Here is a 60,948-nt window from a genome sequence, read left to right on the forward strand (position 1 = left end):
AGCGCAGCTCGGCGACTAGGGTCAGAACCTAAGGACTGGGATATTGGGTTTATTTCGGGCACGTAGCCGGATGGGGAATTTGCAATTTGAGTGCAGTGGCTGGTTCAACTGCAGGTAAATGGAATGTAAATGTGCTTCGCACTGGGCTCTGATGGGTTCGAGGTAATTTAAGGCTTTCAATATGGACTTTCGCTAGTCAATTTCCAATTTGAACACTTGGCAGGCTAATGGATAAGGTAGTTTTATCTTAACAGCCTTTATATTCATCACGTCATTTGTTGCAAATTTAAAAACCAGTTTATGCGATGTACCTTTCATTAAATTAATGAATTGCATTTGCGGAGCATGGCCATTTGCTCAAAGGGCCACTGTTTTTTCATGTAATAAAATGAGGGATTGGAAGCAGAGAAATTAAAAGTAAAATCGTGTCGTCCCTTGGGTATTTCATGTGTGATGTTGGGTTAATTAAATTGAGTTCGGTTCTGATTAAATTTTTAAATTGTGTATAAATAAGAGCATGATTTCAGAAGGCCACTAAAAATATTTCTTTCCTTTATAAATATTATTGTTAAATAATTAATTTACGCCACTCTGTGCTGGCTGAGCATTTCAAGAGGCAGAGAATTCATTTGAGTCCTAATAACTGTGCGCCATGTGTCTGAAATTGAGTGGCATTTCCAAAATTATGACCCTCTCCTTTGAGAACTTTAATTAGCAGACCATTATATTTTAATGGCTGGCATGTGCGGTGCTCAACAAAAAATGAGAAGAAGTTAACTTGAGGTCGAGAGGTCCTATGACACTAGCCCAATTTTAAAGGAGCTGACTGGATTTATTTTCAATGGCTTAATATTTAAATTCATAAATTAAGTCTTTCTTTCTGCCTATATAGCAAGTTGCCACATTTCAAGCACTGCAAAACCTAAATACTGTGTCAGAATTTCGTTTTCCGTTTCAAGGAACCTGATAAAATGCCAGGCAGGTCAAGTGGAAAAGCGAGTGCAGAGGGAGCCCGGCCAAACCAAACCGAACCAAGCCAATCCGAACCCAAATTCATAAAGCAAGCTCAGAACCGTCTGACCAACCCAATCCCAAGCTGACCGTAAAAACTTTCTGCTGTCGGCAAAGCAAAACAAAACTGTGGCAAAAGCATAAAACACAGCAAGAGGCATAAACAAACAGAGCGCAAGAGCATAAAGCATAAAGCATACAAGAGGCAGCAACGAAATTTCCAACTTTTGTAATCGAGACCCCTTGATGGTGACAGGAGGAAGGGCTGCTGGGGAAAAATAAACAAAAATATAAATATTTTACTTGTAGTTGCTGCGAGCAAACACCAACAAACTACGGCAAACTACACCAAACTAGCCGGAACAACAAGCAACAGCTGCCAAATGGGAAACAATCAAGCCGGGGCCCCCGAAATATCCTGTGAAATTGCTTCCCAGACACTGGCCCCAATCCTGGCTGGCTGCACTAGTTTCGGATGGAGACTTTTGACTCATCGTAAACGCCCCAGCCCCAGCATCATTATTCATTTTCGGTTGAGTCAAATTAATGAGCTGGCCAGGCTGGAGTAGCTGCTCCTCATGGCGAAGTGCTCAGACGGAATGAACTCGTTAGTTGACCTTAAATTGAGCTCAGCTAACGGGGGAGCTGGCATATTTGTTGGCCAGGAACTGAGGGGATAATTGAATGAAATGCAAACAAAGTTATGGCCATAACAGGATTTTAGGGGTATGGAATCGAAAGGGTCAAGCCCCGTCATTGATTGGGTGCAAATCGATACCACGTCAGGGGGAAAGTGGGTCACGATGAGCAAACGAACGGAAAGCCCAGACAGCAAAGGAAAAGTTGATGCCACTCTTAGCCATTCATTTGCGACTGTGGCGAGTCCAGGCCATTCAACCCACCCAGAAGCCATTTATGTGTACATCGGGTATACTATATAGACTTTGTCTGGTCTTACGCCCTTTGTTGTAGCGGCCACGCCCGATTTTAAGGACAATAAAACCATTATACTGAAAAATAGGTTCAGAAATGGGCAACGGAATATTTAAAAGAAATGGAGAAAGGATGTTGTATTAGTTCGATTACAATATTGGATTTTTTCTATTGTTTGATATCCTATCGCCTTTTAAAAACGCGTCACATGGCATTGATGGAATGCTTTCTGAGTGCTTTGCCAGCAAATCGTCAATAGATCCCCTAAACACACAGCCATATGTCTTGACTTGACCGAAGTGGAGACCCTCCAGAGGAGCACGTCAATTGCATCATTAATAATGACAATGCGGCAGATGGCCACTGCCCATTCCGCATCTCGAATCCCGATGTCCGCTCATATATTACGGTACGTGTCCAAGTATCCTGGGTCCGGGGATCCGGAGTGTGTACATCTTTGAGTAATGGTCGGGGCATGCAGCTTGAAAGTCATCCATGGAATGGAAGCTCCCTAAAATTCGTGTGGCAAAGTGGAAACTGGTGTTTTGCCAAAGTAATTGCACTTTTACTGGCTGGTTGACATTGACCATTGGGGAAAGAATTTAAAAATATCTAACTATGAGTAGTACTTTTTTTTGTACTTTTTAAAAGGTACTTAGCAGTTCACAACACGTAGTTCTAATAAAAATGGAAAATGTGCACAATATGGTAACTATTATTACTCAGCAGCTGGAAAGGCTTACAGAAAATAAAAAACAGTTGTGTGACAATCTAATAAAGGAAACTTACATCTTCAGTATCGAATATCAAATTTCAAATTAATTTATCTTATAAAATAATATATATTTTCTACTTTATAAAGTCCTTTAAGATTTCTTTAAAATATACCTAAAAGATAACTTAAGCGTCTTACAAAGTGAGTATATTTGTGTGGATTCCTGCAAAATGCCGCCAAGAATGTAAATTGAAGTGCAGCTGGGAAAATTCATACGGTGAATGCTAATTTGCTTTCACCCGTCAGAGAAAGGAGGCGAAATGTATGCAAACGTTTTCATCAAACGGAAAACTCGCGTTTGTTGCGCATACGCCACGTGGTCCCAAGGACATCACAAGCCACCAACGCCGCCAACCCATGAATGCCTTGTGTGCGGCCGAAGCCATAAATTCGCCCAGTCAGCATGTCGAAATTCTAATTTACTTCCTCCAGAGAAAGGGACTGCAGTGTGTGAGCAAGAAAAAGGGAATTTAGTGGAGAAAAAAGGATTGAAGTCTCTATAAAATGACAAAAGATTCTTACTGGAACCCTTATAGTTTTGAGTCTGGCTTAACTTATTTGTTTTCTCTTACAAAAAGATCCCATTCAACCGTTTGGTTTTGGGTAAATAAATAAAATAAGTTATAAAAAGTATGAAACTCGGAGGGAATGACAAGCTGATATACAGACAGAAACACTTCATAACTTCAAGCGCTTTTCATACTGATTGCCAAAAAACATACCCATTTAATTGGTTCACACCACCAAAAAATATGTAACATGCCACCAACGAAATGCAACGTCATCTTTACAAGCTCAGGCGATTTTCCCTGCTCCTTTCAGACACAAGTGGAGCTTGAAAAGTGGCAAAGATGTTGCAAGTGGTGAGTGGAAATCAGCTGGGTTATTTTCCACACCTTTTCTGGGTCGCACTGGCAAATGATGATGTCAGGGTATATGTGTTCCCGTCTGGGTTGTGTGTTAACTTACACTTGACATTTTCCGCGTCCCCGACTATCAGATGCCATTCCACCGCCGACAGATGTCTGCGAAAATAAAATAACTGGAGGCGCGGAAAAGTGTGAAACTGTGCACATGGTCATTTGGCATGGGGAAGTCGACAATATGGGGAAAATGCGAGGCAACTGGAGCATGAACATTGCACGGTTGCAATTGGCATAACTACTTTCACAGTCTTTATTTGAATGTCACTAATAGTCCTGGAAAGTAAGAGCTTATTGAAAAGTCCTATCGCCGAACTGGGAAGACAAATTGAATAATGCTAAAGTATAATAAACCAGGTAAACATTTCCTTCATTTTTGTAAAAGTAATGCGCATATTTTTTCAAGGGCATGCCATATAGACTAACACTTTCGCTATTTTCTATAGGGTGGCAAATTGCTTCACCAATTTTAAGCTGTGCCACTTGGAGGGTAGCCAAATAATAATCTCCTTCAATGGATCCGGGAAATTTCAACTGCGATGTGCGGTATCCCTTCGCCAGATGTTGACACAATCATAACGAGTAATGAAAGTCTAGGTCTGAATGCACTGGCGTCACAGCTTGGAGTAAGGAGACATCACAATGGGTATTTTATGGAAGGCCATGATAAATCGAGTGCTAATGAAGGACTTTCTGAACGCTTAAACTCAACACTTTATTTCTTATACCACAAAATTGTCTAAAAATCCTCCAACACAAGTTTTTTTTTAATAAATTCAGACTTTACTGAAACAGAAACACTGCTAAAATATCACAAGAATTAAGGAGCTATTGTTGGCTGAAGTGTGGGCTTCATTAAAACTTTCTGGTCATTTCTCAAATCGTATTTAGTTTGTTCACTTGAAACTTGAATCTTGTATTCCTAACTAATTGCTAGCCTTTGGATTGCTTGGAAGTTGACCATAACAAGGCTGCATCCTCCTCACTAAAAGATTTTCACAAATTAAGAGTTGCAGTTTGCAAGTTTGGATTGGCCCACTTGAGGTCTTAAAAGTTTTCTTCTTAGGATGGCTGAAAATCACTTTGTTGCGCATCAGGAAGACCAATAAACTTTGCGGAGTATTTAGGAAAAAAAATGTTCTTGTCTGCTTTTAACTTTTATTAAAACCATATTCCCACCAGAAAATAGTTGGCAATGCCGCAGCAGCTGCATTTATTTTAGTTCTACCGTGTGAAAAAGCTGCAGAGCCTCGGGGGTTTTCAACTTGGAACATGAGTAATTACTGATATGGCTTGAAAAAATAGAAAAACGATAAAAATACAATTTTATTAGTCACAAATTAAGTAAAAATGGGTTGTATCCCAAAGGCATGAAACGGATTTGGGTGTAATATGAGTAATTAATAAATATCGATTTTGGTTTTTATGGTAGTTGGTAAGGTGACAATAATTCGTATCAGCACTTTGAGCTGTGGTTTGGCTAGTTTATTTTAACAACGTTTAAACAAAATAATAAACTAACTAACATTAAACATAATGCTGAAGCACACAACTTATCGCAGTAAACGTGAGACAATTAACATAATTGGATAAGCTCGTGCAGACCCACAACCATTTTAAGCTGAAAGCTTGACAACACTTTTAGATAAGAGGGCTAAAAAGGATACACAATGTCAGGGTAAGTATGCAAAATGATAGGAACAGGACCACAGGAAGCTTGAAAAAATATTCAGGTGATAGAAAAACGATAAAAATACAATTTTATTAGACACAAATTAAGTAGATATGGGTTGTATCCCAAAGGCATGAAACGGATTTGGGTGTAATATGAGTAATTAATAAATATCGATTTTGGTTTTTACGGTAGTTGGTAAGGTGACAATAATTCGTATCAGCACTTTGAGCTGTGGTTTGGCTAGTTTATTTTAACAACGTTTAAACAAAATAATAAACTAACTAACATTAAACATAATGCTGAAGCACACAAGTTATCGCAGTAAACGTGAGACAATTAACATAATTGGATAAGCTCGTGCAGACCCACAACCATTTTAAGCTGAAAGCTTGACAACACTTTTAGATAAGCGGGCTAAAAAGGATACACAATGTCAGGGTAAGTATGCAAAATGATAGGAACAGGACCACAGGAAGCGGCGTATCTCAACCACAGGCTCCGAGGGAACATGAGCCAAACTTTATCCTAACACGCTCGCATAATGCTCAACAGTCTCGGGGAGACATCCGCATTAACTTCCCTGGAGTCCCCATCCGTTTTGGGGCTCTAAACACCTACTTAAGTGCTTAGACATAATTTTCGAACATTCTCTGTGAAATTTTAATTTCCCCACGCACACACGTGGCTGAGAATATTTGAGCGAGAGCATTAATTAGCTTAAGTTTACACAATGCCGTTTGGGAATCCCCGAAACCCAAGAAATCCACATGTGGTGAGTACATAAAATTAATTGGATTGCTCGGTTAGCACAAGGTGTGCGTTGCTCTCACCTTTAATTTTAGAAACTTGTTTTGCATTTTATCTGTTTGGGAAATTTAAACTTTCTCATGGAAAGTTTCAGAGAATAAAATAACCTTTTATTTTAATGTTCTCCGGAGGCTGTTGAGTAATGCCAAGATTTCAGATAATCCCTGAGAATTCTGTTTGGTCAGAGACTCCTGGCAGCAATGTCACAAGCATTTAATTGTGCCTTTCATACCATTTAAGAAATAAAACAAAGCTGCTGTGGGAAAGTATTTTATTATCACATTTTTGCTTTGTCAGGACTGTTGCCTTGACAATAGAGGGGAAGCCATCCCACTCGACTTCCCTTATCTGATAATAAAAAGAAGCCAGCAAATTAAATTAGTAGGACAGAAGTTACACTTCGACTAAGAATGTAATATTTTCAGGGGACTGGGAACAATGTAAACCATTTTTGCTTACCTGTCAAAAAAGCTTCTTCAGTTTTATGTATTTGTGCGGGGGATGAAATATGCAGAGACATGAAAATATGTCAAGAACACGAGAAGAAAAAGTTAATTAATGTCTGGCAAAGTTTGGGTGAAAGATGGAGCTGGAGCTGAAGCTGGGGCATTCTGTTGCAGATGTGCCACCCTATAAGCAACTTTAATATTTAATTTGCAACTTAAAATGTTAAAATGAGCTGAAAGATCACTATATTATTTTAATTTTGGTTTCCCGCCGCCCAAATTAAACAAAGTGAGCAAACATCCCGCAGCATTTAATGGCAAACATTTGAGCAACTGACACTTCCCCCGGTTTTCCTTTTTCCATTTTCCAACTTGCTGCTGCGGGCAATGTCAAATTGTCAGACAAACACGACGAGCAGTGGGAGACTGAGTGCACAATGTCACAGGGCCGACAGGGCGTATAATCAATTTGCTGATGAGATAACAAAACAAACTTGAGACCGTACAACAACCAACTCAAATATGTATTTGGCCCTAACAAGTTAACGTTGGCCAAATAATCCGATTGAAATCAACAGATATCGGATTGATTGCAATATCATTAGCTGATAAAGTGTCAAATAAATCATTTTATAAACGCCTGGACTTTTGAAGAGAAAATCTGTTATTAAAATTGACAAGGAAAATCACCAACTAAGAATGGAACAAAAACGGTGGGCGACAACCGAAAGATTATGTCAAATAGAAACGAAAAATACTGATAAAATTATTTTGTCCTTTTAACAAAAAGTAACCCGAAACTGAGATGTAATATATATTGTATCTCATGCTTTTGCTGGCTGAGCAAGAAAGGTTGGCTTGTTTTAAAAAGATTTCTTCGCTGTAACAGCAAACTTTTATTGTCCTTTTCCTTTGGCTTTTCCTCTGGCAACAATTCAATTTGTTGGTTCCTACCTTGCTTTTGTACGCAATGTGGCAAATTGACATTATTGATCAGTGTCAGATTCAATACGAAAACCTTTTATGACAGACACACCTAAGATTAAATTGAATTCATGTCCAACGTCAAAGCTTTTATATTCATTTTATAAACAAAATGTAGCCAATGATTCATTGCTTATGTTTGTATACATGGGTTAGGCAAACAATTAACTCTGAGAAAGGTTAGGGCCACCTGGTCCCTAATGAAACCTGAAAGTTCTTTTCCACAGCACACCCGAACCCAAATTTAATTTAAAATACGGCAGGTATATGTATATTTACTTTTGCCCTCAAAGGCACCAAATGAAAGATGAAAAAGATTTAGATTGCTTGCTTTTAAAACCCAAGGAATGGGCTTATTAAAAAAGAAGGCTTAGCTTTAATTAATTACCCACGTTCCTTCAAAATTTCCCAAAATAATTAGATAAATTACGTTAAATCAAGTAGACATCCAAAAGGAACACATTCGTATTTTATGTGTCGATTCCCAAGTGAGGATAATTTGGCATTTATTATTCATTGACTCCCTACATAAATGATTTAAATGGAATTCCCTGCTCACAATGTTTAAGTGGGTTAATAAATGACAGATCCGTTAAATTCTCTGAATACCCTGTTTTTTCTCGGAAAAGTTAAAGGTTCTCCAGGGATTCGTCGGCTCAGCCAAACGTCAAACGACTAGCAACTTATACGCCTCTTGATTAGGTTGCTAAGATTGATTGCCATTTATGCATGATAGAAGCGTTCATTTTTTGATTATTTAATTGATTGAGAAGAATGTTAAATTGATTTTTACTTGTTGAAAGTCTAAGCTGCGGGAAACTTTGCGTTTCACCTAATATATCATTTGAGCTTCAAGAACATTCAACTTTTAATTTTTTATGAGAATGTTGGAGAGGCTTTTTGGATAAACTTTTTAAACTTCTTTCTTTGGGCTACTTTAAAAAACCTAACAAGAAAACTTTCCATATTGCAACAAGCTATTTTTATAGTTTCTGAGGATTTTTTTTTTGTGACCAGAAACTTAAAATGAGTTTTCTTAAAATCACGTAACAATTTTTTACCCATTTCAACCAAATTGTTATCCAATGTCGTAATTACTTTTTGCTTTTACAAATTTTCGCACGCCGCATTGCATTCTCAAACTCGATTACCAAACTTTCGCCCAGCTCTTGCTTTTTATGGCAATTTAATTATCACACCACGAACATTGTGAGCCCTCCTGTTGCAAGTGCAATTTCCGTTCTAAATTTTTGCCAACAAAAGCGAGGAACTTTCGCTCGTGTCCTTTTTATTGCTTTCTCTTACGAAGTTTACCCTGCCAAAAAAGTATAATGCATCAAGTGAGCCTTGAGGTTGTGTCTTGTCTGGTTTACCATGGTGCTTAAGATATTTTTTGTCACCTATAGTTTAATCTAAGAAGATTTTTATTTAAAGACCCTGTGATTATTGTTCTTCAACAAAATTTGCACGTTTCATTAATTTTTAGTTTTAATAATATTACTTAAGACTATCCTTTTGAATTATTAAACGGTCACTATGTAATTTCTTTTGGGGGTTAGTGAATCAACACATACTCATTTTTCAGCTCTTAATGATAATTTAATTGCTTTCATTGCCTTCACGCTTCAGTCCACAAAAGAAACTGTGAGCAGGTGAACTTGAAGGTGAACCCACTCACCTTTCACCTCGTTGAGTCCACGGCTTAGAAAGCACATTTAATTGTTATGTTTTCCTGGGTGGTTTACTCTGCTCTTCTGCCTGTTGGTCAAGTAAATTAATGGATTGGCCCGGCTCATTCCCTGCACTTTCCCCATCGCGATGGGAGAATGCCTGTTGATGTTTGTTTCGCCCACTTTGTTGCCTTGGCTTGCACAGCTGCGGTTTTCAGCTAATTGACAAAAAGTATACAACCATCGGATGATGTGCGGAGGGGAGGTGGCCTGGGAACTTTCCTTTTAATTAATTAAATTATGTTGGAAAATATTTGTGCCTTCCGCTAAAGAGACTTTGTCAATTAAGTTAAAGGAGCTGGAAAAAGCATCTTATCTTTCACAATGTGAGATACAGATATGGGGAAGAACAAAAATTAATTATCTACTTATAATAATATTTTTAATCTTAAGAAAAACTATTTATTTTAAACAATTTTCAAAAAAGCCAAGCATTGAATTTCTTAACAGCTTCCAGCCCAATTCATCTGAGCCAATAAGTGCAGCTGTCAGCTCGCATGTTGCCAACAAACATTTTTCATGCTAAGCAAATAGAATTGGTTTAAGCCCAGCTTTGTAGCAATTTCATGGCATTTTGACAGCCGCCTGGCAGAATGCAAATCCAATAGTTTGCCATGCAGTCAGGCGAGCAAAAGCCAAGAGATGCACCGGGAGAAGGGCTGTTAAATTGCCAGAAATTAAATGCTCTTCAGCTGGATATCTGGAATGGGCGGGAAATTTATGCACGGCAATTTCTCCTTAGGAAGGACAATTTACGACACAGGCATTCTTTGGCCCCGGCTACTGTGTACTATATATTATATTTAGCAGCCACAATATTGCCCTGGCTACACGGTCTGCAGCTTAGCCAATGAAGTGGAAAGTGGATAGTGGAAAGCAGCTGCACTTCCGACCGAGATTTTGTGGCCAGGATGGTAGGGACTTTTCCCTGCAACCTCTCTCTAAGCCATTTGAAATTTAAATAATTGCCCAGTCATATTTTGCATCAGAAGGATCCCGAATTTATGCCCAGTCCACTGTAAATGGACAATTTTCTGCCTGTTGACTTAATCATTTTCAGAAGATTGACTCGCAACTCGGAATAAGATGGTAATTAGGGAATCCTTTACCTAAAAATAATACTTTGACAGATTTTGTTTAATGATTGTTTAAATAATAAGTGTTTACTTCCCACAAATCAAAATCCAAATTATTTTTACAAAAGCTTTCAAACTTTTTTTAAGTACCTCAACAAGGTAAATAAACAAAGTAAGGATACACAAAAATTTATGTTAATGTAAATATTTTTCATACATTCAAATTAAAAGTTCTGTCGTATTTATGAACAATTTAAATAAGGTGGCACAGCGAAAAGATGTTTGATATTTCTTTGATTCCGTTTAATTTCCGAAAAATCTTGAGACCTTTAATCTTCGCTGTGGAAACCCACAAGAGTGGCATGAAAAACGACGGCTTTCCGTGTATATTACTGATGATGAACAAAACACATCCCTCGACGGAAGCAATCTGCACAATGCAAATTTGTAAGTCAGCTCCAAACTTCCTTTTTCCGCCGCCATTTCCCCTATTTCCCAAGGCCAACAAATTATGCGAGGGTTGCCAACCCTTTTTTGTGCCATTTTCTTGCTTCTTTGTTGTAGTCTTGCAATAAATTTCGTTACCTTTAAGGGAAAATATTTATGGAGACCACAGGTCAGTTGAAGATACCACTTCTTGTACTTTATTTGTCAACAATTTATCATATCTAATGAGTTTCTCAAGCTCTAGGCAAACAAATGAGATTAGGCTAGAGCAGTAAATTTTGAAATTCCTGGCCAGGTTTTCAGCATTGTTCATGGCTGCATTAATGGTGATAATTTAGCCCTTGTTTTACCTTGCGCGTTCAGAAAATACCCGGATAAAACGCAGAGTAGGAAATTAAGTTGGCACCAAGTCAAATCGCTTCATATCCGCTTTCGCTTCGAAACCCTTACTTTCTCGACCTGGCTCCACTTCCGTTTCCCCACGCCTTCAATTTCAATTATAAACACTCTGCAATTGGCTTTCTGACTTAAGCTTTATGGCCAGAACGTGACGGGAATTGGCGACAAGCGGAAGAGGCTGCTTGACTAACCTGGCAAAAAGTGTCCGCAATTCAGGCAATTAGAGTCCGGTTAAGTGACGGTCTTTTCTTGAAGACTCATTATATTTATTTCATTTTTGCCAGTTTTAGTTACAAAAAACTTTTTTTTAAACCTAAAGATTTACATAATTTAAAACCCATTATTAAGTAAATGTATTTGTAACAAAATAAAAAGCATTTTAGTATTGCTTGCCTCTTGAAAAAACTTTCTAACAGCTTAAATTCGAAAAAATCACATGCTTTTGATCTTTTCAAACACCAACATATTGATTTTGCTACAAAGAATACAATGTCAGCCGGCACACCTTGCTCTACACCGTTGGAAAAGCCAGAATCTTCTTATCACAGATAAATATCTTGGCTTTTCCTCTTTTCCTGCTTGTTTACTCTGCCACGGCTGCTGTTGCTGAGTTTTCCTGGCCAAAAAGGACGAGAGGATGATGGGGAAAGTCTCCTGCCAACTGAGCAACAACTTTGGCCCACTTGCTGGCATGTTTATGTTTGCCTTTCGCCGAGCAAAGTTAAGGTTTTTTCAGCAGGACCAACATTGCAGCAGCATCGACACCGTTGTAATCCTGTTACATTTTATGCGAGCAGGGGCGAGGCTAACCCCGTTGCCCTGAATAAGTGTTAACAGCCTCACTTATCTAAGCTGCAGCTCATTTTCCACTTGCTCGTGCCGCTTTCCTCGCTTTCCCACGCTTTCCCTTCATCAGCACCTCTTTGTAAATTTATTACTTTGCTCCATTTTCGACTTTCCCCGACTTTGTCCCCTGGCCGGACAAATTGAATTGATGTCCTGCATGTACAATTTTACGCCCTACGGCAAACCTATGACCCAGAAAACTGGTCTGCCTCATATCTCAGAGATACGAAAAAACGGATGTGTCTCCGTAGATACATGTATCTCTTACTTGCTGGAAAGTAGCAAAGATTGAACTGCCTGAAATTAGCATACTTCCATCTAACTTTGGCTGCTCCATTAGGGCCCACTTAATAGTCGCATGTGCTGCTTATTAGGCGCCTATCGAGTGTTTCCATTAGGTAAACATATTACAAAGGCAAACACAAATGACCTGGCCAAATCTTAGGACACAAGTTCTATTAACCTGAGACAAAACAATGGCATAGACATTCCACGCAGCAGCCATCGATTAACCCAAACAACACGTACTAAGTTTTTATTGAATTGGACGTCCGAGAGAAAAGTCACAGAAGGGGACAAAGGACCTTGAGGGAAAACGGGAAAAGGAAGAAAATCTATTACCAACGCAAACAGTGTCAGAGGAAAAGTTCAGAAGGGAAACCTGTGGATTAACACCCGAAGAAATGGGTGAAGTTCCCAGGAAAGCTGTTCGATCAGAAAGATAAAATATAGAAGTACCATGCTTGTTATCTTACAAAACTTATATGTAAAAAATAAATATAATACTTTATAACTAAACAAATATACATCATTTATTTATTTAATATTTTATAAGTATTTAAACAACACATGCCTCTTCTCTTCCCTAGATATATTTTTTTTTGCTAAGTTTCAAAGAGGTTACTTAGGAAATCATCTGCTATTTCATTAGTGGCAGAAACAAATGGCTTTTCCGAACTATTTGCTTCCTTCGCGGATTGACAAGCGATCCGTAACTCTGTAGAGGCCTTTGAAGTGCTGCCATATTTCTTGGCCATTGCATGCTGGCCATGTCAATTGCGTCATTAATAATGGCAATGCGCCAGATGGACATCTGGCATGTGGCCCACTTGATGGCCAGCAGTTGGAATTCGGAGGCCTTGTCCCTGATCATATATTACAATACGTGATGGACAAGAAGACAGGACTCCCATTGCCGAGTGTCCAAGCCTTTGAGTAATGGCCCGCACATATTGACTGCCAAAAGATTTGCAGACAATGAACTCCGAATGGACACTACTGGGTTCGCAAGAGGAATATTCGTTTCTGACTTGCATTACAGGTAATTTAAAATGTTAACAAATTTATTCTAAACTTTAAGGAGCTACAGAGGCCCTCATAAGAACTATAACTTAAATATTCCAAGCTACCCTTACCATCCAGACTTTAAATTGCGGGCCATAAAATAGTTGTGGCCTACTTCTTGGCGTCCCCATTAACGTGGATCTATTTTAATATTTAAAATACCATTTACCATGGGGAGCACACGAGCCAAAGGCGCCTGAATAATTCATCATGCGACAATAACAATGGCAGGGATGTGCCCGGGGTATCCTGTCAGCTAAAGTGCTTTGCATATTCCTCGAGCGAACGTATCGAAGGAAAGGTCCTGGGCCCAGGACCAAGGCGTATAGGTATATTGTGGAACGGAGATGTTCCAGGATCACTATAAGGCGCCATCAAGTATGCAAATTAAAGTGCAGCTGGGCGGATTCGGGCAGCCAGTGAATGCTAATTTGCGTTTTGGGCTCGCCATCCGCCCGCCAGCTTAAGGCGCCGCAATGTATGCCACACATTTTCATACATTTTCATCAAACGGAAAAATCGCGTTTGTTGCGCATACGCCGCGTGGTCCTAGGGAAAGCGTCTCACACGAGGTGTGTGTGTGTCTGGGGCCAAAAGCCATAAATTTTCCTAGCCAAGCACAGCGAAATTCTAATTTACTTCCTCCGCCAAGAGAAATCGTGGGCCAAAGCGAAAGGGAGCAAGAAAACATTTGGAGGAAAATATTTAAAGGTAAAAAGCTGCATTCCACGGACTGTTGCTACTTTGAGAAAATTCAAATTTTTTGCTCATAAACAAATGAATATATTACATTTTAAAAGAGTGAAGCTAATGAATGTGTATTACTATGTTTAATGAAGTAATTGCTAGAATGGTTCAAGTAATTTACTAATGCATTTTTAATAGAGCCCCTCTTTTATAGTCATTAACTTCACTCATCTTATTAGGCTTTCTAAATGTTCTTAGGCCATAAATTTTGGTTTTTATGATGCCTATTTGGCTTAGATGAACATGGAAAAGATCTTAATAAAATTTGGTATTTATTGAAGGAAGTCTGAGCATCATCTGCGGAATATTTAACAGTTTTATTCCTCAACTCAATTTACGAAAACTCATTGCATGGTGTACACAAATACGTGGCCGTCACAACCTGTTGTATCCATTTGCCATAACATCTGTCATTCCAGATATAAAATCGGCACAAATAAATCAATTGAAGTGCTTAGCGATAAGGAAACCACTGCGAATCCCATCCGTGCAATTCAATTTGTTATGTGGCGCAGTCCCAAAAGGCTTTCATATTCAATCTGACGCCGATCAATGATGTCAATTTCTCACCTGAGTGGCGCAAACAATGTGGAAACATGGAAATCCAATTGCTGCCAAGAAACAAACTCGCACATTCAGCATGAAAATCCTTTTTAAGGACGAGGCAGCCGACGGGCTGGGGAATCGGAATCGGAATCCGTCAGCCTCACCTGCCATTTGCCCTCAGCCTGGTTTTCCTTTGCCTTTCGTTTCAATTTCGAAATCTATTTTGTGGCGGGAAAAGGAAAATGGGAAAGGGAGGGGACGGCTAGGAAAGGGAATGCAGGGGAAAAGCTGGGAAATTGTTTTGCACTTTGAAGCGCTTGCCATCAATCCTCAAATTGCTGGCTGTTAAAATGATAAACACGTTTTTGGTCTAGTCGGTAATACCTGGCAAGGCGAATGAAAATTGGCAAATGCGGCAAGGGTTTCTGCGGTTAAATGGGCTGTAATGTGTCTGTTTCCAAATTAACCCATCTAATTGAAAAATCGAATTTGGCCTGCAATACAAAGGATAGAAAAATCGTGAATTTAGAGTCAAATGATTCAATGATTTTTCTACCATTATATTAAACGATACTTTTTTTAAATAAACCAAAATAACGATTTTAATTTAAGTCATACTTGTCTTACTTGAGTATTAAATACTAATGCTGATGTCAAATTCAGCATGTCCAAAAAAAGTACAAAACCTGTTTTATTTCAGATTTCTTTTTTTTGTTAGCCAAAATTTTTCAGGATTGAATTCCATCATTTATATTGTACTTTCCACATGGCACATGGCACATGGCACTGCAGTCAAGTCAGAGATAAAGAGAACTCAAATCAAATGACATGGCAGAACACACACAGGATGCGTAAAACAAATGCGACAGAGCCTGGCCCAAAGCAGATGGCCTAAAGAAGCTGGCCCGACGGACTGGCAGAATGACAAAGTGACGAACTGACGCAATGACAGCGGCACAGGACAACAAACGTTCGCCGCATTCCTTCAAGCCATCTTGACACTGAGAAATGTGGCATTGTGGGTGCTCCGTGCTTTTATTTTTCTCCAGACCTCGTGACTCGTCGGTTTTTCCTCCACCAAGCAGCAACATCATCATTATGGCTCAGAAAAAGGCAGCAGCTGTTCCAGGAGCAAGGATCCTGGGGCCAGGAGCCAGGAGCTCCTTGTGCCAGTGCGATTGAGCTGAAATGTGGCAAATCAGCGCCGCTCCTTGCCACACCTTCCTGAGGCTTGGGTTCCCCTGGTTAATGATGATGAGGGCGACAGGTGGGGGTGCTGATGTTAATGTTTGTCGGGTTGTCACCATCTAGTTGGCACTTTCCGAGCTATCAAATATCTGGGGTCGCGAGTCACTGACGTCGACAAGTCATTCCTCGCGAGGAAGGAGTTAAAGTATCTTTAATATGTATAGTTAGAGCAAAATGTCAGTCATTCTTTTGCTTATTTTTTTTTAAAAGAAAAAAAACTATTTGGAATTTTTTGATACTTTCTATTTAATTTGTAAAAAATCAATCCTTCACTCAGTCAGTCGGAAAAATGTTTAGCTATTTGATATGTTTCTAGTCGAGTTGAAATGTTTAACCAGCTGTGATGGCCAAACCAAAAAATAAATTGAGTTCGTAATGCTGTCAGAAATATAACATTTTCTAGAGAACATTTCGGACATGTGGTTTGCGGAAACATTTTTTGCTACTTTCCGCTGCATAAAAAATTCATGGCAAATAACGATACAGCGTTAAGCTGAAAGCATGCAAATTTAATTGCAAATAGAAACCAGGAAAAAATCCACCAACTGAATCCGACAGCTAAAATGCAAGGAAGAGGGATATCAAAGTGCAACAACTGTTTAAAATGCTGTCACTCGGTAAACTTTTCAACAAATTTGCTTTTTATGACAGCTAAATGTGCGAGTAATTCTTCTCATACATACATTTATACATGTGTGGACTGCTAATTTTGATAATTTAATTTAAAAATTTTAATATAAATAAAATTAAATGGAATAAAAAAAATTTTATGTTTTTTATATTGTTAATTTAATTATAATTCCTACATAATTTATGTCTGTACATAAGGATATGTTTGATTAAATGCCACATCGACGTGACAATAACTCGTAAAATAACTTGGCATATTTTTGTGTGAGCTTTCTAAAGAACAAAAGGGTTGTGTTGCCTTTGAAAGCCGCCTTGCTACTAGAGGTTTATAGGACCTACTGAGTACACCCACCGACTGAATCCTTTACAGAGTCTGCGCAGAATATATCACAAATGAATGAAAACACTTTTAACCCAGTTATGGTGCCTCTAAATTTTACGAATATTATTTTTTGTATCTTTACCTTATGAAAAATAAGCTAAAATATTATATTTCAGTGTAGAATAAAGTTTTAATTAGGATTTTAAATGTCAAATTGATAATAAATCACTTCTGCTAACATTCCCTTATTTTTAAATGTACCCAATCCTTTTGATTATTAATATGTGTTTATGTGGCCACCGGAATACGTTATTCCCGACCCGTGACAGGCATGTGTCGCCACATCCACTTCCACATCCGTATCCAAGGACATGTGTGACTTCAGACTTGGACTGACATATGTCTGCGGCGTTATGACCACGGACAGTTGGGGACAAAGCGGCTCCGAGCATGTCAAGTGGATGGTGACAGGAGCACAACCAACTTTGGTTGTCATCATCATTAACAACAGCCTGAAAGGACTGAGGACCGGGGACCGAGGACCCCACAAAGGTGGGGCTTTCGCCTGGCAGCCACACAGATTTGAGGCGATAGTGTTCTGGAATGTCTATCGCCCCGATCCATAACAGCTGCCGCTGTTGCGCTGCCTCTGCTGCGGGTGTTGCCTCCGAGGACTCCCCCGACGATGATGTCCCTCGACGATGATGTCCTTGTTCCTTGGCCCGACACTTGCTCACATTGCTCAGTGTCAAGACAGCTCGAAGGAATGCACATTTTGTACATCGCCCCAGCGTACATGATAGGGGCCGTTTGCAGCGCTCTGAGACTGTCTGCCAACTCGAGTCCTTAAATTTATGCCAGCTTGCAGTGAAATTTTAACAACTTGGCTTTCAGCCTGGGCAAATGTTATTGCTGTTAATTGTCCAAAACATCGTGTAATGTAACAACATTTGAACAACTGGCAACCGAGTTATCCCTGACGAGGAGAAGGCAAACAAATGTTGAGAGTTGGTAAATGGAGTGGAATGGGATTATAAGGTGAAACTTAATGCTACAATAATAATAAGTTTATTAAAAAAGGTAACGTGAAATCAATTTATCTTAAATTCCATTCAGCTGAAAATAAGTATATATTGGTATATTTTTCCCATTTTCTTCCCGAGTTATTTTGACCTGCAAACTCGAATGAGAAATGCGTGTTTCCCCATCGCTTTCCTCCAGCAGGTGAGAAATCGTCATCATTGATCAGTGTCAGATTGAATATAAGAACCTTTCGCTGCTGACACACAACAAATTGGGTTCCACTTGAACCTACAGATACATAGCTTTAATACGGAACCCATGATAGCTTTAATTTTGAGTTATTATACTGCTTCTCAAGTCCCTCTATTATCTGCAATTAAGTGGCTGAAGATGTAAGCGGCTTTGGCAGGCGATTAAATAAAATCTAAAGAGGATGAGCTCCAGTCCATTACAAATCAAAATCACAATGCCCCAAAAATGATGGCCGGGGCTGGGGAGGACTGGAATGTCCCTGCTGTCTGGAGGACTCTTTGTCATCAGCCTCGTGGGAGTTAACGAGCACGTCCTTGCTCCTTGAGGTCAGGGACCCTAATCTGCTTTATGCTCGGCGGCAATCTCAAGTTTGTCTTCATTCGCGGAGGTTAACAACGTGAGAATTAATTTAGCTTATTCTCCTGCCGCGCCCGCTTGTCTTTGGCTTTTTATTGTTGTCCCGAGACAATGAGTACATAAATTGAATGAATATTTAATGAAGTTGTGATCAAATAACCAGTGGTTATCATTATTCTTTGAGACTGATATTTTAAATTGGATTTTTCAAATTTAAAGCTTGAAATTATTTATTTTTACAAATATACTTTAAGAGTTCCAAGGCATATTCCAATTGCCGAGTGCTTAATAATTCAGCTGAGCCAGGACTACCCAACCGGCCATTTCAGGAAGGTAAACGATATTTTAAATATTAAAATGGTTTGCTGCTAGTTCCAATCAAAAAGCCCAACCCATTTTTTCGGCTGTTGCCAGCTGGATTTAAGCCAAGAGCGACAGGCCATATTTCCATTTCCATTCAACCGTTTCCGCCACAATTACAGGCACATTGTGCGGTGTCTTTTGGCCAGATGTGGCCACAATCAGGGGGCACAATAAAAGTCCCGGCCAGACTGTACTCGGAGTAATGAGGCATTACAATGGATTCACTCTTTTGAAGGGCTTCGCCTTATTGGCTGCCAACAGGACATTTGCCGAAGGACGCTGTTTGGCGCTTCATTTGTATGCCAGACAGCCAGAAGTTTGACAATTTCCCAGAAAATCAGGCTCAAGTTATGTTCGCATCTGATTTAAATCAATTCATGTGCTCCTCTAGGATAAAAGTAATAAATATTCAAAGCAGAGTTCCCTAATTATGCCTTTCTCTTTTTGTAAAGTACATTATAAATGAAAATTTTGATTCTGATTCCAGAATATCTCATTATAAATCATTTAAATATTTAAGGCGATGAATACCCTATTCAACCATTATAAACAAACCGCAAAATATTTTCCGATTTGCTATGCAAAACCGTAATCCAAACAAGACAGCTTCTCCTTCTATCAGCTAAACTGACAGGAAGCATGTGTACATTTTTCCGCAATGTTTGCATTTTTCTACCCACACATAAAATTCCAATCTTGATTAGCCAGGCATCCCAATAAAAACATTGACTTTTAGGTAAGGCCATATAAATCCAAAGCAATTAAAGTCCCATCTTTGAATCACAGCAGGCTTACAACCAAAATACCTTTGCGGCTTGGTAAAATTGCTGGCAGCCAGAATGTAGAATGTTTGATTTATGACCTTAAGAAGACTATAGTATTTCTACAGGAAAATGCAACCTGCAATCCAGAAGGTGATTCTGCTTAGAAATGCGAACTTAATTCATGGAAATGAATAAAACTAAGGTAGAAATAAGATAAACATATTTATGAGCATAAATAAATTGGTAAAAATACTGTCTGTGAATATTTTTAAAGTCATTAATTTATTTAAACATCCTCTTTAGGCAAGAAATCTACAAAAAATCAACAGGCCTACTCTGGCATCGTGAACCCTTGTCAAGAAAGTGAAAGGGCGTCGGAGGGCGACTCAGCTGATACCATCAATTGTTTAGTGCTTAATCATTGGGCCCCATGTTGGCAGGGAAATTCCGTATAATGTGCAGATTATCATTGTCTCAGCTAAAGTTTAGTCACTAATAAATCAATTCCAGTCAGTGAAAGAAAGCCCCATTGACAGTCGATGTAAACAGATGCACTTGAAACAATTTTGGACAAACATTTCAGTATTACAATTTCAGTAGGCAGACCAGCAACACCCAAAATCCAAACATATCCGCAGGGAGAGCAAAGCTTTTCAATTATGTTTCTGATTTTGACAAATATTTATGCGACCTTTTAGTGGGATATTCCCCCTCCGCATGTAGCGTCCAATCCCGCATAGCTCCGAGATGGCCCGGCCAGGAATTCCCGCACCCGCAGTGCGCCAGTTTTCCTCGGCGGCCCCTGGCTCTGGGTTGTTGACAGCGGCGTCTGTTTGAACATCCGAGTGGAGTGGGTCAGGCAACGGACTCCAAAGGATGTTACTTTGCTTTGGCCCACAGTTGGAGGAAAAATAAAAATGTGGAAAACGCAGAGCCCACGTATAAGGGTCTGACTTTGCTTTTTGAATAGGTATATTAAACATCATTTCTAAATTCTATGCTTTATTCAAGACAAAATATTACAAACAAATATTTAAATAACTGCCTGTTCCAATTTAAGGATGCCCCAGGCTTCGGCAAATTGTTATATAAACAGTCAAGATATATTTAACAAATTTGTATGTACTTTTACCAATTAAAAAACATAAAAAAATGAAGCTTAACTTTGTGATATTAAAATTAAATACATTTATTAATTATAAAATTTCTTCTTTTCTAGTAGAAACTCTAGCAAAAATAAATCATTTTCTTTAACAGGTCAAACATTGCTTGGCCTTATTTATACTTGAGTACTCTCATGGATAAGAGAATTAAAATGTAAGCATTTTCCACTCAACTAAATGGAAAATTCAGCCTCTTTGATGAAAATGCTGGCATACCTTACGCTGGCTTACAATTTATGGCAGCCGATTTGCATTCAACAACTGCCTTCAACTTTATTTTGCATATTTAATTACAGCCCTCAGGTAAATGATTTTCATTTGTTCGCGCCGAAACTTAACAAATTTGAACACCGAATCACTTTCAGCCTGCTGTCGAGGCAGTGTCAAGCACTGGCAACTAATTCCGGAAAATCCCCTTTCATCTCGGGGGATTTATATTTGCACCTCATTTGTATGCGAGTCGCATAAAGTTTCATAATTTAACAGCAGTTTGCTTTTACTTTCGCTGATTGGATCGATTTAATCCTCCACTCGGGACTCGTTTTCATTTATTGAATGTTGAGTTAGCATGGTAGAAAAACAAAGTTTAAAATATTCTACATTGATAACTTCAATATGCCAGGGGCACATTAGGTGCATTAGCTATCGCTAGGTTTGGCGAAAAAATACATTTGCCCTAACACATCATCATCGTAAGAGGGTGTCAGCACCTCGTTACCGTTTCGCATAAAATCTGCCAAATGCCGGGGCATTAGAATGTAATTAGGATCCCAGAAAGTGGCAGCAAGTGCGTCAAAATATTTATGGCCGATGTGTGTTTGAAGCAGGCTCAAGGGTTCATAAAACTGGAGGTGAAATATCCTTTCTCTGCGCCGATTATTTACGACCACATAAGCCGCCTCACTTGACAGCAGGCAGTTATTGTCGCACTTACCTGTCGGGAACAACTGCTCCTCACTGACTAATTGGCCAAATTAAATATTAAATCAGTTAAATACTTATAATTGAAACAGTAAATCATTAGTCGAGAGCAATTAGAAGCAGGTGATTCAGGAAAATGTTTGTTTAAGAACAGATGTAAAAAGTTACTAAATAAACCTCTTTTTTGTAGTTTTTCAATCGTAACTTTGCCAAATCAAGGCGTACAGCCAAAAGATCGACTGTTTTGAGCAGTATGTTACTCGTGCTAACGATTCCCATCACCTTTAGAAAACTTTATTTTTTGACCCTTTTTTCCATTTTTTGTAAGGAGTGACATCATAAAATTTTGAAGAAAATGGGAAAAGTTTAATACTTTTAGGTTAGAATGTCAAACGACTAGAAATTTTATTACTAGCTCAACGAGGTATGACATTTCTCAATATGACAATTATTACAGATATTACGTCAAAAAGTCTTAATTTTTTAAGCTACAAAATGGGTTCCATGCTTTAGTCAAAAACACATCCTTTTTTAGTAGTTTTTCGATCGTAATTTATCCGAATTAGGGCGTATCGCAAAAAGGACAACTGTTCCAAGCAGCTGACCACTTATTCTAACGATTCCCATCACTTTTAGACAACTTTATTTTTTAACCCTTTTTTCCATTTTTTGTAAGGGGTGACATCACAAAATTTTGAAGAAAATGGTAAAATTTTAACACTTTTATGTTTGAATGCCAGTCGATAAAAAATTTAATTACGATCTCAACGATGTATGACATTTGTTATTCCGACAAATATTAGCATTATGGCAGACAAAACAATGATTTTTTAGGGCTGCAAAATAACCCTGAAAAGTAACTCATATTTTTTTCAAAAACACTTCCTTTTTTGCGGTTTTTCAATCGTAATTCAACTAAATTAAGGCGTACAGCAAAAAGGACAACTGTTCCAAGCAGCTGACTACTTATTCTAACTATTCCCATCACTTTTAGAAAACTTTATTTTTTGACCCTTTTTTCCATTTTTTGTAAGGGGTGACATCATAAAATTTTGAAGATAATGGGAAAAGTTTAATACTTTTAGGTTAGAATGTCAAACGACTAGAAATTTTATTACTAGCTCAACGAGGTATGACATTTCTCAATATGACAATTATTACAGATATTACGTCAAAAAGTCTTAATTTTTTAAGCTACAAAATGGGTTCCATGCTTTAGTCAAAAACACATCCTTTTTTAGTAGTTTTTCGATCGTAATTTATCCGAATTAGGGCGTATCGCAAAAAGGACAACTGTTCCAAGCAGCTGGCCACTTATTCTAACGATTCCCATCACTTTAAGACAACTTTATTTTTTGACCCTTTTTTCCATTTTTTGTAAGGGGTACCATCACAAAATTTTGAAGAAAATGGTAAAATTTTAACACTTTTATGTTTGAATGCCAGTCGATAAAAAATTTAATTACGATCTCAACGATGTATGACATTTGTTATTCCGACAAATATTAGCATTATGGCAGACAAAACAGTGATTTTTTAGGGCTGAAAAATAACCCTGAAAAGTAACTCATATTTTTTTCAAAAACACTTCCTTTTTTAGCGGTTTTTCAATCGTAATTCAACCAAATTAAGACGTACAGCAAAAAGGACAACTGTTCCAAGCAGCTGACTACTTATTCTAACGATTCCCATCACTTTTAGACAACTTTATTTTTTGACCATTTTTTTTCATTTTTTGTAAGGGGTGACATCACAAAATTTTGAAAAAAGATTAAAAATATTAAAATTTGTAGGTTTAAATGCCATTTGATTGGGAATTTAATTACGAGCTCAACAAGGTATGACACTCCATATTCCGACGTTTATTTGCATTTTGCAGGCTTAAACATTAATTTTTAAGGGCAAAATAGGGATAAATAATTTAGCTTATTTGGCTAAAGCTTATAAAATTTATAAGCAACATTTTTTTTATTAAACGTATTTGATTTCCTTTAAGATAAAGCCCTTGCCTAGTTCATGCTCCCATATTTTATTCTACGAATTTGGGCAAAGTGCATCCCTTTTTACAAGCAAATTACGGTCTGCACCTGGTTTATTTACCTTTGTATTGGCCCATTTGATTTTCAAACGAACCGCTTTTCTGCTAGTCGGTTTTCCTGATTTTCAATTTCCTCAAACGCTCGTTGCTGGTTTCCTGAATGCGCTTTTCGGCTGTCTAATTTTGCGTGGCAAAGTCAATAGACAAAGGCAGCAATAAAAGGGCACTAAATCTATTGACCACCATACAACTGGTAATGGCAGTGGAAAAATTTAGTTGGAAAATATAATTTTGGGTATTCAACTGAAAAAGAGAAGCCAGTGATGTAAAAAGAAATCATTAAACAAGATTTCTAAATGAAAACTCAAACTTTTTCTTTTATGTTCGAATAAAAAAGTCCAAAAATGAATTAAAGATTTTCCTGACTAGGGTGTTCGGCAAATACTCTTCCCAGAGTAGCCCTAAATCCCTCCTCATGCCTCGGGAACTGACAGCCAACCTTGCTTCGCTGATGAAAGGTGAAAAGGTATGGATGTGGGTCCCATTTCGGGCACAGCCTCAGCACAACAAAAAGAAAAACGCTGCATTTGCATCGGGAAATTAATGAAAAGGCGCCGAGCGACGAGTCAACAAAGGACCTACAAGGGTTAACGCCACCTGGGCCTGGGCCCAAAATGAAACCAGGACGAATTTGGGCACGTGTTCGTGAGTTGTGGCCACCGTAAACATGCAGCCGAGATCCCTAATTTAAAATACGGCAAGTAAATATTAGCTTTGGCCCCATGTCAGCAGATGGAATCGGGAGTCGAATAAAGGGGAGAGCATTCCGTATTTAAGGGATTTAAAGGTTTTTTATTTAACCAAGATATATCCGAAAGATACATACATTTTTAACTTTAAAGGGGTTTTGACTTCTATACCCTCGAATTTAAAATAATTTATTGGGAATGAGGAATGTGTTATATTACTTTAGAATACCCAGTTACATTTATTTATCTTAATAATAATTTGATTTATTTTCAAAAAATATTTGATAGCAACAGGCTGTTGTCCCAACATTGCTCCAAAAGCAATTACCCGGAATTAGCCATAAATTATTTTGACTAGCATCTCTATTCCAATGTCCCATGTCCAAATGCCAGAAGTGGAAATTGCAAATATGGACACCCGGGACGAATTAAAACAGGAAATTACCATTTATATTGCATTAAGTCCACACCCAGAGCGAAACGGATGCCAAATGGGCTGATTGCCCCAGAGTCGGACGTTGATATTGACCAATTTTCCACATGTCGTCCTATTAATTCAGTCAAATGCCCGCTAATTGCCAAACGAGTGAGATTGGATGCGCTGTTAATCACCGCAAATCTCGTCAAGCAAATCATATGTTTATTATCATGTGCTCACTGGGCTTTGGCATTTATTAGCCACCAAAGGCGGTCATAAATAATTCAAAAGTAATCCCAGACGCACATTTTTTACGGAGTTAATAAATTTTGCCATTAAAAAGACCGAAAATATGCGTACGTGTCTGCGGGAAATCCCCTTCCGAGGCTGGCAAAAATACTCAAGGGAGTTGCAGCATTAGCTGTGTTAAAAAACTCAACAATAAAACAAAAAAATATCCGCAAGGGATATCAAAATGTTTTGGTTTTGATTTATGTTCTCGGAATACGATGCGGCAATTTGCTAACGCGGCTTAAATGTGAATCTTTAAAAGATACTTTTTGTGTTGCCAAGAAGATAAAAGCTATGAGGCTTCGTGTAGAGTGGGTTAAGCCTTGAAAGGATTTTGTTTCATAAATTAGATTAAATTTTGTGGCCTTTACTTTTTGCTTTTTACCAAATTTCCACACAATTTTAATTAGCTAATTGATGTTTTTGAGGTTTCTTGGGGAGTTTTAAAGGGTTTCCACTTAAAAAGTTTAGAATGGCATTTTTGCAGAGCTATTTCAGAGTACCAGATTTCTGCCAATCACTCAATTAGCCAGCTTGTCTTGGCCAAACAAAACGCCCTGTTCTTTGCCGACTTTCAATCAAAGTTTTTGTCCAACAGAATGTTCTTTGATGTGGCCGTCAGTGGCAAAAACTTTCTGCCAACGCATCAATTGAATGTTTGTCATTCCTTTCGACCTCCTGGCAGGTGCCTGTCATTTTGACAGCCAGAAGGCTAAGGTGGTTTTCGAAGGGTTAGGGTACTGTCTTAAATATGAACGAATTAAATGGTTTTAATTAATTCGAGAGCTGTTAAAGCACTCTTAACTTTAAAGATCTAAATAATGTACTATTTTATCTATACCCGCTTCGATTGTCAACGCAATTTGTTTGAGCATTTCACCGACTTTATTTGAAATCAATACGAGCAGCAGTTTCCGCATCTAATATTTTATTTATTTGAAACCTTTCACACAGCCCCGAGTCGAGTCCTGAGGAGGCGTTTTCCGCCTTCAACTTTGACTTTTTCTGGCACTCTCCTCCGCTCGCCTTTTTATGGCTCCGTTTTTTATTGCCAGCCATTACTTGAATATTCCGCTAGCCTGGTTAGAGCGAGCTCCGATTTCGCTCCGATTCCCGTGGCCAAGAAATCGATGGGGGAGTCGAAGGGCTGCCTTTTGTTTCAGCCAGACAAGGACACTTCTGTACTTCTGTGGGCCGGGCTCGTCGGGGTTCAATGCTCTGCCAGTCTCAGGCGGCATGGCATTAATGTTTTTCAATTATTTTTATTGGCTCATCATAAATTATAAGGCCCTGCTGGCCTAGCTTGCCATATTTTCGCCAGCACTTACCGCCTTGACGTGTACTTTGGCAAATGACTTCGACTTGAGAAGGCCTCGTAAACTCGGCGAAATTCCGCAGGCATTGACACCAACATATGTTGGGCCAATTTTCCCGGGAAATCAGCAAAAACTTTCTGCGAAAGTGTGCAAAGTTTCGATGCCTCGCCTCGCATTTATCATAATAAAACGGAAGTCTGACTGTGATTTGGTTATGCAGAAACAGTTTTGGGGTAATTCACCCATTTAGTCGCAGTGGCAAATTGAAAAGTCTTTCTTCATTCATTATACTTTAATGCAATTAGTCGCTACATGCCGCAACTCGGTTACAAAAGTTTCCTCGCTCGCTGCTCGGGCGCATTTAATTATCACACCAGGATTCCTTTGGGCTGCCTTTCAAGGACTTCTCCTGTTGCAAGTGCAATTTCCGTGCTAAATATTTGCACACAAAGGCAGGAAACTTTTAGCCAACTTTTCTCTGCTATTTTTTCTTGGTTCCCTACTGTGCCAAGTTTGCTTCTTTCCTGCAAGCGAAACATTTTTAAAGTAACTACTAAGCCGGTACCCTGTATTCCCTTTCATTAAGCCTTTGACTGGTCAGTTCCTCGGACCTCGGCGGCCGCTTTTAATTTTTTTCAGCCAACTCTACAACTCCTCTCAGTTTCCGCTGCATTCTTCGAGGGATTCGAGGGCTTCGGGCACTTTTGCAAATAAGCCGGGCACAAACTAAAAAAGGAAACAAAATGTTGGCGAACAAAGTTTTAAAAACTATTAGAGGAATGGTTTAGCCAGCTTGCCATATTTTCGCCAGCACTTACCGCCTTGACGTGTACTTTGGCAAATGACTTCGACTTGAGAAGGCCTCGTAAACTCGGCGAAATTCCGCAGGCATTGACACCAACATATGTTGGGCCAATTTTCCCGGGAAATCAGCAAAAACTTTCTGCGAAAGTGTGCAAAGTTTCGATGCCTCGCCTCGCATTTATCATAATAAAACGGAAGTCTGACTGTGATTTGGTTATGCAGAAACAGTTTTGGGGTAATTCACCCATTTAGTCGCAGTGGCAAATTGAAAAGTCTTTCTTCATTCATTATACTTTAATGCAATTAGTCGCTACATGCCGCAACTCGGTTACAAAAGTTTCCTCGCTCGCTGCTCGGGCGCATTTAATTATCACACCAGGATTCCTTTGGGCTGCCTTTCAAGGACTTCTCCTGTTGCAAGTGCAATTTCCGTGCTAAATATTTGCACACAAAGGCAGGAAACTTTTAGCCAACTTTTCTCTGCTATTTTTTCTTGGTTCCCTACTGTGCCAAGTTTGCTTCTTTCCTGCAAGCGAAACATTTTTAAAGTAACTACTAAGCCGGTACCCTGTATTCCCTTTCATTAAGCCTTTGACTGGTCAGTTCCTCGGACCTCGGCGGCCGCTTTTAATTTTTTTCAGCCAACTCTACAACTCCTCTCAGTTTCCGCTGCATTCTTCGAGGGATTCGAGGGCTTCGGGCACTTTTGCAAATAAGCCGGGCACAAACTAAAAAAGGAAACAAAATGTTGGCGAACAAAGTTTTAAAAACTATTAGAGGAATGGTTTAGCCAGCGGGTTTCTCGCGGTCTCTCTGGGCTTTCAATTTCAATAAGTGGATGGTCTTAAACTCCAAGCCAACTCAGTTAATCCAAAAGATACTTGTATTCGAATATATATTTATATATCATATTTGGCAATAAAGTGATATATCTTAGATGGTCAGCGAAGCATGTGAGTTAAGCAAAATGATTCGCTGCCTGGAAAATGCTTTGTGTATCTACTATATCTGCCCTGATTGCACAGTTCATGGAGCATGGCATTCTATGAGCCATTCAGTCGCCTTCGCACGTCATAAGATTCCTAATTAGATCAGCCACGGAAGATAGGGCAAAAACCCAGTGAGCTGCTTTGCATGCCATGAAAAGAGCCCGCCCACTTGCCCCTCTGCATTTAAGTGCAACATTTCCCAGACTTATCTTTAAGTTGCTCCACTCGAGTGACATCCGTTTCACGCTCGCTTTTTGCAACAGCAACAGCTGGAAAAACAGATAAGAAACATTGGCTTTCAGGGCACCGAGGTAAGACCTCAGGCGACCCCAGGTGGAATAGGAAAATCAAAAGGGCGTAGCTGGTTAAATGGCCTTTATTTGTATACCCCACTGATTTACCCAATCACCTGCGCTTTTTCTCATTCAGGTTCCGTTTCATTACGGACCCCAGTATTTTCGAAATCAATTAGCTCGAAAATTGCAGCGAACGGAGGGCGTAATTGGATTGCTTTGTGGCTGACAGCGGGTATTGGGAATCTGAGCTCCGAAATGTCGCATTGTTGACCTATGACCGCAGGCACGGGCAGCGCCGTAATTTGAATTTGGGATGCCGGTGGCAGCAGCAGACATCCCAGTCCGCACCCGCAGAAATATTTCACCGCAAATACGCCGAATCTTGCCCATGCCAACCGGCTCGATAATTCCACTCTGCTAAGGTGGGCTTAAATATTTAAGCCATGCCAATCAGTGGGTCTTTAGCTTTGCCGGCCCTTTGAAATATTTGTTTGGCAAAGTATTTAATTAGGAAATATTCTGCAATCAAAGGCAAGAAAATGGAAATGGAAAGGGGTGCTAAAAGTGAAAAAACTATCTTAAAAGATGAAAGTATTTGAACAGAAAATGTATCATTTTTAAGGCCCATGTAAATACTGATTTTAAATATTCTAAGTAATTAAATCAATGATAATTAAGTATTATTTTATTTTCCACAGCAGACCATCAGTTCCTGATGTGCAATTAAATACATGAACTCCCGCCCACGCTTTCAATATTTAATTAGGCATATTCCACATACGCCACGTGGCCCTGGTTCCCCATGGAAGTACACATAGTACGTCTGCGGGCAGACAAAGTGGGTTAACTTTATGGCCGGGTTAAGGAACCTCTAAAACGCAACGGTTGCTAGGCAGGAGCTTTGTCTCCGCTCCCCGGTCCTGCGTTTCCCGGGGGGAGGTCAGCAATTACCCGGCGAGCGGTCATTAAAAACAATCCTCAAAGGAGCACGCAAAGCCAGTGGTATTAGCCCCTAGCTGGGTCCCATGTGAACTCCAACATGCCTGTGCGTGACACTGCTTATTTTTGGGGACAGAAGAAGCTAAATTTGGGGCTAGCCTAGCCAGCAGATATTCAAGCGATTTTCTAAGAATATTACATTACATTGTTTGGCAGACACTTGGTGTACCTTACGAAAGCCGTTACGAAACGTAAGGCTGAGTAACGTAACACGCCATCTTTTACTGTTTCGGAAGTGGCGCCATTGTAATTTTACTGTAAGCATGACATGAATGTAAACTTATGTAGAGAAACTAGAATTATTTTTCAATTTAATTATTTAAAGGTGTTTTAAAATGTCAGCACTTAACTATACAACTATATGGCTAAGATAAACATTAAATGATTTGTCCACAATTTATTCACTCTGTCGTAAAAAGCTTTATTTTGCAAGCAACAAAAGCAGGTTGGTACACAAATATATTAGGACAAGGCTTTCAAAAGCTTTTCAACTTGGCGCGTTATTTCAAAACTAATAATACATTACAATACAATACACAATAGTGTCTTTACAAATTTAAAATAAAAAATTCTGTTAAAGTTCTTTAAATAAAATTTATTTTAAAGCATGAAAAACTGTACAAAACCTTTCTGTTTGAAAAATGTAACTCAGTGCATTGAATAAATATTCGTTTCAACCAAATAAATACTCACTTCTTTAAAATTACTCAAAGATACCCCTTTTTAAAGCCACGAAAATACCTTACAGCTACCTTAACTATCACATGAGAACCTAACCTAATGACTGGTGCTAGCTGAAGAATAAATAAGGAGCTTAATGATATTCATGAATCCAAAGGAGTGGTTCGCATGCGCCAGGCATCTTTGATGACATCCGAGGCCTTTTCGGCCACCATGATCACAATGGCATTTGTGTGGCCAGCTGGCACATTGGGTAGCACCGAGGCATCGACCACTCGTAGTCCCCGGATGCCATGGACCCTCAGTTGGGCATCCACCACCGAAGTGTTGTCCGTGGAGGGACCCATCTTGCAGGTTCCCGATTGGTGCTGCAAACTGGAACCATATCTTCGCAGACAGCACTTCCAGTACTGCTCGCTGGCGAATTTCAGATGCTCGCAGCCCGGAAAGGGACGGTCGTGGAAACGGGTGCCCATCTTCACCATGGGCTTGGATCGGGCCAGCTTGAGGATCTGAAAAAAGTGTAGAAAATAAATGTTTAAAAATGTTTAATCCTAGCAAGATTGTTATATAATTAAATTTCCTACATCTAATATAAATCTAAATAATTTACCATTTCAATGCCCTCGATCATCGCCCTCACATCATCGGGATGCTGCATGAAATTGGGTTCCATTCGCGGCCAGTGGAAAGGATTTCGGCTACGTAGAGATATTCTACCCCGGCTTTTGGGTCGTAGGAGCACTGGAACCAGGCCAAAGGTTTCCTTGTTCTGCAGATCCCCAAACATGTAGTCGTAGAACTCATCCGTGATGCCCAGCAAATTTCGCATGGTGCCAAATCGATCGCCACTCAGGGATCCAGCGCCCAAAACCAACTCCATGTCAGGATAGTCCTTAGCTGTAGTAAAAAGAAAGACAAATAAATGTAGCTCCCAAAAAATTATATATTCCTTATAAATTCTCACCGAAGCTGGAGCTGGGAGTTCGTACAAAGGCAAAGGCCTCGGCTCCACCTGGGATGGTATAGGGTCCCTGACCCGCAAAGATGTACCGAAAGATATCCGAGGGATTCAGCAAGCGGGCATCATTCACCGTGGAGTCATTGACCACAAACACCAGACCATTCAGCGTTATGTGATCTTGGAGGTTGTAACCCACTGGCAGATCCTGCACCACCGGGATATTGTGCTCATCGAGATGTTCCCTTGGACCCACTCCCGATAACATGAGGATCTGCGGACTGGCGATGGTGCCGGCGGACAGGATCACCTCCTTCCTGGCTTTAACCACAAAACGCTGTCGCTGCTTCACAAACTCCACCCCAGTGGCTGTTTTGGTGATGGGATCTATGACCAACTTGGTGACCCAGCTCTTCATGGAGATGTGCAGGTTCTTCCGCTGGACCACGGGCTGTATGAAGGCTTTACTGGTACTGCATCTTCTGCCATTACGAATGGTGGCTTGGGATCTCGAGAATCCCATCAGGTGCTCCCCATTCGGGTCTGTAATATCATAGCCCATTTCTCTGCCGGATTTTAGAAAGGCCTTCAGCAGCTGAGATCTGTAGTCCGTGTACTGCACATCCAGGTTTCCATTGCGACCATGATACGGGGACTTGTACAGTTCTGGTATGCCAATCCTCTCGGACTTGCGAAAATACGGTAGCACCTCATCGTAGGACCATCCCGAGTTATTGGCCGCCGCCCAGTCATCGTAGTCCCTGCGATGTCCTCGAGTGTAGAGCATGAAGTTGATCAGACTGGTGCCCCCCACGCCACGCCCCTTGGGCCAGTTGCAAACGCCGCCCTTTAACCCCTGGCAGGCGTTCGCCGTGGGCTCGGCCTTGTAGCCCCAATTGTAGCGAGTCATTTGGGTGAGGGCCGCCGTCAGAGGGACGTCGCTGATGAAGGTCTCCTGATCGCCGGCCTCCAGGAGCAAAACACTCGCCGAGGATATCTCACTCAGCCGGTTGGCCAGGACGCAACCAGCACTTCCGGCGCCCACAATGATGAAGTCATATTCCGGCAGGAATCGGTTGGTATCCGGAATTCGGTTGTTCAGCAGGGAAGTCTCGAAGTCGCGGGCCCAGTCCACCAGAAGTTGCGACCAGGCAGCTTGAAAGGAGCAAAGGCAGAGAAGCAGCACTCCACCGAATCTCATCTTGGCTTAGTCTGTGTAGAATAAAAGATAATGGTATATTAAAGATATTTAATGACTATGTGGATAAATGTTAACAGAATGACTGTAAATTTAACATCATAATAAATATATCACAATTTAGTTGGTTCATTATAATTTTTTAATGCTAATTGCTATTGTAGCTATAATATAACACAGCCTTGTTAAACACATTAGCTATTTTTGGCACGCTGTTAAAATGTCAAAGGATTGTTTTTTTAAAACCTATCTGCATTATTTATGTTTCTACATATTCACGAGCATTATTTATGACAGGCAGCGAGCTTAGAACTTATACTCTTTAACAAAAAAAAGAAAGTCTTTAAAAAAATCTGAGGGAATTAAGAACTCTAAATTAGCAGCTGCATGTAAATTGCATCGACCTTGAGGAAGATTTAACTTTTCCCTCATTTATTTTCTTAGGTTCTGAGCGCTATCGACATCACTTCATCCCAAACGCGTTTTGAGCTCAAGTTCAACAGGTTTTGGGGTTACAAGAAACGAGAAAAGCAAAAGTGCCAATAAAAATAATGACTTTGCAAAAGGAGCGAAATTAAGTTAATGCCAGCGAACCGGTTCGGTGGTCAAAACAAAACCAAGATGAAGAAGAAACCAAATCAAAGCAAACATTGCAAATAAAATCAAAATAAATCGATCGCGCAGACGCAGCAAATATTTAAGCGTTGACCCATAAACCGCACACGGATGTCCATAAAATAAGAAAAAATAAGAAACCCTCAGAAAAATAAACGTTGAAATTAAATTACTTAAAGTTGTGGGCGCCAAATGTATTTTTATGCAAATTACCTCAACTTGGGGTTTTTTTTCGGAGCGCCAATCGAAAATTGCACAAATGTTAATAAATCATTTCAATTAACCTCAATAAAGCCGGCGAGTAGTTGAAGCGATCGAAACAGTAGCCAAGAGGAGAACTGGTTCAACGATCGCTTCGCACACTCTATAAGAAAGAAGTAGCCAGCCTTTGTCTTGGCCCAGCCAAGTTCTATATCTGCAACCTTGGCCTTGGGAGTGGATCCACTCGATCGGCTATGAAGATTACAGAACTACGTAGAGCCGGTTTCTCTTTCGGGCCCCGCCTGCCGAAGGGCGTTGTATTCATTAGGGTTCTGGCTATCGACTCCGTGGATATCAGTGCGGGTCATTAAACCGAGCTTAATGGGCTGAGACGTGCCGCCCGAAGATCTCGATAACTATAACGTGGGATTTGTTTAATCTGATTTGAAACTTAATTGGTCTCGTGGGTAATAGAGTGGCCCATTAACAGGGATTAACACATTGCGGTTGGGTTGGTCAAGAAATATCATCGGGCTAATAAAGGTGATAATAGTGCCATAGATTGCACATAAAACGTTGGAGCTAACTAATTGTTATTAACAATCCAATTAAAACCCTTACTAATGACTTTAGGACTTCAAATTACTTCTGCTATATGGAGCAGTTATTAAAAATGTGTGCAAGCTATTAGAAAACAAAATTAAGTTTACAAATGTAGGTTACAAAAGAATAAATTACTTTGTATTTTTAAAGCTCTTTGATAATATAACTTTTGTAAGTAAGGTAAACTCTATAAGATATGATAAATATTTCATAGGTTCTTTCTAATTTCCGAGAATGCACAATAAATTCCACTTAAAGCCGCAGCACAGATACATTTCATTAGCCAAAAAACCGCAGAACTGCATTCTTTGCCGCGTAACTAGTTCTCTGTAAGAGCAACTACCTGCTAAATGCTTTCAGAGTTTACGTCAGCAGACCAGATTCGAGCACATTCACACGCACGCTGGAGCACTAATTGTCACAAATTCTCTTGTGAAATTCTAAACACGTTTGCCAATGCAAAAATCGATGCAAAATTATTGGCTATAGAATGCACTTACGAAATGCTCCGTATAAAATGGGTCACGAATATGGAAAGATACTCCAGATCGAATATCGAATCACCGATTTATCTCACGGATACGAATACGAATACGAATGCGCATGCGCGCCCGCTGATGTCCGGCGCTCAAATGAAACTTTTCAGCCCGGCCTGCAACGTTGAAGCCTATGCGAGATCACAAAAAAACCTACGAATATTGTACAAAAAAACCGAGTTAACAACACAGGTAGCTGCCGGGCTACGTTCGAGCGATCACGAAAGAAAGATAGATACAACAGACAAGATGCGAGATACATTTGTGCGAAGCTCCACGCTGGACCATCTTTTTTCAAGTTCATCGGGTGAACTTGCCAATATTGTTTGCCCATTTTACGAGCTATTTTTGGGGAATTTGCTGCATGTTAATGAGCACAGGGCAAAATCGCAGATCGTAAGCCTAATCATGCTGGACAAGTCGGTGATCAGCGATTTGTCGCCGACTGATTAGCGCCGAGGTGCGAGATCAAGTGGGTGAATTAAAGTGCTTCCGCAGTTCACTGTTTACGGTTTTCGATTTTCGAATTATTATTGGTAGTACAATAGTTGAAACCGAGTCATTGGACTGCTGGCGAAGTCAATGTCAATGTCACATCTTTGGGCGACGCTTTTCCGGCTTCGCAAATGACCTTAGCCGCTGGGTTACACGATGAGCATGAGCCCGCTGCGCTGATCATTAGGATGGCATTCAGCGGATTACAAACGCTCGACCCAGACTCATTTGCATACGAACAACAGCCAAATGGTTTCTTTAATGGGCAACTGAACAAATTTTTCGGCTCTAGCTCGCCCGATTTCGCAGATACTTTCACAACACACACATTTTTTCTCCAATTTTTGGCGATTTCGTTGAATCGCCAGATGGAAGAAGTGACCTTGAGTACAACAAACATGTTGTGTTGCTTTTTATAGCCACAATCTCAACAAATCGGCTTGAATGCATTTTGCATTGCTTTATTGGATATTTGCTTGGATTTTATGCACACTCATTCGGCATGACTAGGCAACTGAAAAATAGCCAGTCTCTGGAGTACTAAAAAGCACATACTCCACAAAGTGCTCAGCCACTCTGTTCGAGACCTGATAATTGATTAAAGATCAAAGGCTGGAACAATGAGCTCTGCTAATTAAATTTTAACTGCCGAACAAGGGCAAGAAATGGATAATCGCTTGTATGGCTTTTCCAAAAAGTTATAGCTGCCTTAGAGCCAAAAATGAGACTGCAAAACTTGTGCTGTGAGGGAAGGGATAAAATGATAATAACCCTTAAAAGAGGTACCAATAATGCTCAAGTTCATTTATATTTATTTTGTCAACTGACCCAAAATATTATCAGATTTTTAAAAAATTCTAAAAAACCTTCTCATAATTAGCACAGTATGAAATGTTTGCTCACGAATGTGAGTACATTCTACATACTCGAGTGGCAAATTAGCAAACTCAAACAGTTGCCAATGCCAGGGGCCTAGTGTTAAAATTGGCTCAAGCTAACAAGTAATACAAGTGCATTTTACCCAGTTTGCCCGATGTTATTTATAGGCCAGCCCCTTCATGTGACTCACTAATAATATTAAAAATTTTAATCGCTTGGGCAAACACTCCCCGAGGCACTCGATAGACGGCCTTGCCAAGGCAACCAGCTCGGCGATCTGATTTGCTACACAAACGCTGGCGACTTAACGCTCGGCAGCCAAGGGAAACAAACGGTGGCTGCCCAGACGAATATATATCAAATAATACAAATTACCGACCACGAATCCAAATCACGGCATCAAAGTAAACACAAATCAACGGTTTCTGCACCGTTTGCCGGGCGGGCAATAAAAACTCTTCAATGTCAAGTGGGTCGGGTCGCCCAGTTGCAGAGCCCATAAATCACGTGTCTCGGGCAGATGAAGACGTGACCGGAGTGCGTAAAAAACCCAATAAAACAATATAATGCCTGTAAACTAACAATAATAACAGCCCCCCTCGGTAATGGAGCCCCACAATGCCATAAAGGCAGCCCGGTGATTGACCAACGTCACAGCGTCGCTTGGGTAAAGTTATGATGGGCTGAAACCGAGCCGAGTACTTCGAGTGTCAAGTGTGTGGCCAAAATTGAAAAATAAAAGCCAAGAGGGGACCTGGCCGACGTGCAGACAAGGGTGTACCACCATCATTATCATCGAACTCAAAATCCATCGCCAAATGACACTCAAAAGGTCTAAGCCAGGCTAAGGAGGACCGACTTAATTGAATGAACTTGAAACAATTGCTGAATAATTTTCTGGGCATTGTGTGGATATGCATTACAGCCGCCGACAATCTGTGGGGTGTTCCGAAAATGTGAAGTATCTTGAATGAGAAATGTGTCCTGACAGAAGCACGTAGATATATCTACATGGGAAAATTCTGTAAAATAATATTAGATCTTTTTTAGTTCCTACATAAAACCACTTGTTATAAAATTTGAACTTTTAAAGTATAATATACATTGGTTTTAATATTAAAATTTCTGAATAACTGAATATAGAAATTTAGCTTACAGTTCCTAGGACCATATAAGTCATTTTCCAATATTTTCTAAAATATTTATAATTCTACCTACCTCCAGCGTTTTTCAGAACATCCCATATCGTGACCGAGCCGATGACAGACTCCCTGTCAAATCTGCTCAGACCGAGACGGTCTTTGAACGCTTTGATTGGGTTTTATTGACACGGCCAAGTACTCACTTAGCCATGACTTGTTTGCTTTGCCGCTGGTTGCATACCAGTCAAGAAACCCCAGAGAAAGAAGCTCGAAGTATGTTTAATTTGTCACTAATTTTATTGATGAAATCTTCTTTGTGGCGAGCTTGATGACTGATATCCTTGTAAGTATGTGGAGAATGCCAGTTAATTTGATTTGATTAAAAGTTTTAGAATTGGAACGATTTTTGCTCTTAGTTAGCTTGTATTTGGGTTTTGCTTTGATTTGCGTTGCTTGATAGTTTGCATATACTTAGGCATACTCATTGAAGTATATCGGCTAATTTAGTAATACCGAAAATGATTTACGTATTTTTTGTTTAAACCAATTGCTTTGCATGTCAATTAATTTTCACTATACCTATTTGTTGTATAAAGCGAAAAGCGTCGTAGGGTTCCATTGATTATGCCTGGTTTTTGTTTCTAGATATATGTATTAGGTAGATTTATTATAAATTAATTCTTGAGTGTAGAAACTGTAAAACATAGAATGTACTTAACGACTACGGATACACTTTTGGACTTTTTGGATTCATATAAATATTTTTGTTTTTGTAAATGTTAGCATAGCGCTCTTCTATGTTGTATAAATTTATATTGTTATGCTTTGATGCATTTTTGTTGTAAATTTAATCAGTACGAATTCTTCAAAACTAAGCCCGTAAAAAATGGGTTTCCTGGACGTGTGGACAAGTTTTTTTCTTGGTAAATGATTTTTGAAATTTTATTTGAAAAGGGATATTCAGATTCTACATACATTTGACATGTAGTTTTCCATTTTACATACGCAGCACAGAAGTAGGCAAGGTTTTTTGAATGTGCCTTAGCAATGTTGCAGCAACATGTTGCCCAGATTGTTTTGATAAGTTAATAAATTAAATACAATTACAGATGAAAGTAAATTAATTTTGTAAATTATACCCTCTCTATCACGTCCAGAAACGGGGCTAAACGGTTTTGATTTTTCCAGATCAAAAAGAAAAGCGCCCCCCTAGTGGCGCAGCAGCATGTTGCTGACCTTGGCCTCGGCCTTGGGCGAGATTTTCTCCCGGAATTGGCGGTTTTCCGGGTTGGCCAGCACCGAGGCAATGAACTCCGAGGTCTCCAGCTGCAGCTGGGCCAGTCGCTTCTGCAGCAGCTTGTTGCGCTGCACCAGCTTGATGGTCTTGATGGCAATGGATAGAAGGCCCTCGCTGTTCTGGTGGTACAGGTGCTGCTCCTTTATCGGGTCCTGGCTGTACTCGTACCCACTGTCGCCGTCGTCGTCGTCGTCCACCACCACCTGCAGTGGCACCATCTCCTGATCACAGTTCTTGGCCTGCCCCGCCGATCGGTTGTGCTTGCTGCTGTAGCCACCGGCCATCGTCGGCTGTAATACTGTCTTGATGTTGTTGTCGCTGCTGGAATGTGGCTGTTGCTGGATTCTGGCATCCAAGTAGCTGTCCTCGGCGCCCTGCATCCGCTGGTCGGAGTCCATCTCCTGCTCCACCTCCGTCTCCACGCCGCTGCTCGTGTCCGTGGAGAAGGAGGCCACGCGGGCCAGAATGTGCGGCATCCGGCGCTGCAGCCTCACCGGGCGGCGGCGACCCGAGGAGGTCATCGAACCCTTGGCCACTGCAACAAAAGAGGGACAACAAAGAACCAAGTTAGTCGAGAACAAAGGAAAGCTGAAGAGGGCACAGTGGCTCAAAGTCCTGTAAAAGTAGTTTAAATTTGATATACTTCCTTGAAAACTCCCCTAATCAAATTTCTAGAATCTATATATACAAAAAAAAAAGGGAAAAATAAATATAAATATCTGCGATTTTCATATTTAAATGAAATACAAAATCAAAGTTCAAAATCTTAAAATTAAATGAAACTAAAATCATAGAATTATATATTTAAATGCGATTTGAAATGTCTAACGATTAATCTACAACGACTTTATTAGTTATTTATATAGTTTATAGTTATTTAATAATTATGACAAACAAATTATCTTTCATCAAGAATACAAGATCATTCCCTTGAAATAATAATTAATTCAATTGTGCAAAGTGTAATTAATAACCTGCATTCAACTAAAATAAATCGAGCCCCACCTTGTGCTACTTTGTAGCAGAATAATTGCAAGTAAGCGATTTCAAGTGATTGAGAGCCGATTAAGGGCATAAGAAATGAGGGCTAAGAATATACATTTCCTGATGTAAATGAAAAAAGAAAAAGCAAGCACTATTCAGAGCCCACAGTGCGGTTGTGTGGTCAAGTGCTGAGCTTATCAGTCGGTTGTCAACCGATGTCTCAGTCTTTATAAGCTATGTGGCACATGGTCTTGGTGAGTGTGGGCCGAGTGCCTCCGTGTGGGTTCCTGGTGTGCCAATACGGTCATCGCGTGTGGGCAAAAAACGTGACCAGCACCAGGGTTAAGCGTTTCGCATCAATTCGCAGTCGCAACGCTTTCGCCACGCTCATTTGCAATCATCAGCTGTTGGGAGTCACGGAAAGCAAGGCACAATGAGAATATATATGTACGAAAACAAATGGACTATGCATTCGGTAAACAAATAGTGGGAAAGGAAATTAGGTCTATTAAAGAACAGTTTTCTGGAAATTTTAGCACTGAAAATAGCATGCATGTAAGATTATAAACTGTGAGAGTCATTTATTGCAAATGGATTCCCTATTTTTTTTTAAATATTTCTTTAGAAATATTAGTGCCCTTTCTAACATTCCAGTTATTTTTCCCAGTGCACCCCCATATAAGCTCACATTTCCCGCACGGAAACACTTTGGAATCGAGTGTGTCTATGGTCAGGGTCGTGACGCGTCGCCTGGAAGCAAGTGGAAGCACATGGCACTGCACACCCTGGAATCGCTCGTAATGGAACGGAACGGAATCACTCTCCGGTGGGCATATAGAGCTTACGCGACACCCGAACCCAGTGCAGGGCAACGTGAGTGTCTCCACGAAGACGACGCCAATTGATGACGCCCCCGAGGAAGTGGAAATGGAAAACGGTGGCAAATCAGTGACGTACTACAAAGATTTCCTGGGAAGGAAAAGAAGCTTTACATAATTAATTTTGCGCGAATAATTAGCTTTTCACATGCTATTTAGAGGACTAAGTCATTTCTCTGATTTACTTTGGTTTAGAAATGTATATTTTCGATTACGTAAATTACAATACGAATTCTTCGACAGAATGAAATTTTATTTCTTGGTATTTTCGCCGCTTTTCAGCTTCATTCCAGATTCCATGAACTCATTATTCAGTTTAGAAGCCTCGTCAATAGACATAAAAAAAGAAATCGGACGCTCCAGCTTACTTATGCGTTGTGCCTCGAAAATACTCATATTTCGTTCTAGTTCCTGGTGCAGTTCACTCATCAGGACCACAAGGTCGTTCACCTCTCCACAGAACTCCAGTATTTCGCATTTTAGGCGACATTTCTTGAGATAGGCTGTATTCAATCTGGCAAATCGGTATGCATGAACCTTCTCAGTTTTAATGGCCTCCTTTTTGGACATTTTGGCGTGTATTAGGTGGGTATACCGCTCCTTGCAGACATTCATCTCCTTGGCCACTTCGTGGGCCCAGGCAAGCTGATTTTCGGCCATAGAATTCTGATGTCTTAGATTTCTTTCCAGACAGTCAAAACTTCCACGTAGCAGATCGATGATTTCCCGAAGCTTTCGGTATCTGCAGACCATTTCGTCAATTTGTTTTTGGAGGACATTATGGGCTTGACGAAGGCTTCTGGCTTCCAGCATTTCCTGTTCGGTCAGCGATTGTATCTTGGGTGCTTGGGCCACAGAACTTTGCTTTATTTCAGTCTTATTTTCATTACACTTTATTTGAGCCTTGCTTAAGGGTTCCTGGGGAGGTTCTATCGTTTCTTCACTGACCTTGTCGCTGCTTGCCTTCGCCTGACGATTCCTAATCGCCATCTGCATTAGCTCAATTTTTCGAATCAAACAATCTATACCGGTAACCACCTTTTCAACCCGATCTTCATCGTCTGTTAGATCTTCAGTAAGCTCGGATAGATGCATTTCCTCCTCCTCTTCAACATATGAAAAGCTGACCTCCTCATCGACGTGGAAGATCTCTTGCAGGGTTCTATCGCATCTTGATGTCCGGGAAATTGGATCAATCTCGTCCAAAGGCAGCTTGGCGCAGTCTTGCAAGCCCTCCAAACTTTTTACATTTGCTAATTCCACTTCCATTGTTGAACAAAAACTTTGTATTCGCTTGGTGAATAAATTTTCATGTGAAATACTTAAAAAAAAACAAAACCAACTAAGGTATTATTCAAAAATTCAAAATAAATGTGATTTTATAAGCAGTGAAATAAAGATTTAGTTTTTCGGAAAGAAGAAAGTCTCTAAGCATTTTATATAACTTTCTTATTTGAATTCAAATAAAAAATTACTCATACGCCCTGTTGAGCTTAGAAGACCTTCCCCTAAACGTGCTCTTGATATGTGTATTTACCTTATACAAGAAAGTTCCCCTTCCTGGTTCCAATGATTATGCAACCCACATGTTATATGGCATATATGCTTTCTAGATTTCTTTTCCCTGCCAAAACAAAGCCTGCGCTTATCCAACTCGTTGATTGTTGTTTGGGCTGGGAATTGCATTTCGCAGTTGCATTTGTGAGTTATCGAAACAAAACTAGTAAACGATTTCTTAAAATAACCTATGAACATGGGGCAATATTCTTAAAATAACTAGGGCCCTACTGATATTTGTAATTGTAAGTTACAATGTAAGAGAACAAAAAATGTGGAATAATTCTTAGAAGGCTTCTAACATTAGGCTTATTGTATGAGCTACATTTTTTTGTTATCAAGAAATTTCTCTTTTTTGAGTGTTCTTTCGTATTGAGCTGTTTTCCGCCTTTTCGTTTGTGGCCTCGTCATCGCTGTGCGATTGCACGTGCCTCGTTTCGTTCTCGCTGATTAGTCACCGGTGATGCTTGAAAATAACATTTTAAATACCCTAAAACCGAAGGCAGAGGGCGAGGGCGTTGGCCAACATTCCTGCACCCACTCCCCCTGGGCCACGCCCATTGCAAAGGCCGCCTCCCCGGGGAAACAGTCAAAAGGGGCGGCTGAGGGGGGAAATCAAGTCGAGAGGCCTTTGCACGTGGCCTCGTCACACCCATTTTTATTTTAGACGTGTGTCGGTGTATTTCTTTCGGTTTATTTTTATGTGTTGCTGCAAATTAGCAGGCAGCAACGAGCACAAATAAAAAGGCTACAGCGACAGCAACAACAGCGCCGCTTTCAATGAATTCACATTGAAAATGGCACCAATAAAGTCAGCAGCAAAAGTGAAGAGAGGGGAAAAAACAGCAAACTTGGCTAAAAGCAAGCGGAGCAAATGTGCAAAACATGTAAATAAAGCCCGGCAAAAGTGGCACAGCAGCGAAAACAACGCTGGAGGTTATGACACACACTTATGTGGAAGCCCCCTTCGGACGACGCCCCTGGTTTCGTGTGCTTGTGAAATATTTCTTGGAAAAGTATCTAGGTAAATGTTCGTGCAATTTCACTTGACTAATGAGTAATCATTGAGCATCATTTCGCTGGGCTGTTATGGGGTTATGTTATTAAAATTAAAAAAAGTAAGTAAAAGTGGCTGAGGAAAAAATCCAACAGGAAATACGATTGCATCTGAATATTTATATCGTCACGTAAGTAATAAAATGTATTACTCTTAATTTATTACATTTTATTCCAGACATGCAGTCTTTAATCTTTCTTTGTAAAATAAAGAAACATGTGACTTAATTTTATTTATTTTTTGTGTATACTTTGCTTCTTGAATATAATATCTTAGCCTACCAGGTATTCTTTTTAAATGCGGAATACTTACATAACCAGCCCAATAAGGAATATTCTATTTCCAGATACCTGATAAATTGACTTCCTCACTGCGAGGGCTGCTGAGAACCCACCCCCACCCAACCCATATCCATTTCGGTGGCAGTCATGCGGCATTAGATCGCTTATATAAATGCGCCGGCCAGATTTGCGGGCCGAGTCTCTGTCTTACCCAACAGCCAACGCAGGCGGAAGAGCAGCTGGAGCCAATTGCTGACGCAAATTGTTGTGGCATAACCCCGAACTCGCGTGCCTTCCATGGGGCAACATCGGCAGCATTAGCAGCAATAAAACACCGGAGGCCAACACGTGAAGAACCCAATGCGAGCCCATCGCCCCGGGGCACGTGCATTCGAATGTTCTCCAGTCGAACCCCACATACGATATAAACGGTATGTGTGTTATATGGCAATGAGGAAGTGGCAAACGAGGACAGAGCTAAGAGCACGGTGCCCAGAGGTGGGTGGCCGAGTTTACATAAATTAATTAAACATGACCGAGTAACGTGAGCCACTGGGCGACTCGGCAACCGGGAGAATGGGAAGTGGACTAGCAACAACGGCAGCGACATCAGCAAATCAGCAGGGGATTCTGACTACAAGGGTATCGAGAAAAATCGAGAGACAAGGCGGAGATTGCAATGAATATGTAAGGCAATGTTACGTATACGCCGCGTGCGCCCACCACATTCTAGTGACACTGAGCCAAATGGGAATTGAATTTTTCAAGGTGGAGTACCAAAAACCGCTATTATTTTAAAATCTTTCCATAAAGCTGCCTACAAGTATGCAGTGAAAAGTGAACGCCGTTTGGAACTAAAGAACATTTGTACTGATACACATTGTATCAATCTTTTAGATGGCTCAATAAATGATTAAAAAATTCTGTTTTTAAGATGTTAAAAAGTATGAAGTGACACAAATGGCGTACTTTTTACAGGAATGTGGCTCTTAAATATATATACATATATAGAATACTTTTAGCCAATTTTAAAAGTGTTTTCAAAGCTCAAAGGTCTCTAAAAGTATGCAGTGACTTGGGAATCAAAAATTGTAACTATTGTAGCATACTTTTACACACCTTTATAAGTGATCTCAAAAATAGTATACGTTTTCTGGACTGGTCGTATATATTAAACACAAAAATTAAATTAAATTGTCTACATCCTAGAGATCTACCTAAACGATTTCCCTATCTGCACTTGACTGCGCAATCCCAATGCTTACTCACCATAGTTGAGCACCGAGCTGGCTTGTGTGGCGGCGGCTGCAGATGTGGATCCCGTGGATGAGGCTGAGGACGAGGATGTGGTGGCTGCGGCTGAGGCTGAGGAGGATGATATGGCGGCTGTGGCCACGCCATGATGTCGCCTCGTTTCGCGCAGCTGCTTCTTCTCCGAACATATGGTGGGCGCCATCTTCTGGCGAGTCTTTCTCTTCTGGCAGCGTCTATTCACACTGAAAGCAAATGTAAATAAAATCACAAATTAATTAGCCGCCGCATTGATTAATTGATTAAACGTTTTAGAGGATAATTAAGCTGCCGCACTGCACGCGCCAGACAGCGAGGGACATAAAAATAAAAATCGACTACCCACAGAACGAATTCTTTCGAGTTCGTTTAACTTTCAGCAATTTAATTGCGCCAATTGCAGTGATTCTCTTGGAGAATATTGAATACATTTTGTGGGGCATTAAGGGCAGGATATGACGGGGTCGTAAATTTGTTTTTATTTCTATGGCGATAAGAACTGGAACCGGATGTTTGCTAGCATCATAATGAGGTAAAGTCCTCCAAAAAATCACTTTAATGCTTTTCGGGAATTTAAGTACTCAGACTTTCAGACTTCTTTAGTCGCCTAAACCTTTGTTAAGCCCAGACTATTCTTTATTCAATCCCCTCTAAATCCAATTCACCCAATAATCGTTTTCTCCCAAATCAGGCATTAAAACTACATAAATCAAGCTCAGCAAACAATAAACGCGTGGCCTCCGAAGGTCCAAGGTTCAGAGTCCCGGGTCCAAGTCTCGTTTGCAATCTTCAAGTTGGCATCGAAACGGAATTTAAGATGACGCATCCGCCAGCGAAGCTCATTAGGTGGGCTCCAAATCCTGGCTAACGACCATCCACGTCCACCGGCAAAGGTAAACAAACTTAAGGTGAGTTTTTGCTGCGGGGGTGGCCGCAATATTGATGGGAAGCCAGGCGAAATCGCTCAAGTGTTTTTCGGCGGGGAATGAGGGGAGATGAGGCGAAGAGGAGATGAGCCCCGCCTGTCGGCAGTCAAATTCAAATTGAAAAACCCCCCAGAAACGACCGGCTGTTGGCGGCACGTGTATCTCTTGAGTGTAATTACATTTGGTAAAAGCGCTCGCGACGATGATGAAATGTTTGGGGCCCTTGACGGCATTTTACCAACCAACCTGTGCTCAGACCACAGCCCCGCGTTCCATTTGCCCCTGTCCGCAGTATTTAAAATACTTGTGGGGCGGTTAAGTCGCTTTTCCCAGACCGTCAGCCCCCAAGCCGCTCAGTCTGTCGGTTCCAGGCCGATGTCAATGCGCCAATATGCGCTGAAATTACTTTTCATTATTTATGCCTTATCCGTCATCCGATAGTTAAAGCCGAAGAAGGCTGATCCGAGGCGAGGCGATTGCTCAGGTCACTGGAAAAAAAGGAGGAATCGGAGGAAGCTTTTAAAAAGCCTGCACCTGAGCCTTAAAGTATGCAATGCTTTATTTAAAAAATAAGAAAACGCGAATTCTTCAGATTCTCGATTTTTTTTAAAATACTTAGTTTTAGTAGTTTATTTTGTGCTTTATTTTAGTTTTTTTTATGCCTAAGAGTAGGCAACAATTTATTTCAAATTGAAAGATTTAGCGAATTCTTTAGAAATTAGATTTATTTAAATACAGGTTATTTTAGTTCTGTTCTTTCTTAGTTTTAATATTTATTAATTATAATAAAATTAGAATATTATAAAATAAGAATTTTATATTTATAATTCGTTTCTAAAATTATTATGAAAATGCTAGGTACACGGTCTCAGTGCACCTACCGTGCCCGTTTGTCCCTAAGCGGAGACCGGGAAATGTCTGTAACAAAAGACCGAAATGTGCGTTACAAATACTAAGCCTCAACGAATTGCCCCAGTGGCAAATTTAATGCGGCGCGTGCGGGCCTTAAGCGAGAAATGGCCATGAGAGGGGCTAAGGAAGGAAAGGACATCTTCCTGGGCGAAAAAGCCAGGGATAAAGGCCAAGGAAGTGTACAGCGCTTAAAGCGCAGAGCAGATTTAAGGCTCAAACGGAGATTGGGCCACAATTTGAGACACGTTTCACCGCAGACACCTGTAGCTCTGCCACCTGCAAGTCGGAGGTCAAGTCAATCAAGCAACTTTGATGAGATTTCCCGCTGCGTGCTTACAAATTAGCCAATAATTGCTCAACATGACACGCCACAAGGAAAAAACGCACGAAATTCCAAATAAAAACACACGCACAGTTGTCAGCTGTCAGGGCAAGCAGTAAAAACAAAACAGAAAAAAAAGAAACCTGCTTATGCCAATGACTTTTCACACGCCACCAGAACGGAAGGGAAATTTGATTTTCTGGGGTATCTTTTCCTTTTTTTTGTTGGCTCGTTGAAAATTGCATTGTCGCGGCAGACTGTTGTGACCGGCGGCTACATCAGAGAGACAAGAGCCAGCCAAATAATGTCAACGTGTATCCGACAAGAAATTGGAGTTCAAGGAACTCGCTTTTTATTTTTTGTACAGGAACGCGAGTGCCCGTCTGCAGAGGCGTTGCCGGTTTGAAATTTATTTGTCATGCGTAACGCTAAACGCTGCGGGCCTCACAATACCCTCATTGTTCACATGAGAAGCAGCACACCCTCTGACATCAGGGCCAACGAGGATGCACAGAAAAAAATATTATATAAATCAGTAAAAAAGTTAGTGGAAATATTCCACTCTAATTCTTATCAAAAACCTCAGAACCCTTTAAAAATTATTTTCGGTCATGAAAGATATTTGGTTAAGATTGGGTTTTATAAAATGTGCAATAAATTTTCTAAAATATTTTTCTTAGGTCTTATTATATTTTCATTAGTTACAAATCCTCAAAGGTAATACTGGTAATATTATATTTTTTATGTCTGAGCTACGATGACGAGACTGTCTTCCTTGTGTACTTTCATGAAGCGTTTTAAATTGCACTGGGGTCTCGTTTTTCTAAATGCTTACTTCCATCATCTGCCAGCTGCTGCATTAGCCAAAAGAGTACTGAAATATTCATAACCCAAATGATTTGGCTTTTATTTACCTGAGTTCAGCTTAGAAGCGCCTGCGACTCCAGCTAACAATATTGCCTGTTCTGCGGGGCGTATACTTAATATTTTGTTAGCCTAATACAGAGTATTAAATTTCCCTTTCCTTTCTAATTGCAGCCACGCCCGTGGCCCTCTGTCCTGTTCTGGTCTAATCTCAATGGGGAATTCCATTAAATTTTGACCTTATCTCACAACTTTACACGCGCCGCACATTTTAAAGACGCCGCCAGCAAACAGAATTCACATCTATATACACGAATAAAACTTTCCGCAGCATGTTTACTTTATGACTGATTCTTACATTTATTGTTTACACGAACCATGTTTGCTTGAGATTTTCGTATTTATTAGCTTCTCTATCTCTATTTTGAGAGAGGGGTATGATCACTATATGATATTTGATGAAATAAATTCGGTGAACTTATAAAAGGAATTTAGACATAATTTATCTATTTACTAAAAAAAACTATTTGTAATAACTAGTTATTAATCGTAAAATTTCTAAAAAAAAAAAAACTCTTAAATCATAGCAAAATGGATATATATTTTCAGGGTGTTTTATTGTTCTGCAATTTTCTTTTACTGGCAGTGCACAAGTGCTCATGCTAGCCCGTGGGCAAGTCATCAAAGTGCTAATTTTCCCTCTTATCTCAGCACATGCGCCTAAAAGTCAGACAGCAACAGTGACAACAGCAACTAAGCAAACTAAAAATCAGCCAAAAAGGCAATCAAAATGCGTCATAATGGTATTTAGATACGGGCAAAAACGTGCCAAAAGCGGGCTTGCCAACTTTCAGGGGGGGGGAAAATGGGAGCACGGAAAAAAGTGGCAGCTTTTTTACGGGCCTTTTTCACACTTGGTAAACGAGGCCTAGACGAAAAACAAAAAATTAGCATTCTCAACAAATAGATGATGAAATTTCGGTTGTCCGATTGAAGACTACGAAAATGGCGATACAAATTGACGATGGCAGGCGAAGAAAGCAAATAAAAGTCGAAGACATTAAATGAGGCACACGTGTGATAAATTATGACTTCTCGATAACAGGAATTCAATAACAAGCCGAAATGGCAGACATAAAACAACGACCCGGAACCACACAGGCACTTTGAGGGGCCCTGACTTTGGGACAGGCAACGTCTGGCTTCCATTTCCACCCGAGACAATCGAATAATAATCCCCGAGTCTTCGGCTAATCTCAGCGGATTTATTCCAAGAAGCATCCATCAGAAGACGACGTTTATTTTTGCAATGCCGAGTAGTGATGGAATCTCAACGGAATTTGCAAGCCATAAATCTTAAAACAAGATTATTCCCCAATCTAATGTATATATTTAATTTATTTAAATATTCCAATAACAAATAAAGTAGTTACCTTAGACATATTTTATAATATCACACCATCAATTAAACTGGAAATTAAACAAAACAGAGGCCCATTAAAAAGATCTCCATCAATTGATCTTGTTTTTATACCTCTCTGTCGAATAGCAGACATAAAATCCTTTGTTTTCCGTTCCGCTATTCAGTCAAACTTAAATTAATCAACAATCTAATTAGCTAAACGTCGGAGTGCCTAAAGCATTAATAAAATTTTGATTGTCAAGCCCACAAGGCGAAACCAGATCTCCCGAAGACATAAAACTCGAATGTGATTGATACAGGTCGTGCGTTACTGATTAATAGACCGCCACGCAAAAGCCGGGATAGTGTTTCTGATTTCAGCTGTCTGTCGGAATATTTCCGATTTTATTGTTTACCTTTTTTATGGTCGATTGTGACCGCTAATTGGATCGTGGGCAGAGGATAGACACAAAGCCACATTGTTCTTCTCGATTTTGCATGAATTTAATGATACCCGAACATAAATATCGGCTTGAAAGCCGACAGTTTGAGTGTTTGACATTTTGTCAGCCATAATTCTGTTTGGCTCGTTTCATTGGCACGTCATAAAAATGTTGAGCGCAACAATTAAGATTAATTAATGACTTTTGCGGGCACGTGTCGCTCGTTTTGCCAGGCAACAGGACGTATACGTAATGTGGCCAAGCCAAAATCTAAATTAATATAATTTTTAATGTACCTGAAAGCCAAGATTATTTGTGAATATATCTAATCATAGCAAAAGCTATACAAATCAATTATATTTCCTGCATAGTCACTGCCTTTTCAACAAGGCAAGCCCTCAAAATGATGTATTAGCCAAACGCAATTAACTTTATTAATATCAAACCGCTTTTCGCAGGTAATCATAACTGGCTCTATATTTCTGGCAATAAAATATAACCAATTAAATATACCTATATATATGGATTGCCATAAATCATTATCGGTTACTATCCACAGAATGAGTGTGATAATATATTATTCTGGATCTTCAACCAGCAATTCAAATATTTGGCTATCAGATATCCCAAAATCTGTTGTTGGCAATTTATCAAAATAAAGATATTATCTCACTGGTTGGCAAAGAACATGACCTTTTTGATAATAACAATTTAAAAAGATTTATGGTATAATGTTTATTATTTAACCCAAACGTTTTAAGACTAGGTCAAGGCCCTCTTTGTTTTTTTTAAGATATACTAGTAGAAAGATAGACAGCTGATTAGGCCGTAAACATTACTATTTCTTAGGAAAAGAGAGGTCTGTTGATTTTTTCCAGGAAACTGGAATCGCACGAGCAAGAGATTGCTATTAAAACAACCTGCAGACAATGAAGAGCTAGGCGCTCGTGGCCTTATAAGATGAACTGGCGCTTTCTTCTTCAGTGAGTCAGACAGAAATCAACTCTCATTGAAGATAACCGACCGGCCTGAGCCCCAGTCAAGTTGGCTTAACAAAAGACTGGCCAAAACAGTTCACTGACAGTAGCCGGCCAAGGGGCATCCCCAAGGAGAGATGAAGTGAGGAAAATGGCCTGAAGAACGGGGGCTGGAAACCAGAAGCGGCGCGTGTTGTCCAACTCCCCGAACCTTTGCCCCACCTCTGTTTAATTTATGTTTGCCTAGTCTCTGTCTTTACGCTTTGAATGGCAGTGAAATATAATTCGCTAATGTGGTCATAAAACGAGCAAAAAATACGTGGCGAAACGGGAGAAGGAAAGACAATAGATGCGAACAGCCATCGAGCGCATATTGCTTGTCTTGGCCGCACGTGTGGCTCATTTATTGGATGAATATACATATATATTTGGGTATTTGTATATGTGTATTGGGGACGGAGGGGAGTCGGTTTACTTTTCCTGAAACGAGCATTTCCCCACACAAATAATGGCTCGTGCACTCGTTTACGGCCACATTTATATTTATTAAGGCGTCGTGTGTCTCTCGTTATTGGGTCAGCAATTAGCTGTAGGGCCCGGTAACGAACCCAGGGATTGCCAGCCAGTTGGCCGAGTGCAAACAGCTGTTGCAAGGCAGTTCAAGAGGCCACTTGGGCTGATAGCTACCACACGTTGTAACAAAATATAGGGGAAAAATACATCAGTTCCATAAAATAAACACTGCCACTTAAAAATTAAATTTTAATATTTTATTTTACTGAATGTTATCCGAAGTTTTTCAACCATAAATCAATGAAAGGTACTTTTTCTGTTTCCATATAGAGAACCAAAATCGTGTGGAAACCCATCCATCATTCCGTTTTGTCGAACTTTTGCTAGGGTTTGAGTGCCTGTCATATTAATAACTAAACAGTGGAAATACTAGAGTTATGTCACCCTGCGGTAATCATGGGAAATTCCGTTGCTAACCAAATAAGTTGGTCAACATTGCGTATACGTAATTGATAAACAAACTTCAGGGGACTTAGCCACACGAACCTGGGTGTAACACTGTCTACACATCTACAGCCCGCAGAATCCCACGCGAAACTGTTAATTCTATTAATAAACATCAAGTTCCTACCGGAAGCGCTTAATTTATGCCATGGGATTTGAATAAATCTCAGTGGATCCCACAGTGCCATCCCCTCGATAGGTTATTAGCCGGATTAATTATACCATAGGAAATTAGTCAGTTTTAATTGTTATATCTGCGTCTCGTGTTTCACATTTGGCATTCGAGGGCCCCCACAGAAGCCGTTAGTATTTTCAGATGCCACACTTTAAAATAATGCCCCACACACAGAAAGCCACAAACTGCCGCACACGTGCGACCAAAAAAACACAGACAGATGCCAAATTGACATGGCCAAAAGAGAAAAAGAGAATTAACTTTGTAGCTGCCTGCATAAATTAAAACCGACAGAGTAAAAAACACACAGAAACAGAGAAGACTTTGTCATTCAGGCGCAGTCGACTGCGGCAGCCCACTTGGCGATAATTCCACAGACACGAGCCCCGCGACCAGACAAGGGCGAAAAGCCAGCCGAAAGCGATAAACCTGCGCTCCACACGGATAAAAGTGGGATTACTCCGAAGCGACTAACACTATTTGCCAGGCATAGTAATTTCCATATTATTTAATGATATTTAATAGCTATATCATTTGCCTGATATTATCACAACAATGTTGTTATCAGAATAAAGCGACCTAGAAAGGGTGATGCACTGTGAATAAAATTAGATTAGATTTAGGTAAAGTCCTTTAAAATTTGTAAGGTTTCCCCAAACTTAGTTTCCTAATTTTTTTTTATCATTATTAAATATATTATCGCAGTTCCACAAGCAAATACCTATATATTCATAATAAAAAATAAATAAATAAGCAAAACCAAATGTGGATATTCAAGTCCAAATAAATAGAAAAGAACGAAAACATAGAACAATTGGTATTCTTAATAATTTCAGATATTTTAGAACGCCATTTTATGATTTCCTTTACCTTTTCTTTTCATTCCCGTCATTATTAATGTCAGATTAATATTTAACTACAGAATTTAAAACAATAAAATATTTTTAATAGATTTTTTTAATATTTTTATTACTTTCCTACCCGCACTTTCTCCCAGTGCACTGGCTCTAGTGTGCGGGAGAGAGATAAAGCCGCTCTCCTGTTAATCTAAAACACAAGCCGCGGAGAGCGACACAAAACAATGGGCACACAAACACACACACACACACACACACACACAGCCGAGGAAAGCTCACATGCCGTTAATGAACTTTTATGCTATAGCTCTGTCTCCCTCCCCCCACACGCCCAGTGGCCTAGAGAAAACGCTCGCGTATCTGTGTGTGCTGCTCTGGATCTTCTTCTTTCCGCTGCTATTATTTATTGTTTTTTGTGTATATTTTTTTATTGAATTAACGACGCACGTGTTGCGCCGCCGAGCTGCGCGCGCTCTCTTTTCTCCGCATTTGGGGCCAAAGCGACGATCCGCATGTCAGCTTTGTGTATTGTTTTTGCCTTTTTCGCCGCTCAGCGCCGCCCGTGTTGTTGTTTGTTTACATTTATACATATCGGATGGGGCTCATATTTTTCCCAATTTTTTACCGCCCCGCTTGTTGTTGTTGTGCGGAACGCGCGCGTTCGGGCAAAAATGATAAATCTACGATTATGGGCGTCATGGGGTGTCATGAATGGAGCGGCCTGCCGAACACGCGCAGAGTTACCTACGCCTATCGTAGATACAGATACAGATACGGAATCGCCCGGTACCTGCTTAATGTCCACGTCTCCCCAATTTCCTGTCGGCCGCAGACCCGAAATTTATAGGGACACTAGGGGCAATGAACTGTTCAGTTTAGAACAATTCTTGGAAACTATTTCTTCCTTCCTTCGGTAAATAGTAAAATAAGTAAATTTATGGTCAAAAAACGTTGTATATTTTTTGGAAGATTAAATAAATTTCTAAATTGTAAATTTGTATAGTTAAAGATTTCTTTTTGAAGTTCATTTTCGAGAAGGTTTAAACTTGTATTTTCAATTTCATTGATGAAGTTACCTGTAATGCATAATTCTTCGAGTATACCAAATTATATGTGACTGACAGTATCCCAAAATGTTACAGCAGAGCTAATATACACATATATGTATATACAGATATTATACAACAAATGCTAAAACAAATTTGTTTGCGCGTGCTGCAGCCTTCAATTATTTTTACAAGTACCTACAAGTAGCTTTCCACCCAAAAAAGGATCCCCTTTTCACTGAATACATTTCCCGTCAAAAATCTTAGTTAAACAAATGCATTGGTTTTCACAGTAAGTAAATAAATAAATAAACAAACAGCTGTCAATTGTGGCAGTCACAGCTTGATTCACTTTAGCTGAGCCATCGCTTCTTTTTAGCACGCCGTAAAATGGCAGCTGCAAAAGCTGGCCCAGAAAAACCCCCAACTTGTCTTTTCTTTGTACGTTTGGTCGACAAGACAAAGGTCTGTGTTGACTTTATCTTCCTTTTTGGAATATTTCACACGCTTAGACTTTCGGGTTTATGGCTGCAGAGAAACCAAAAACCATTTAAGTAAAGGAAGGCAGTACTTTTATATCTTAGTTCACGGAATTTACCACCGAAGAAACAAGGAAAGGGCTAAAACACATTAAAGTTTTGTTTTGCATAGTTTAGAGATTGTTTTTGGGACTTAAACTAAGTTGCGGCAGGAAATATATGTTGGCAAGGAAATCCATGAAGCCCATGGGAGGTTATTAAAATGTTTAAGACAGAAACTTTTTCGAACTTTATGCTCTTTAGTTTTTCCCAGGGTATTTAAAAGACACGTTTTTAAGTGTCACCAGACATAACAAAAGGCGGTTTAAGTTGATTATAGAAAAAGTCAAAGCTTTACATGAACCTAAAATATATTTTCTAGAAGAGAATAATAAGGTTTTCTCATTTTCTTGGAGTCAGTTTTTAATAAATACATTAAAAAATAAATACATTACAATACAACAAAATACAACATTGCTTTTTTTGCTTTCCAATTTTTAAGTTCGAGCTTTAAAAGTCACATTTAGTGAGCTTAAGAAATCGATATTGCGCATACGCCATGTGGCCCGCCTCAATGCAGTTGCAAGCGCAGCGAAGAGTCGCCGAAACGAAAGGCCAAAGGACGTGGATCCTGACCTAAATTCGTCCTTCAGAAGGTGAGGCACAAGGCAGGAAAGAAATCTGGTGGGGGGCATATAAAAAAACCGAGAATCTCTAGTTCAGGAGAGCTTTCAGCATCGGAAGTCGGCTGTCAAGTGCAATTTTCCTCCTCTTTTTTTGCCGTATTTATTATCATTTCGCGCCGCACGTGTGGCGCACAAATGCTAATGCTAATGCCGGGAGATTTATGGGCAACCTTTTCCACCTACTTACCCGGTTTTTGCGGGAGCAATGCTGCCGTGTCGTCGTGTTTCCTCCGCCTAGGCTCGCCTAATTTAATGCACCCTCATTGGCAGTAATGAACATTATCTCTTTACTTTTCTTATAATTTTCCTATATTTTTGTTATATTTTCCCATTTGTTTTCACACGCTTTTAATCTATTCTGGGCGGCGGGAAGGGGAAAGCCGGGAACGGGGGTTGTGTGTGTGCAAATTCGCAGACGCCAATGGCAACACGCGCGCCAAACAAAACTTTCGCTTTCGTTGCGCGTGTGGCCCTCGCACCACCACACCGTCACACTCACTCACACACTCACAGGGGCACACACACAGCGGCACACACGCGCTGGCAAACAACAAACACGGATATGCGAGTACGCGAACCGACCAGATACACGACTGCAAGATACGTAAACGCTCGTGCTGAGTGCGAAAATTCAGCAGTAGCCTTTCAGTTTGCTGTCCGAGATGCGAACGCCTCGACCGCCCAACGCAGAATGAACGCGGTCCGTCGGTCGAGCGACGTTTTAATGCCAGCTCAGCCGGCAGTCGCTGCACACCCCACAAAAGTGGCGCAATTATTTGGGAAAAACGTTCAAAAACACTGAAAAATTATGATTATCTATTACAAAAATATTTGGACTCATAATAAGTTCAAAGCAATGGAAAAAAAATGTTTCCTCTAATAAATGATGTTTTTTTGTTTATAAACTTGTTTCAAATGTTTGCTTTAGTAAAAAAAATTTTGTAAATTTATTATTTTTCAATTACAAAAATATTTAAACTCCTAAACAAACTTTTTTAAATTGTTGCTTTAACAAAAACATATGAATACATGTTTTTGTTAAAGCAGCAATTAAAAAAATTTTAAAATATTTAAGTTAAAAAAAGAGTACCTATTTTTTTACAACTTAATAATAAATAATTTAAAATTTTGAGCGAGATTTCATCATATTTTAAAATTTGAATTTAATGAACTCCATTATAAATTTGCTATTTTATATTTAAGTAAATTTAATTTTAAATAGTATTAGTGTAAATATTTCAAAATCAAATATAATTTTTGACATTTATGACCTTTAATTTAATTCCTAGAACATTTTAATTATTCCTCGTACATAGTGCCATGATTAATCACCAATCAGAAATTGGACTATTGCCCGCAAATTAATCTCTAAATCGCTATCGCTGAACTTATCTGCGGAAATACAGTTTCAATTAAATTTGGGGCCAGACGAATAATTATTTGCAATCACTCATGCCCGAGCATCTATCAAAATAAAACTATTTTTAGACCTCTTTGAAACAGCGCTGACACACATTCGCTATAAAGCCGCCAACGCATCTCAGTCGAGCTCCAGCAACATTGTTGGGGCACACTGCCAGAAAACGGGGGTGGGTCTTGAGTGCTGGGTCGGGTTTGTTTTGGTCGTGCCCTTCTGGTTGCCCAAATCCGAGCCCTCGGGCCCACCACCCATTCCTCGCACCTTCCCCGCCCCAAAGGAGGGCAATTTTGTCGCACGTGTCGGAAATTTTGTTACGGCCGATTGCTTTTGCTTCCTCTGCCAGAGTCTCCTCCGCCTGGGCCTTTCAATGAGTTGTGTTCGCGCCGACGGGTTGGTATCCGTAGATACAGGGGACGTTCTGCAAGAATAACTCATAAAAAGTGTAGGCTGAGAATTGCAAGAACTATTTATGAAGTGATCCAAGCATTTTGCCTATTATAAGTCTTTCTTTGTTGATGAATATGTGTCTTAAAATATAATTAGATATGAATTAGTTTACTATTTAAATCAAAAAATAGGGAGAATGGAGTTTGTACAAATCCTTAAATAAATAAATAATATTGTTATTTGTAATATGTTAAATTTTTTGGTAGATTTGTTGATACAAATTGAATTTTTTAAAGCCATAAAATGCTTTTATTCATCCCTAAAAAATTATATTTTTAGTTAAAAATATAGATGCACAATTTTTCTTGATAATTTGCTTAAAAATACTTTTGTAATTTTAATTAATGAAAGACACAAAAATATTCAACAACTTTCTTTTGTTTTTTGTACTTCATTACCCTGAAAACCTTTATAGGCACAGGAAACGGAAATAGGGGTGGTTGAGCTTTTAAATCTTTCGAGACAAAGAAATATAGCCTCCGCACATATTCAACATCTGCCTATAGATATTTCTCGGTGTCTCGAGGAGCCACTGTCTCAGAAGATACGTTTTCGCCGGGCCTTTCTCGCCGTCTGTCGCAATGAAAAGGCAATTCAATGGCCTTTGGCTGCGGCCTTTGCTGTTGCTTCTGCTTTCTCCGCTGCCTGCGACACTAGCAGTGAACGGGGATGGCCCAGGCGATGGCTGATTTCCTGTTTGGCTTTAATCGTCTGCTGCCGACGAAAATGGCAGCAAATGCGAGCAGCGAACAATAAAAGAGAAATTAGCATAACACATGAGCCGACGCCTGGGGGAGGTTCCACCTCCCTTCCCTTCCACCCCTCCCCAGCCCCCACGGGTCTTACCATGTTCTTTATGTGTGAATTTAATGGGCTCGTGGGTGTCTGGCCCAGAGCCGCTTTCCTATTTCAATTGCCGACACGTGTACGCCGCGTAAAACAAAAGGAACAAGACCATAAAGGCATCACGCACATGTCTGGCCATTTGCATTTCCACCCGCCCCCCCATTTCGCCACCCACCACGCCCCTTTCTCGGGGCAAAGTGTCATTTAATTGCCCCAAAGCGAGGGGGCGTGGCGCCGCTTTTGCGTCAATGCAAGAGTTCCTCCATTAACTCAATCGTACCCTTAAGTCGGGGCTGTCCACTCTATAAAGCCGCCCATAAAACAGCAGTGCGTAATCAAATCTAATGCCAAATTTGGCCAAGAACACGCGTCGGTCACTCGGCAGTGCCACCGATTAGCCGGAGACGAAAATAACCTGCACCAAAATAATCTGGACATTCAAAACAAGGCCCACTCAGAGGCGGGATTGTGCAGGTTCTTTGCCATAGGTATATATTTTATTTTATAAAAGTTAAAGTATTTCAAAGATACTTTTCTCAAAATATTGTATCTACCTATCTATTTTTGATAGTCGTACTAATTTCATTACACCATCTACTCTACATGCAACCCCAATATCATTTTATAAATAAACCCTAACCACAGATTGAAATACGATTCTGCGGTTGATAATCGTAACGCTAACACACTTATTTGTCACCACTTTTTGTTTAGTGTAAGCCGATCGTGCTGGCCGAAAATGAAACGTATTTGTTTTGTTTTCGTATCGGAATTTCTTAGGAACACCATTACGCGGCAGAAAGGCGGTTATCAATAGTTACGGCGGTCCGCAGGGAGATGTTTTATTTTTAGCAATATCTGAGAATCGAATTCGCAACCGCCTTGACCGCGAGTGTGTGTGTGAGTGTGCGAGCGTGTCCAGTGCGAGTGTGTGGGTAACAATAACAATAACAGTAACATGCGCCGACCGCTCGGTACTCGTGGTACTCGTTTTTTATTTTCTTGCCGGTTTTTTTTCCCGGCATGTGTCTGATTTTATATGCTCTACGAGAGGGTACTTCAGATATCTTAGAGGTTGAAAAATACTATTTTTAAAATGAATTAAATCAAGGTAACGGGCAGGTAAAAGTAAATTAAGGCCTCATTGATTTCATTGTTAAAGTTTAAAGCATGATATATGTTTTTAAGTATCTCAATATTTTATTTATATTCATATAATATTTTATAATAAAAATCTAGAAAGTGTACTTTTCTGTGGCTGTTTCGAATCTGATGACTTTTATAATTATTCTTTTCCTCCGTAGTTGACTTTTGTTGCTTCCCGCTCACACATGCCCAATGTCAAGGCCTCTTCTGCACAACCGCGAAAACCGCCGAAAATACGTCTCTCAGTTAATTTGCATACAAATATTTGCATTACATATAGCCGTTCTAAATGCAGGGTGGGAAATGGGGGAATAATATATGTACAAGCCACCACGCGCCTCGTTATGGCGGCCAGTATGCTGAAACACAATGCGTGAGGGCCGGAGCCGATGGCCCCCAGCGGATCAACATACAGAAATACGTATAATGCTCGCTGATAGCGACAATTTGATAGCGTTTCGCCCGTGGAAAACAAAGTACGCACCTGCTGCAAAACACCTGGCAACAAAACAGGTTTTTCAGAATTATTGGCGTTAATTTTCATTCATATTTTTCGCCAGTCGAACGGAAATTTGCCAAGCTATAATCACAAGGGAATTTTTTGTAATTAAAAAAACACTGTTTAACAGGAAGCCCTCACGTTTTTTCTACATATTTATTTTTGTTTTAAGTGTAAAATTTTATATTTTAAACCTGAGATAATTCCTGGCCGAGGCAAGACTGTGGTGACTAACTTTGAATCCAAATTTGCTGAACACTGCCTCATAACTTTATTATGATTATATTTATACAAGAGCGCATAAAGCCGCAAATGCGTCAAAGAAAGCTAAAAATAGAAAAATTAAAACAGCTTTTTAACAAAGTTGCTGTGGAACGACATACTAGTTTAACCTTTTATGAGAAATATACAAATTTAGAATCGGTAATGTAAATATTGTTATTTTTAAATTTTGTATTTCTACTTACAACGAACATATTCAAAACTGGTCTTGAATTCTAACTTAATTACGCAAAATGACTCCAAATGCTAAGTTAAATATGTAACATAAAATATATTTAAATCTATAATTATATGTATTTTAGTATTTTATTTAAAACTACGCGGTCTCAAGCAGTTCAACACGCAGTCTACTTAACAACTTGCAAGTGCTCATAATTTCGTCAGGAGCTTTTCAAAAACGACTGCTTTTGCTGACAAGCAGTTGTGGCGGGAAATTTAAAATTGTTTACGAAAACCTTTGGCATAATTACAAAATGCCATTTATATTTTAAATTTTTTTTTCTAAAAATTATATTATTGCTTTTAAATCCCTTTCGACTTACATTGTTTTTAAATCTCTAAAAAAAAGTATAATGATTTTAATTTGTTTTCTTAAAAGTGCTAGAAGTTAACCATGTATTTATAAACACATTTTCAGGAATCATCGGTATAGAGTCGTCCAATGGATTACACTTTTAGCCAATTGCAATCACCTTGTTAAATTCTAATTATCAGATCAACATAGCCACATGATTGCCGCCTGCCGCCGGGCCGTATAAAAGTCAATTGCTAAATTAAAACATTTCAATAAGTAATGCTAACAACTTGAAATCTGAGACCATCCGAAGTCATTAAACTGGCTCTTCGCCCTGGCAAAAGGCGGGTATCCAGCCGCGTTCGAACACCCAACAAACATCAATTTCGCCGCCAGCGAAGACTGATGGAGGGCGGGATCGGGAAAGGAGTATCGCAATAGGTAGGGGATCAGATCGCCCGGGCAACAACAATGTGAAAAACTAATCAAAGCAGAACTCATTAAGCATAGTAAAAAATTATGCTATTGTAATAAAATGGTTAAGGCGAAGCCGAAATCGCGCTGGCAATCGAATTAAACGGCCGATGGCCAAAAGGCAAACAAATTGCCCGGGAAATCCCGGCCCTGCGCATCGGGTTGCAAGTTAGTTTTCATCGATAGCGAATTTATTATGCAAAGCAGAAGCGGTGAAAGATCAAAGCGCAGCGATAGCAGATAACACGCTTTGCAGTCCGCAGAGGCAGCCCCTGGCTACACTGGGATAAAATACCGGGTGGGTAAAGGTGTTGAAAAATGTGTGGATATAGGGGTTTAATAGCAATGAATATTTAAAAAATGTCCATTATCAAATATTTTTTGAAAATATTTAATACCTATTTTGCGGATTAAAAATGTGAGAAGAAAGTTATAAAAATAATTTTATATACATACTTCATTACTAGGTCAAATAATATGTTATATAACTGAATAGATTTTATAATTTATAACTATCAATAAACATATAGTTATTTTTTAAAAGTTTAAAATATTTTTTAGTCAGTTATAAATATTTGTGAGGTGCTATTTTTGTGCTTAAATGTTGTAAAATGAATTTAAAATTAAGCAAGAGTCTTGCAAATTGTAGAACTCAAAAGAGCCAAAAACCTATTTCATTTTCTGAGTGCCCCAGCTGCTTCTAGAGGCTGCGGATGAGCCCCTCGACCGCGGACCGACTAGGCAGGCGGCCCTTTTGCCGCACAAATAGATTAGTTTCACATGGCCGTGGAGCCGGGGTTCCAGGGCGCCATAATGCACACAGAGGGCCGCCAGGCGCTGGCCGCCGCAGAAGTTATGAAAAATTAATAATAATGTCGAATCGATTGA

General features: G+C 39.8%; 3 protein-coding genes and 1 long non-coding RNA gene across 6 annotated transcripts; 1 reads left to right on the plus strand and 3 right to left on the minus strand.

The window, feature by feature from the left end:
- Positions 1–30,056: 30,056 nt before the first annotated feature.
- On the minus strand, positions 30,057–34,515 carry LOC108025555 (glucose dehydrogenase [FAD, quinone]). 2 transcript variants are annotated; one of them, XM_017096089.3, is made up of 4 exons: positions 34,392–34,515; positions 31,281–32,486; positions 30,927–31,213; positions 30,057–30,825 (listed from the first exon to the last, which is right to left on the minus strand). In XM_017096089.3, exons 2-4 carry the CDS (start codon positions 32,473–32,475, stop codon positions 30,457–30,459), a joined length of 1,851 nt encoding a protein of 616 aa, XP_016951578.1. In that variant the 5' UTR covers positions 32,476–32,486; positions 34,392–34,515; the 3' UTR covers positions 30,057–30,456. The 2 variants fall into 2 exon arrangements, with proteins under 2 accessions (XP_016951578.1, XP_016951580.1); XM_017096091.3 differs by lacking the exon at positions 34,392–34,515 and adding an exon at positions 34,235–34,369.
- A 1,560-nt stretch (positions 34,516–36,075) lies between these two features.
- On the plus strand, positions 36,076–38,208 carry LOC127011539 (uncharacterized). The gene is made up of 3 exons (XR_007764562.1): positions 36,076–36,468; positions 37,026–37,286; positions 38,132–38,208. It is a non-coding gene; the product is annotated as an uncharacterized LOC127011539 (long non-coding RNA).
- LOC108025437 (uncharacterized) lies at positions 37,218–55,123 on the minus strand. 2 transcript variants are annotated; one of them, XM_044095046.2, is made up of 4 exons: positions 54,620–55,123; positions 45,460–45,701; positions 44,267–44,493; positions 37,218–38,775 (listed from the first exon to the last, which is right to left on the minus strand). In XM_044095046.2, exons 3-4 carry the CDS (start codon positions 44,451–44,453, stop codon positions 38,153–38,155), a joined length of 810 nt encoding a protein of 269 aa, XP_043950981.1. In that variant the 5' UTR covers positions 44,454–44,493; positions 45,460–45,701; positions 54,620–55,123; the 3' UTR covers positions 37,218–38,152. The 2 variants fall into 2 exon arrangements, with proteins under 2 accessions (XP_043950981.1, XP_016951417.1); XM_017095928.3 differs by lacking the exon at positions 45,460–45,701.
- LOC108025436 (uncharacterized) lies at positions 40,190–41,488 on the minus strand. Its single transcript, XM_017095927.3, has one exon. The coding sequence runs from the start codon at positions 41,369–41,371 to the stop codon at positions 40,355–40,357; it is 1,017 nt and encodes a 338-aa protein (XP_016951416.1). The 5' UTR covers positions 41,372–41,488; the 3' UTR covers positions 40,190–40,354.
- Positions 55,124–60,948: the final 5,825 nt, after the last annotated feature.

This window comes from Drosophila biarmipes, chromosome 3R (genome assembly GCF_025231255.1).
Source record: "Drosophila biarmipes strain raj3 chromosome 3R, RU_DBia_V1.1, whole genome shotgun sequence".
Taxonomy (NCBI): domain Eukaryota; kingdom Metazoa; phylum Arthropoda; class Insecta; order Diptera; family Drosophilidae; genus Drosophila; species Drosophila biarmipes.

Excerpts from the sequence above, each read along its gene's own strand:
- LOC108025436 (XM_017095927.3), bottom strand. The coding sequence starts at position 41,371 with ATGGAAGTGGAATTAGCAAATGTAAAAAGTTTGGAGGGCTTGCAAGAC.
- LOC108025437 (XM_017095928.3), bottom strand. The coding sequence starts at position 44,453 with ATGGCGCCCACCATATGTTCGGAGAAGAAGCAGCTGCGCGAAACGAGG. Across the intron at positions 38,776-44,266 it reads CAGCTCGGTGCTCAACTATG|TGGCCAAGGGTTCGATGACC; the intron begins GTGAGTAAGCAT and ends CTTTTGTTGCAG.
- LOC108025555 (XM_017096089.3), bottom strand. The coding sequence starts at position 32,475 with ATGAGATTCGGTGGAGTGCTGCTTCTCTGCCTTTGCTCCTTTCAAGCT. Across the intron at positions 31,214-31,280 it reads AACTCCCAGCTCCAGCTTCG|CTAAGGACTATCCTGACATG; the intron begins GTGAGAATTTAT and ends TTTTTACTACAG. Across the intron at positions 30,826-30,926 it reads TGATCGAGGGCATTGAAATG|ATCCTCAAGCTGGCCCGATC; the intron begins GTAAATTATTTA and ends CACTTTTTTCAG.